Consider the following 68,460-nt stretch of genomic DNA (forward strand, 5'->3'; position numbering starts at 1 on the left):
CTGCATAGCTTCTATTGCTAGGAAAACATTGGCAGGGGTACAGCATAACTGTTATCATTATATACTGAGGCAGACATTGACGGGGGTACAGCATAACTGTTATCAATATATACTGAGGAAACATTGACGGTAGTACAGCATAACTGTATATAATTGCTAACAGCAATCACACCTCTATCATGCCCAGGAAGCCAGTACATGCAGGAACCTGGGCATCATAGGAATGGGATTACAGCAAAAAACGAAGAAAAAAAACGAACAAGAAGAATGTATACAAATATTCGCTGGAACCGAACACAAGAACCGGTGAATATTCGTGGAATACGAAGATTATTTTTTCCACAAAGACGAACAGGAAGTAGAGCACAAAGAGTTGGCCGACGCCCAAGTCTATGTTTTAATATTCACTGTCTTATTTTAGAGTACTAGCCTGAATTTAGACAGGTTATTGGATATCTAACCATATTAAATCAAATAAAGAAGATAGGCCATTCTATCAGGCCTTTTACAAAATACTTACAAAGTAATTTATGTGCATTGCTTGTTTTGTGTAATTATGCATGTTTTTCTGCATATGTACCAGTTTTGAGGACTGTTTCTTTTTTGGCCAAATGTTGTTAACTATTTACCTTTTCAAAATCATTTGTCCTGATCCCCTCCTCCTCTCTCCTCCTACAGCCATAACCTCCTAACCGTTTTACTTTAAACTTATTTTTTGTATAAATTTTTCTATTTCTTTCCTTCTTGTAGCCTTCCTGCATCATAACAAACAGCCTGCTTATTACCATCTCAAGCCAAGCTCTAACCCACCCCTCAGTTAATTTTATTTGTAAATCATCTTTTGCATGCTGAGCCTAATTACTGCTACAAGAGAGTTTTCACCTTGATTCACTGACCCATACTACTCCTTTAGATTGTAAGCTTTCTAGCAGGGCCCTAAAAACCCCACCATTCCTGCCTGGAACTTTGTAAAAAAGTTTCATAAGATGATATGGCAAGCTCACGGGCAGGGTTCTGATCTCCTTGTGTGTCTGTATGTATCAATGTATATTTGTTATGTGTGTTAACTACCCCATTTAAATTGTACAGCACTGCATAATTTGTTGGCACTTAATAAAGAAAAGGCTATAAAATAAAAGGTAATAATAAAAAAGGCACATAAAACAGGGTTATTTATTTGTTTGACATTAAATTGTCACTCAGGTGATACCATACAAAGAAACTTTTTTAGTATAACGGAATCAATTGTTTTAAAAGGTAAATTATTGCCCTCTAGTGGTAAAATCTGTAGATGCATATTCTGATAAAACAGGTGTTGCGTATCTTACCCTAGCGCTCCTACCCTATTAAACTATTACTGTGGCAATTGGGTGGGATCCTGATCTTGTATGTATATATATATATATATATATATATTTACTCACAGAGTCCATTGCACACCATTCCAAATATTCCAAGCCCGGTGCTAGTAACCAGCAGTTTCCATGTAAAACACTTTCAAAAAGATGGTCAGCACTCCAGGTCTTTAAATAGACAATTTCATTTTATTCAAAGTCAACGTTTCAGTCATTACTGACTTTCATCATGAACTTTATGGGTCACTACCAGAAGCCTTTCCTTGTAATTCCTTGGATTTTATCCAACATTTACATCGTATCTGGATTCTTTTGAAGCTCCTATTGAGGGACCCTCTTACATACCCTTTTGGTCACTTTGTGTTGTGTCTGATCTCCTGTGTTAATGTTGTTGTTATGAAAATCTTTATAACAACTAGTGAAAATTTTCTACCAAGCGTTTTATTTAACACAGTTAGTCTGATAGTTAGCTTGCTTCATGATGACCCTTAAAAGCTCTTATAATACATTTATTTTACATAAAAAGTAAAAACCAGCAAAAGCGTATTCAGAATTGCTGCCTAGTCTGTCAAAAAATATCTGTTTTAGAGAAACACATACTTTTAAATAATGCGTGACGCATTTCTCTATCCACTATCGACAGAGGAGTTAGGAGCCTCATTTTTTGACGTTCAACTAAAAGTCTACACCTGGGTTAATTCATTTATGTAAATAGAGGTCTTTGAGTTAATGGCAACATTTAACACCCCAAATCAAAAGGACTGACAGGTTAGGCTAACAATGATTATAATAAAAATATGAGAATTAACCCCAAAGTAATCAATCTTTTAATAGTTAAATATGGTATTAACATAACAAAAAGCATTAATTGAAATGTAAGCAAATTTTTCACAATACTAAATGTTCTTTTTAAGTCATTCTGCTATGACAGCTTTCATCTGTGATGTTACACTCTAGAGAACTGCAATTTATTATAAGTATGTATTATATAACACCAAGTGTCCATTCAGGGGCTTTTTTAATAAGCCTTGTGCAAGTTAGGTTACGATTCTGCTGAATGAAACAGTTTTTGTAGATTCTTTTTCAAGGATTTACACATCTGCAACATATTCGGATGATCTGTGATTCAATTTGCAGACATGTGAATAAGCAAGATTTCCTGTCCTTATGGTTATAATAATGAGGTAATGGCTGATAGAACAAAGGGAGGTATGGAATGACAAATGGTTCAGAAAATACAGATTTTTTTTTATATTGTAAAAGTGCACGTGTCACATTTTAGTAGATTTACTTTGACGAGAGTTAAGCTAACTTGCCAATCATTTTTCCTTTTGTATTTTTCATACTGGAACTTTATCGTTAATATATTTCCTTATATTCATGGTTTAATGAATTAGTAATTATTATTACTTATTGCTTTGATAAAAAAATATTGGAAATTATGTTCAGAAGACAATCATCTGTTACGTGGGGAAAGGGGTTGCCCACTTCTCCTCACATATGAGGTAGGGCAGGAATACCGAGAATATTAAAAAGAGACCTTCCCTCCCACATATCATCTATGCCAGGGGGGTCCAACATGCGGCCCGTGGGACCTCGAGGTGCGGCCCGCTTGAGATCGGCAGCCAGGATCACAAGCCCTGCCGCTTACTTGTGGGAGGGTCTATTCTCTGTTCCAGTCCTGTCTCCTCTGTGGGGAGAACGAGTGAGGCCGCGCCCTCTGCTGAAGTCTGTGAGCAGCATCGAGAGCTGTAGTAGGTAAGGGGGTGGGGGAGGTTGTTTGAATGAGTATGCCTGTGAGGGAATGAATGTGTGAATGAATGAGTATATGAATGAATGAGTGTGTGTGTGATAGCATGGATGTGTAAGTGCTGGAACCTAGGCATGATGGGACTGTGATTGCTAAGTCAGCCAGTACATGCTGAAACCTGGCTAGCTGTCCCCCTTGTGTATTAATGCTGCAAGCAGTATGGGGTCTGCACTTACAGCCACCCTGTACCAGCATGTACTGGCTGACTTGGCATGATAGGAGTGTGATTGCTAACAGCAATCACAGTCCCATCATGCCTAGGTTCCAGCATTTACTGGTTGCCTGGGTATGAAAAGAGTGTGTTTGCTGTTAGCAATCACACTCCTATCATGCCAAGTCATATTGTAGATTTTTTTTTTGTCCAATTGTGGTGTGTTACTTTTAACAAATTTTACTGGTACAATGCCCAGCCAACCAGTACATACTGGAATCTGGGTATGCCTGAGATTGCTGTTAACAATCATAATATATAATTTTTTTGTACAATTTATTAAAAGTATGTGGGGGGGGTCATTTTCAGTTTTGGCTAAGTGAACCCTGAATTTCCGGTTTTGGTCCAAAATTTTCATTTCGGTGCATCCCTAGGATAAACAGAACTATTTCATTTTAACTTATCCAGAATCCTGAATTTGTAGACAGAAAACTTTCTAGGCCCAGAAATCAGTGAGAGGAAAAGGAAAGGTTTTGTGTCATTTACTTTATTTTAATCTGCATATTTTATTAAAGGCCATATTTTCACGCAGAAGTGGCCCACTGCAGAAAAAACTTGGACACCCCTGATCTATGCCTTTTTTCCAGCTCCAGGAATAGCTGCTGCTTCCCCTCCCGCTACACCCTCCTGGGGCAGCGTCTTTATGGAGTTCCATATTCACCGCACTTTACCGTTAGACTCTTGGGTGAGCAACCGTTTCACTTTTCTGCTCCTCTGTTATACTATCGGAGAACGGGTGCAGGTTAATGGCTCATGCTGTTGAGAGGCTTGTGGTCTTTTTTAAGCCCTGATCTTCATTGGCACGTGCATTTTGGGGTTTTTTTTCTTCTTTTTGCAATCCGGTTCGGGGCCCTTGAGATGCACTGCAAACCATTTTTGAGCATGCCCAATAGGTCCCCATGTTAACAAGAAGCCTGCACTTGTGCATTACAGGATTTTTTATGGCAATCCTATTTAAATGTCCTTTTCCTAGTGTTCAGTATGTTCAATGTGGTTTTTACTATTGTTTGGTCACCAATTTTTTAGAGCCTTTGCCAAGGAAGTTTTTTTTTACTTTTTATTTTTCATGCTTTATGTTTTTATGTATTTTCATTTTATGCTTTCTTTTCTTAATATGTCCAAACATAAGACCTCAGGGGCTCCCAAACATGACTAAGGTACCGTCAATGTCAGCACCCTCCCTGTCCCAAGAAATACACATGAACAAGATAATACTTAAAATATATTTTATTAAAGACAACTTTGGATAATTTTGGCCACGGTGCAGTCAGCTTCGCTTTCCGCACCGTGACACGAACCGTAATCAATTTTGTTTATTCCGATAACATTAACACTTAATAACATGCGATAAACACATTTTTAAACAATATTTTAAGCCAACCCCTTGTTGACCAACCCGATTGTTCGTAAACATCACCAACACTTTACTTAACACCTATTTAAACGTTCTAAACAACAACACCAGCTGGCACAGGCGTAAAACCGTATGCCTTTTGCGACCACCGGCATCCCATGCACGGCAGCCGTCATCACCACCAACCCTAGGGTTTGTGCACCACAAGTTCAACCACACCTCTAGGTGGTTAACCCTTGCACCATGCCAGCCCACTAAACAACTGCAACCACCAAGAAAGAAAATGAGAGGGAGGGAATGCTGTCCCCGCCATACTATTCCTGTTTGTCCCTTAGCAAAGGGTACCTTTATATACAGGAAGCAGATCTAAGCCAACAGAGATTGCGGAAAGATCCCAATGGGCTGTCCAAATTGCAAACATTGTGGCAGAGGACCCTTGTTCAGCAGACTCACACCACTTTTTAGAGACAGGCAGGCATGGGTAAGAGTATAAGTGACATATTCAGGACTATGATATGGAGTATATGAGCCAGTCAGTGTACATCAAGCATCTTCATATACTGTATAAGGGTTCAGCAATGTGATATACATCTTATTGCATAAGGATGCAAGCAGGAAACAGGCCCATGGCATTGAGCCCATTTTGAAATAAAATCACCCAGAATATCAACAAATATGAAGTTCTCGATTTGCATCTCTTGAACCATGGGCACCATATTGAACACATGCTACTGTACCCTTTAACACATATCTAACCAGATTTTTGTATAAAATGATTTTGGTTCTGTTGAATGCAGAATGGCGCATAGGTCTGTTTGACTTTTGTTAACAGTCACTACGTCACAGTTATGATCTCTTGTATAATGTAAAGTTCACAAGTAATAATTAGTGTACTGCACCTTCTATATGTATTTAGGGGGTGCTAATTAGGGGGCTAATTTTATGTATGTTTGATTTTGGAATTTTGTGTTTTGACTGGGTATAACTAGTCAAATAAAGTAACACAAGAAATTCTGGAGAATAAATGTAACTTGTTTCATTCATACAATATATTCACACACTCTATTCATACTCATTTTTTCAGCCCTTTCATTTTGTTTAGAACATTGTAAGCTTAAGTGGCACAGTTAATGTGTGTCTGTCTAATAACAAAGAGTAGGGCGCTGTGAATGTTTACAGCTTAATTACTATGGACTTGATTAATAATTATGGAAAGCTTTACGTGCCAGCAGTCTGTCAGACCAAAATGGCTGTGCTTTGTTGAAAGCAATATAGAACATAAAGATTTGATTGTGGGCAGATAGGTCTTCTGGAACAGTTTTTATTAAATAATTATGTGGGCTGTGGGAAAATGTTTTTGACAGCAGATGGGTACATTGGGTCTGTCACAAGTTAGGGCTAGTCTATCTACATTGTTTATGTGAATGAGTTCCTGTTGAAATGGACTTTAGGTAAGGATTAAGACAGGTGTCTGAGTAAGGAGTGTTAATGTATTTCATCGGTGGAATAAGTAAAAAAAGTTAAAACTGCATGATTTAATTCGTCACCTTTGTCACTGTTATGTTATCTTGAACCTGACAGTCCGGCATCATGTTTGAATACCAGTATCGTAATCCAGTCAATCCTTGATTGATTCTTTTATGTGTGCCCTTCTTGTTGTATGTGTATATAAACCTTTTAAAACCTCAATAAAGAAGTTCACTCTTTGTAAGACATATGCCGTCTGCTATTTGCTGACTGGTGCATCTTAAGGCTATCCTAAAGCGGCTATACATGCAGTTATGCCCCACAATGGCTGACCACTCTACTCGACTGCTGCAACCCTGCAAGATTTACTTTTGGAGGCTTACCCCAGGGATTGGATCCAAAGGCATCCCTGGAGCCTTGTTTCATGACAGGTTTATTTCACTCTTTCTATGTTATGATCAGCTTTTGTAAAACTGTAGGCTTGGATGTGCAGCAACTGTATATTAGAGGAGCCTGATTTTTAGTGGGTTCTAGAGTAAACAACCTCTGGTCGTCGTGCATTATAGAGCATGTAAAACTACTGTCTAAACGAAAGTCTAAACAAGCTGTGAAACTATATTAATAGGTTCAGTAAGGAAGCTCATCCTATTACCTAATGCTCTGATCAGACCATACTGACCCATGTGAATCAAATTCTTACACTTAGGAGGATTGCTGTCCGTGTAGCAGGTATCTATATATAGACACCTGCTACACGGACTCCCTGTGAGATTAGATTATCCAACTAGCAGGAAAGAAACAAATTAATCTTTCAGTGCCAATGAAATTATCAATTTTGCATGTGGTTATTTGCACGTTTATGCTACAAACATGTTTGTATCCCTGTAAAATACTTAAAAAGGGACATGTTATACCATTTGATACCAGTTTGAATGACCCTTGCAAATGCCTGTAAAATGACAGCAGTATCCCTTAAACCATTTGTAACTTTTACCTCCCCTCAACTCATTGGCATGCGGGAAATGTGTTCAGCCGTTGGTTCGTACATGTGATATACTCATCACCAGCTCCAGAACTGGCTAATTTGAAAGCAGCCCTGTGCCCCTCCTGTCACTCAATCTCCTTTCTTGCTCTAAAGGGGTCAATTCTCTAAATGTTTTTTCCTAATTTTGGGGGAAACCGCGATGTTGAATCTGACTGTTTGCCGCTGCCTGCTCAAAGTCATACTACTGCTACTGCTGCTTTATCACCTTACTTACTCTGAGGGATCAGTTCCAATTTTTGGAAACATTCACTCCCATAGCATGTTGTTGCATGTGTCTATCCATTGGTGTAGTGCTGCCGTTGCTGGTGGTGATGGTGGGTCTGCAATGCAAAATCGAGTCTGGATCTTTTCATAAACCTTGAGATGATAATGCTGTAAGTGAAAGGTGAGTCCAGAAGTTGGCAGGGATCTCCAATACCCTTCTGACCTTATGTTTAGAAAACAAAATTTGTCACCTGAAAACTAAAGCAGCAAAAATGAAATGAAAATGTAATCTAAATCAAATTTGCCATGCATAAGTCTAATACTGTCAGGCTTCAGGACCTCCTTGGATGCCGCACAGGGGCCCCTACCTCCTACTGTTGCTCCCAACTCCTCTGTTCCCCGGCCTCCAGTACCTTAGCACAGTGTTCTACACGCGTGCCCGTGTCACAGCCAGCAGGATGTACAGAGGTGCGTCCTAATCGGGGGGTGGGGAAAGGAGGTGAAAACGTTTGAGTGTCCCCCTTAGTCAGTTGTGCGAAGGGGTGGTGCCTGGTCCTGGTAGGGACTCCTGCACAGACTTCAGTCCGTGCTTGCATATTGAGCTGTTAGGTTGCTTTCTCAGTTTCTAGTCCCTTCTGTGATTTGTGTTGTATCTCCTGGCTTTTTTGGACTGTATTTTGACCTCTCTCTCTCTCTCTCTCTCTCTCTCTCTAAGCTGGCATAGCTTCTGCTGTGCTCACACTCTCAGTGCTCCTGCCTTACTTCCACATGGTCATATAACATCCCTTGGGTACAAGCTCCTGCATGGGGCACATCCCTATGTTATTGGAGGGAAAGAGATGGTGCGTAGTGAAGCAAGGGAAGAAGACGAAGGCTGAACAGCCAACCAGACCACACTTTTTGCTCTAATGCCATCCCACTCTTCTAACCTGGGTCCAGATGCAACCTGGAAGAGAGCAGCTGTATCTGCACTTGATTAATACATAATTGCTGTAGTAGTATACATACCTGCTGTAGAGCTGGCTCATATGTGCTAGTGAAAAGAAAAAATGTCGGTGCGCTAAGCTAGTCTCAGGCTCAAATAATACAAATGTATAGTATAAGGCCTACCAAACAGTGTGAGCATGCTGCAAATACAGTGTGTTGGCTGTACAATGTATACAAAAAACAAAATACTGTCTGCGCTTCTCACCCTAATAAAGTTGGCAACAAATATATAAACATAATATAAATGAGAAGTTTTGGTTGTATGAATTGGCCAAAGCATAATTAAGCTCACCCGCCACGTCAAGGCACACTCTCAATAGGGTGAGATCCTACTCTCACCTCCTACATAGTGGGCACACAAAGCAGTTTATACTGCTTCCAAAACCTTATTAATGTGTTGGGGGAGGTGCAATTAAACCACCTCCCATTTAACCCCTGGACAGCAAGCTGCAACCAGACTGATGAGGAGCCAACAACCTCAAATATGTGCAAACAGGGAAAAGAAAAAATGTTGGTGCGCTAAGCTTGTCTCAGGCTCAAATAATACAAATGTATAATATAAGACCTACCAAACAGTGTGAGCATGCTGCAAATACAGTGTGTTGGCTGTACAATGTATACAAAAAACAAAATACTGTCTGCGCTTCTCACCCTAATAAAGTTGGCAACAAATATATAATTTTGTTTTGTTTTTTGTATACATTGTACAGCCAACACACTGTATTTGCAGCATGCTCACACTGTTTGGTAGGCCTTATATTATACATTTGTATTATTTGAGCCTGAGACTAGCTTTTTGTAATCATATGTGCTAGTGTCTGACAGTCCCTCACAATATTCCAGTGCTCCCTGGCAGCGCAGTTTATGTCAGCAGTAGAGCAGCTTAGGCTACTGTAAATCAAGTCTACTACAGCATGGAGACTCAGGACCCTCTAACACTCTGAGGCTCTTAAGGAATTGCTCTATGTGCTCCTTGGTTAATGCAGCCCTGCTTTCATGTATGAGCACATTCATATACGGTAGAGAATAACAGGCTTTGTGGTGGACAGTTAACTGCACAGACACATAGACAGAAAAGCATACTCATGCTCACACACTCATTGCTAACACACACTCCTCATAACACATACCGTATCGGCGCGATTATAGGCCGCACTTTTCCCCCCACTTTAAGTCTTTGGGGGTGTGGCCTATAATCGGGGTTTAGTGCAGGGATGAGCAATTTGTATTGCCCTATGCCTGGGACATGCTGTGCGCAAGCAGCAGTGTTACGATCCAGATCCACCGCAGCAGTTGATGGATGTCTGCGCAATGCACGCAGACAACCTCCGCTGCTGCCGGCACTTCCGACGGGCTTATACAACGGCGTGACATGACCTTCCGGTGCTCCGTCATAGAAGCCCCAGTGGAAGTACCGGCCAACAGCAGCACAGGTTGAGCGCATCGCACAGACGTCCACCGGCTGCCAGAGAGGAGGATACAGCGCTGCAGGGGATCCTCCTCTCTGGCAGCCGGTGAACGTCTTCACATCGCACAGATGTTAAGTCTTGGGGGGCAGAGTGGCATATCTGGGGAGAAAAGTGGCTTCTCTAGGGAGCAGAGTGGCATATCTGTGAGGCAGAGTGGCATATCTGTGGGGCAGAGTGGCATATATGGGAAACAGAGTGGCATATCTGGGGAACAGAGTGGCATATAGGGGGTATAAGGCACATCTGGGGAGATCAGTGATCTCCCCTTTAACTTGCACACTGAGCAGTAAGATAACTGACTTCCTGTTATGTAATGTTGGACCTGTGGCCAAAGGTCCAGTTAGCCTAGGCAAGAATACACTACTGTCAGTGACACAAGGACACGTGTGTGTGGCAAGATTTATTGTTGTTCATGGATATTTACTGAAATGTTCACCACAAAGTCTACCGCTACTTACCTCTGTATATGACACTGTATTTAATACTAAAAAAAATATTTGCTTCAAGCACTTCTCAGTTTTCCCTTACAGTTCCTTAAGACTTTCTACTTCCAAGCGTCTGCAGCTTTTACAGTCTTAAGTTGTACTGAAACACCTATTGGTGAGTGATGGATGATATCCAAATTTCTTTGTAAGGGTTAATAGTCTTAATTTCTATCATATTTTCCATAAATCCATCTAGTATTCCAAGTGGAGGAGTATGTGGGACTTTTAAATAAAGTGTTTAGTCAACAAGAACTATACATTTACCGTGTGTAAAGCATTTAGTTTCGTACCAACCCAACTGGGAAGGATGTAAGGTTAAGGCTATAACAATGAACATTTTCAACTACTATTCCACTCAAATTCCCATTATCAACTGAGAATGTTGCTGAAGGTGATCGTAGTTAGTCTCCCACACCAGGAGTAGGGTGACCCCATTGGCCATGTTTTCCAGAACACAAATAAGATGTATAGACGTGTGTAAAGTAACCAATTAGTCAGAAGATGTTGAGTTAGCAAGCACTTGGTTGTTGGCAGTTACAGTTGTGTGTCACTGTTAACTAAAAGATTTCATTAGCAATTTGAAATACGTGTAGCAAACCAAGTAGTTAGTCAATTTTACAAAAAAGTAGAAAACAAACCCAATTAATATGAGACAAAGTCTACATTTTCAGTTCATTTATGGGTCATCTGTCTGTCTGGATCTTAGTCTCTTAACGTATAATGTGCTTAAAATGCTTTTCTGCTTTGCATGGGCCAACTAATCTATTCCAATGTGCTTTGCTTAATCTCCTTTACATGAAACCAACAGAGCTGTTCAGCCCTGTCTTCCTAAATTTCCATATTTACTATATAATTAATATATATATGTTTTATATTTTTGAACTAGGCGCCAGAGGTAAATGTAATCCCTTTTTGTTAGCATTACAATTAACACAGTCCTCATGAAGTTACCTTATTATTATTTGTTGTGGTGGTTCCGAGTTGTTGGTTTTGTTCCAAGTGAAATATCAAATAGAGAAACTGGGGTTTATTCACTACATCCAGTTTTGGTAGGTTACAAATGAAGAACTCTAGTGGGATTAGGTACGTCTATATTCTAGAGTGTAGCCACACTCAGAACAATATACATATTCACCACTAGTCCAGCAGCTCAACTTTCTCCATAGTTTGTCCCCAATAATTTTCCCTGGGATCTTATTTCAGGCGCTCCACTTGGCAGAAATGAGCCGGGCTGAGTGGCAGCAACCTTTCGCGTAAGATCTTTTTTACTTACCACAGTAGGATCCCAGGTGCCAAGGCATCTCCTCCAATTTGGTTCCCACTGTGTGGCTGAATCACCCTATTCTTAGGTCTGCAGCTTTATCCATTTACAGGTCATGGATAACATCATAGTATATGTAAAGTGGTAAAAGGCTATTATGCTTACTTATCTCAGATAAGAAGAGATAATCTGCACTTTTCACTATATTATTTGATTATTTCATGAATTCTTTGATTATTTAATTAATTTTCTTTTTTTATATCTTTCACTTATTTATTAACTTTTATCATAAAGTATTAATTTATATATATATGAATAATTGTCATTGGCACTGATATTGTTCTGCGCATTTATTTATACATGAATATGAATTTACACAACAATATTTGAGGCAAGATAACTATGCACCTCAACTGAGGTTTTGAAACAAGCACTCAATACACTTTAAATGTTTATTCATTTATTTATTTATCTATTTATTTATTTGGCATAATGGTTCGTAGACTACGAGTGAAGACAAACAGAGGTAGGATTAGTTCCATGTTGAATCGCAGTGCGGCGGTGCGGCGATATCCACCCGGAGGTCCTGTCTTTGCCCGGTGTTTGGATCTATGTGCGCATGCTCGATGAATGTTTTCGAGCCTGCGCACCACGGAAAAAGCATCGGATGCGGGGCAGTGAATGACTGGGCGGAGACGTGGCGCCGGCGCCAATTTGTTTTCAACATGTAACTTCCGGTGGGAGAGGTATATATATATCTACACAATAGGGTAATAACAGCGACCCCTTGAGAAAGGAGAACCGAAACGGCATAGGGGAAGTGGAGGTCATGGATTATCCATGTATGTTTGTGATTTTGCAAAGGTACAACATGTTATAATGGATACAGGTGCACTCCATAGTGAGTAATTGATGTGATAGCACCTTATTCTTATTTATATTATTGTCAATATGCACATAGATCACTTTATATATGCAATTACAGTTTCCAAGACTTTCCTGTCCAACATTTGAATGTTGTATGTGTTTTTATATTTTTGCATAATAAAGTAATATATTTTATAATAGAAGGGCTTGTTTGGAACTCTTTTCTCCTCTCAGTATATAATGCTTACTTATCTAGCCTGAAACTGGTATGTAACATTAGTCACGTGCATGAAAAAAAGACATTTCATTTTTAAATAGACAATAATATTTTAATGTAACTAATTGCATATTATTTTACACAATAATCATGAAACTGCATGAACTATAGAAATATTCTACACACGAGGATAAAGTTACCAATAGTAAAGAGTCTATATAGTTTAAGTGTGAGATGCCATTATTGAATAATAAGGCAGATGCCTATGACAAATTGGCACAGACTTTACTACTAAGCATGTGTATTTAAACTGCATCTCAAAGTACAGAAACATTTACGGCTATGGTAGTGGGAAAGGGTTACGTAAAGGTCGATAACCAAATCAAATATCAGTGTTTAGGTGGCTTAAAACAGCAGTCTTTCTTTTCTTTTCTGATACAGCAACAAAAAGCATATACAATTACAGTATGTTGGATCTTATGGCAGCTAATGGCACTGTTGAAGTTGTCCAGGAGCTAGGCTTGACACTAGCCAGTGAGCATCTAGCAAGGCAGAGTATGCAGTAATGTATGTCTCACAGAACTTGTTTCGGCGAACCATATAGTTGTCTCATCTCAATGGGTTTGCCCTTTGGACTAATATTTCACAATTTGTCAATATATGATGTGTAGGACAGAAGCCAACTTTCCTGTCTGTATGGAAATACATTTATATACACACATGGAGTGACTTCTGGTTTCCACATCACAGGAGTTGTGTGATGCCTGGTGGGGCCCACTACCTTCTTTCCTTGTCTTCTTCATATATATAGATTTCTATAGAGTGTTTCATAATATTGCAAGTTGCATTCATTAAGACTCACCATAGTTTTTTTTTTGTTTTTAGATTTTATACATAAACAGTTCAAAAAACAATAATGTAAGCTACAAACTACTTAATAATGACATATTTGAAACACTTCCTCTCAAAACTTCCTCTCAAGAGTGGATATCTGTTTTATCAACACTAAAATGGAACACCTTTCTTAGTTTATCATAGTTGTAGAAGAAATAAAGCATTCGTTCAGCCATAGTTATATACATTTAAGTATCTTTTACAAAAATCTACAGACATCCCAATGTCACTATAAAAAAGTGAGTATATCTGAAAGTGTCCTTATAAAATATGTTTTCCACAATATCCTCCTTAATAGAACATGACATTCCATGAAGTAAATCCATAATTGTCAGTGATGTCACAGCATATGTAATGTGTCCTCCTGTTGTGTAAATCTTTCGTCTTGACTTTCAGACATTTCCTTAGAAAAAAATATCAAATTAAAAATGCATAATGTACAGGAACATGAATACCAGAAATAATCATGTTTAGAATTATAACTACTACATTTTAACGATAAGTTTAAAGCTGCATTCCCTGGACACCTCATCGAGGAGAAATATTGTCTGTGCGATAAAATAACTGCTCAAGCATTAGGACATTGTTCTATAGGCGCTGTAGCCCGTTTATGGTTTTCTTTTATTTCTTTTGTTTGGGTGAACTCTACATTTGGGGAGGGTTTAAGAGCATTTACATCGATCAGCCATAACATTATGACCACTGACAGGTGAAATGAATAACACTGATAATCTTGTTATCATGGCACCTGCCAGTGGGTGGATGTATTAGGCAGCAAGTGAACATTTCATTCTCAAGGTTGAGGTTAGAAGCAAGGAAAATAGGCAAGCATAAGAATCTGAGCATCTTTGACAAGGGCCAAATTGTGATAGGCAGACAAGCCTCTCCAAAACTACAGCTCTTGTGGGGTGTTCCCGGTCTGCAGTGAGCAAAAATGGTCCGAGGAAGGAAAAGTGGTGACAGGGTCATGGGCGGCCAAGGCTCATTGATGCACATGGGGGGCAAAGGCCTGTGTGGTCCAATCCAACAGATGATCTTCTGTAGCTCAACTTGCTGAAAAAGTTAATGCTGGTTCTGATAGACAGGTGTCAGAACACAAAGTGCCTCGCAGTTTGTTGAATATGGGACCAGTCAGGGTACCCATGTTGACCCTGTCTACTGCTGAAAGCACCTACAATGGCAACATGAGCATAAGAACTGGACCATGGAGCAGTGGAATAAGGAGGTCTGGTCTGATGAATCACATTTTCTTTTAATTCACGTGGAAGGCCGGGTACATGTGTGTCGCTTACCTGGAGAATACATGGCACCAGGATGCATCCATGGAGGCCCCACATCACAACTTGCAGGACTTACAGGATCTGCTGCTAACATCTTGGTGCCAGATACCAAAGCACACCTTCAGAGGTCTAGTGGAGTCCATGCATCGACGGGTCAGGGCTGTTTTGGTGGCAAAAGGGGAGCCTGCACAATGTTAGGCAGGTTGTCATAATGTTAAGGCTGATTGGTGTACATTAAATGTTATGTTTAAACCCATTACTGTTCCTATAATCTTTTTGCTTGAGTATATGCTTTTGAGAGGTACCCCCTCTTTTTACGGAGTAGGACTGATAGAGACTAGTTCCTGTTTTGTCAAATGTTCAACATCCAAATTAATGAGGATATATGTAAATGAGATTAAATAAAGAAGTAATTAGACAAGAATGAAGGATTTGGATTAGTTTCGTACCCTGCGTGGAAAGGAGTTGACAAATATTTTATAGGCAGAAATAGACACATTTAAGCACTGATTTCAAGTACATTTCTCGAATTTTGTAGGTAATCATCCATTTGACTGCACAGAAAAGCAATATGTTTTATTCAATATAATGTTATCATAAAAAGTATTTACCTTTGTCTGTGTAAAAAAAAAGTCCATAACTAATTTGTTGGATTTACTTTTCTTACACTATCAACAGACCTGTGTAGGAAATAAGAATGTTGTTATTAATTTAGTATGTTGTCACAATCATTTGTAGTTTAGCTCCTGGATATGCTGATCAATGGGAAGAAATAATCCTGAGAAAACAATGTTAAAATATCTTTCCTCATTGTGTTTTTAATGTATATATACATTGCTTAATTACATTTCTAAACACAGTTTCATTGGCTTATTTAGTGTATTGGGAGAAATGACAGATCCACTTTAATATTCAGTCACTTAACCATGTAATATATCACATACTTCACAGTCAAGTACAGAAATAATTAGCTAAATAAGAAAAAGCTAGGTAACTTACATTTGATGTTGTCTCACAAATTCTGCAAACTGTCGATCTTTTGCATAAAGTTCTATTATTCGAATTCTGTCTTGAATTTCCTGAAAAGAGATCACAATTGATTGCGTGTGCAACAGACAGAGCCAGATCTATTTTTTGGTGTCCTTGAGAAACTTAAATTTTGGATTCCCCTCTGCCTCAACTCAGCATCAACATACTGCCCAACTGAGGGCTCTCCTCCTAAGTGTACACAGACTGGCCACATCTACGGCACACTCCATGCCTTTCTTGCTTCTCTGGATGATAAAGGAAAAAAAAAATTACACTATAACTTCTTTAGTTGTGTCTTCAAATAAGGCTCTATAAGACTGGGGAAGTGGGTTAATAGGAAAATGCAAAGAGTAGTTAAGGGGGGTAGAAGAAATGTGTTTTATGGAACAATTAAATGGATGGAAGGATTCCTAAAGAGTTGACACTGGTCACTGGGTTACAGGGAGAGAAAGAGGGAAATGGTTAATGGACAGAGACAGGATGAGACAGAGGGAATGGGCAGAAAGCAACAGAAAGGTCATACTGAGAAAGACAGATGTTGACCCTAAGAGGGGACCTGTGTATAGACCTGCTTAGGTGCCTTCCTTCTGGAGCTCCCGACACATTTTACATGTCTGGTGTCTAGTGGGGTACACAGATCTATGCTCTGTGCGCCTGCATGGGCCACCAGAACTCTCAATAAGGCAGTTATGGTGTGTGGGAAGGATCATATGGTAGCAGAGCTTACATCGATCATCAATTGATACTGAGATATATACCCATCATTACTACCAAGAACTTAATTCTTGATACCAACACAAGACATGTGCACCTGTGAAAACATAGTCATGGTTTGGACCATTATATTGCATCTAGTAATGCCACAGTAAAGTTATCTAGGTTTGGATTATCTTACCTCCTTGGTAAGCTCACTGTTTTCATAAATGTGTCTTATTTCTTCACTACTGAAGTCAGCAGATGTTTCTGGACTTGTGGAACTGGCTGACGATTGCTGCGGGTATCTCTTATAGTAATGACTGTAGCCCGTAGTGTCACTCTCGTACATGGGATTGTACTTTACAGCATTTTCAATAGATGATAGGCTGTCACTTTGTCGGCTGTGGGGAACCAAACATTCAGAAAACAGAGTAATTTTTTACCATTTTGATATTTATAAGTGTCTTTAACACATTTATCTACTGTATTTTGAGAATGTGTAAGGTGAATTTGCATTGCTAGTTGATTAAATCATTCTCATATTAAATTAAAATGAAGGCTTTCATTTTCAAACGAACCCCACCTTTACCAATTATAACTCACCCTACAGAATCTTCAGAATCTCCCTTTGTATTTTGACCACGAAGCGTCCTTGCCAGGAAAAAGATTATAGCAGAAGCTACAAGAAGGAACCCAGCTACAGAGGCAATAGCAATACCAACTACAAGAGGTTCTGAGACATATTCCTCACAGTGTTCTCCACGATACCACCAGTTTTCTCCTACCCGGCATCTATAGAATAACAAAGTAAAAATACACGGACACATTTTGAAATGTAAAGATTTCCGTGATATCAGATTCCTATCAGACTATGCCTTGAAAAATTTAAAAAAAGGCATAAATTGGTTGGTGGTGCTTGAAATTATCTTTGAGTATTTTAATTTGGTCATGGTAATCCTTTATGCAGTGAGAAAGCCTGCATGACTTTTCCACATCTATAAACATAACAAAAGGAATCAAAAGTAGACAGGCGCCATCTAATAGTCCCCTTATGCACACAACTTATGTTCCCCAGGGAGCATCACTGTCGGGAAACCTCCATACTTCCTCAACAGCAGCAAAAAATGGAACCGGGAGTCTCCCGCTGTGGCAAGATTGCAAAATGTATTGTTTACCAGCACATAAAATTATATAGTTATATAGTCCTCAAGCAAGAGGTATTATTCGGGCTTAATAAAGCCATCCGCCTCATGCTTTTCATGCTGCGAGGCACATCTTCCACATCTATAAACATCCCAGTGCTTTAATGCATACATTGTGTATTATCTGGCTGAGGAATGATGCACATGCTACAGTATACAGAAATCAAAAACAACATCTTATGACACCAGATATATTTCTGGTCCTCACAACAACCTCAAGATCAGGCCACTTTTGGTTCTGCTATAGTTGGCTGCATTATAGTCTGGATAAATTTTATGTATGTTGATTAACATGTCCCAAACTGGAATAGTTTCCTAATCATACAGCAATCTAGAATTTTTCACATTGTACTAATTAGATTCTGGATTCTTTTTCCAAGATACATTAGTATTGTAAGTTAACAGAAACTCAACAAAAGATGCAAGTGATTCAATGACCTTCATACTTTGTGTTTTCCACTTTGAGTATATTTCAATAGCAAACAAAACAAATAATTCCGTACCATGAAAATAAAACGTGCATGCTCTGCATTAACCACTTACCTGCATATTGCACCCTGCCCTGGGATGATATCACACTTGCCATCATTCTGGCAGAACTCTAATTCCAAGTCACACAGGCTCTGGCAGGGTAACCCATCAATGCTAACATATCCCGGGTTACAAACACATTCACCTTCACCGCTCCACTTGTTTATCAGACATTCAGAAAACTCGTTACATGCCTGGAATTTGCAAGGATCAGCTCCATCTCCTAAAAATATCAAAAGAAAATCATATGGCAATTCATATTCAAGGTTTTATGCAGTTAAGACAAAAAAAATCACGAATTATCATAATTTCACCAATAAAAGGTACTTAATAATGTTGAGCCTTCTCCCCACAGACAGAGCAAAAAGTATTGTTTAAGTATAAACTGGATTGCTTTTTGGCAAAGATACACAGGGATAAATGTTGACGTAACAACAATACCGATTGTCTATGGACAACATTGGCATGTTCTTCAAAGGAATATTTGTTGCCTTGATCTAAATGAATGCAATTAAGGACATCTTGTATAGAATACCTTCTAGATTTTTTAACCTTATTTTCTATATATGTATTTTTCACGAATATTGTACCTGCTTCAACATCCAGCGAGTACTTGTCAATAGCCAGGTTCATAGTTTGATAAGCAGTGTTGCAGAAGTCCTCAAGAATGATGTACACAGCATTGGTTGCATTACGCAGAACAGGCTTTGCAAACTTCATTCTGCTGTTCACAATAATGCTCCCATTTCGGAAATTTAATATCTCTAGGTTCTGAAAGCCAGTCAGATTGGATTGCAGATAGGGAACCAGCTGAAACAAATAAACGGATATTCAAAAGTGCCATGAAGTTTCTGTTCACATATTACAAAACCATCATATGGGACAACCATAAACAAGGTCCTAGGAAGCTAGCAAAAATGTAGGCAATTTCTGGTATTATCTTAATAAACTACAGATGAAATTAATGAACCACTGATAATTTTTTTAAAGACTCTAAATTGTGCCCCTAATTTTTTGTCTTTACATATTCCAAACGTATGCTCTTGGGTAGTAAAACGTTGCATTATAACCTTTATCTACCTGTTACATAAGTATGTAATTTTTCTTCTTGCCTCAACTCATCTGCATTTCATTGTTCAGTTAGGAAAAAATGTTCATACAACCTCAAAATGATGTTGAATTACCGGTACTTTCTGTGTATGTGTTTATAGATAAATTATATTACATTTATAAACATTATGCAATAAAACTGCTGTCTTTAAGAAATCAAATAGGTTTTTTACTAATTAAACAGTGAAATGCAGGGAGAAAAATTCTCATTTCACCAACCTTTGTACTCATTTAAGCGTATAAAGCCATCAACTTAAAGCAGAAATCTCACCAGTTCTAGAAACCGTTGCTCCAATGCTTTATATTCCGGAGAATTTTTATTAAATAAGTCCTCTGAAAATATCATGTTAGTTACACGTAGGCTGAAGAACACCAAAAGTGCCCGTGCTGATGCTGAAACATTGGTGCCACTTTCATGAGTAGAAAAAATAACTCCAGCCAGATCTGTTGAGTGGATATTTTTCGCAACCATGCTTCTTTCTTCTGCACTCATATCAGGATGAAAATACACAGTACTCATGTGATCTATGCTCACAGATATGTTCTGGACATCCATGGAAATATCCTCCTCTTGCGTCGCTGCAACAACTTTAGAATGTAGCAGGCCTGTTGGCTCAATTGAATCATCCCTTTGGAGTGGCTTATCTTCACTTTGAGGTTTGGTAACTGCACCCTCTTTGTAGATTACAGGAATAAAATTGGAAATGACGCTTTCTGACGGGACGGGATGGTCAGGGACACCCAATGGAAGATCCATCTTGGCAGAAGGGATTGTTTTTAACGTATTGTCAAATAATTCTGTAGGTGATGCTGCTACAACCAACACATCTTCTTTTCTAACATCAGTTGATGATACTGATACTGGTGTTGTTTTAACTTGTTCTGAAACAATATAAATTTGCATATCTTCTTCGCTCATTGCTGGGGATGTAATTAAACTATGACCTGGAAGGTATGGTTTTAAAGGTTCTATTTTATTGGAGAAAGAGATATTCGTCAATTCTGACTCACTTTCCAAAATAATACTGTTCTGAGAAGGTGACTCTTGTGTTTCAGGAACATAAACTGTCTCCCTAGGTGCCGCTTTGCTAGATGTGTCTATAGAATATTTCACAGTGGACTCAACTAGACTGTTACTTTCTGTAAATGAATATTCATATATAACCTCTGATCCTTGCATTGCCAGTTCAGTATTCAAAGACTCCAGTGTCCACAGTACAGGAGATAGCTCAGTTGATGACTCTATAGTTGAATGCTGATTCTGCAACTGTTCTGTAGGCACAGAACTGTCAGACTGTTCAAGATTCCTCGTAATCTGGTCTACAGACATAATCTCAATGTCCTCTGTATTGGCCTGTTTAGTAATGAGCTGATCAGTGGAGTGATCTTTAAATTCTTCATTGTCTTTTGTTATCTCCATCGTATCTGTAAGTATAAACTGAGCTTCTAAACTAGTAATTGGCTCCAATGTCGCTCTTATCCAAGGTTTACTGTCCTTGCCTAGTGGACCAGATCCAGAACCTGATCCCTCAGCAGCATGGGTACTTCTCTCTGTGTCTGTATTAGGTGGCAGTAAATGTTCGTCAATTAGAATTTTGAGATTTTCATACCTGTCATCAGATGTGGAAGATGTAATTACGGTTGGTGTTCCATCACTTTCTGTATTGGTAAAAACTGCACTTTCAAAAGAAGACTTGCTTAGTGCAGGCAGTTCTGTAGCAATTGCAGCGGTCACATCTGAGCTGGAGATTTCAGATGCTAAAGTTGTCAAGGATGGTGGTAAAATGGTTGCAATTACATTGTTTTCTGTTGATGTTAATATATCTTTTGACATATGATCCTGGGGAGACAAAGTTGCAACAGTAGGGTGATCATAAGTAAGCATTTCATTATCTCCCGATTCCTCTTCAGGCTCCACATGCCCAAAGGTAACAGTAACTGCAGCTGCTCTTGTTTCCAAAGAGCTAAAGAGGGTGTTTTGTTGGAATCCAGGTGTCGTAGTTGTAAAGCTGTATTCATAACCAGGGACAACATCAACTCTGGAACTTATTTGTTCTGTAACAACTGGGCTTTCTGCTTCCAGTGCAACCTGACTTCTTGATGTCAGATCATGGCTTGTGTCCTCAAATGGCAAAATATTGCTTATTGTTGAATAGGCAGTAGGGAGCCATTCGGCTTTCAAAGCATTGTCCTAAGGTCAAATAGTTCACAAATTAGACTCTCTTATAATTATAAAATTATTTTGCATATTGTAAGAATAGTAAGTATTTTTCATGGAATACTTATTTGTATGGAAGTTCACACTGAACTTAAGGGAACTTAAATAAAAAGAAAGATACAAGATGATACAGTACTTACAACATCTCCAGTAGATGGCCTTGGGAAAGTTGACTTCTCAGTTACTGTGGTCCATTCATTGTAAAGGTATGTGGAAGCATTTCTGACTAAGTACAAAAAAGAAATAATTTCAAGCATATTTTTAAATTTAGGGGCTAATTTACAAATTGGAGGCAACAATTGGTCCCTTTGGATAAGTAAATGAACATCTAATGTTTCTGTGCATAATGATACCTCACATGATTTGTCCTGAATCAGCAAAGGTAAAATGTAATGTTATGTATACGCTTGCCTAAAAACCTCAACAGTCGGGATGGATACAGCCCATAAGCGTAGGTTTTATTCACTAAATAATGAATTTGCAGAAGAGTTTCCAAAATACAGTACTAAACCTTCACAATTATTTAGTTTATAGGCAATGTAGGCATGGATTTCACTGCTGATAATGTGTTGCTCTGTGAGTTTTCATATTCCTGCTATCTGCCAATCGTTATCAAATGAAGAAAGCCAACAATGCCCTAAGTGTTAAAACACCTGTAATTAGAATGAGAATTAGAAACATTACTGATTTAAATTCCACACCTTAAATGCATTACTTAAAAAGGAAAATGATGAACAATACTTAATCAATTAACCAAGGGTAAGTATGTACATCTGGTCAATATCTGGAAAGCTATAAAGATATAGGGGTTGCCTTGAATCTATTGACTCGAAATTCTTTTCGTCACCACATTTTAACATGGAAAAACAAAGAGGTGAAGCTTAATTTCTTGTATATATCTTTTATGCCTAAGGCATATAGATATCAGTTGATGTATGCAAATAGTTATATAGGCTGAAAAAAGACATGCGTCCATCAAGTTCAGCCTTTCCTATATCTGTTAATTTGTTGCTGTTGATCCAAAAGAAGTAAGAAATAACAAACAATAGCCTGTACATTTCTTAGATAATTATCTAGATCAATGTATAGATCATGCCCACCAAAATTCTACCTTCATGCATCACAAACTATAAAATATAAACACAAGACTGTGCAAATTCTATGGTAGAGTTCAGTGACTTTCTAGATTTCTGCCCGATGTCTGCCATACTGATATCGTCATAAGCTTTATGAATTTTATGATATGTTTCAATATGGTTGTTTGAAGAGGTTACTTACCATTAATAAGCTGGAGTGAGTCATAATCTAAGACAAATGTATTATTTTTCAGTAATGTTTGTTTGTAGATTGCTTCTACGATATAATCTCTAAAGCTGCTGACTGTATAAACAGCCGTAGGATTATCTTCAACATCGTTAAGGACAGTGTCTTCGACTTTATTGGAATGAAGGTTCATGAGGTCCAAAGTAGCACTGCTAATTGCTTCTGCATCACCATCAAAAATGACAGCGTAATGTACTTCCACACCAACTCTGAATGAAAAAAGCAATGTATGTGAAACTGTCATATACCAGGCCATTCACATACGTGCACACGGCTGCCATATACCTAAATCTACTTGCCACTGTTTTCTGAATGCAGTCTCTATAAACATTTTGAAATATATATTAGGTTAATATTTATGTTCTCTTAAGTTTCCCAGTTGCGTAGATTACAAAAAGGGTGCGGGTTAATAAAAATGTACTTGTTTGAAATCAGTTTGAGAAAAACTAATATAGTATATGTCCTCAGTTATTTAAAAATGTCAACATGGACCATTTTATAATGATTTCTTTCTAGAAATTCCAAAGCACTGATTGTCATTCATAATATACCAACTAGCCCGGTCTTGTATAGTGGTTCCCTAAAATATTATTTTCATCCATTATAGTTTACCTGTCATCCAGTAGTGATGGGCTGTGAATAAAAGAAAAGTTAATGTCAATTAAAGCCATATTCAGTTATATACATTAAGACATAGTTAATATACATCTTTGTTTTACATCAAACAAACCTTAATTTTTGCACAATTATCGTTTTGTATCCTGGCAAATGTTGAAATACATTTTGCATCTGTAGAAAAAAAATAAGCTATTACCAGTCAAAGTAATGTGAATTTAACCCAATTGTATTTAAAAATTTAAAATAGCGTGATATTTCTATTAGTGTCAATTGCTAGATAAAACTAAATTTAAACACTTGATAAAAAGATACAAAATCATGTTTGTACTATCTGAGAAAAATAGATATATTAAAAGAATTTCATAAAGTCTGCACAAATTACCAAATTAAATAAAATGCATTGGAAAAATCATTAAAAAATATTACCTTTCAAGAGTTTTTGGTGTGAGTGTGATCCAAGAAAATAAAGTGATTTTGTATTTTTTGTATGAAATATTATTTGTTTAGTTATGTTTTGCTTTACCTGTGCAATAAACTTTGCTCTCAACATCTGGTATGACTCTGAAGACGGGTCACTTAATTCCTTGTTATACTCCTCGCCAAGAAGTAGTATAGTAAATTCTACCATCTTCTCCCCTGTTAGCTTCACAGGCTTCTCTGTCAACTTCACAATCTCATTATCCAACTGCAGAAAACAAAACATGATTTATTAGTTCATTTAGTGGACATTTTGCCCAAAAATTTTGATTGACTCAATTACTGCGACAAATTATACAGTTTTTCCAATTTCCAAGTAGTGGAGAGTAGATTTGTGCATTCAGTTTCGTACAAATTTTAACGAAATTGGCTCCACCATTTATATGCAGACAGATTCGCAAAAGAAAGAGATGTGCAGAAATGCTTCTCTTTCTCTGCAGATCTGTCTACATTATTCTTGTCTCTTGGAGTACTTCTTCAAAAAACAGAGCACCTATAGTGGAGTGTGTGGTTAGGGGTAGACCAAGGGGCAAGGTTGCGCCCCCATAAGTGCATCCTGGTGCCATGTGTTCTCCAGGTAAGTGAGGCACATGTACCCGGCCATCCATGTTGTGGACGCTTTCAGCAGTAGAAAGGGGTCAGCTTCGGGACCCTGACTGTTCTGCGTACACAACAAACTGTGTGTTTTGACACCTTTCTATCAGATTACATTTTCAACAATTTGAGCTACAGTAGCTCATCTGTTGGATATGACCACATGGACCCCCCACGTGCATCAATGAGCCTTGGCTGTCCATGACCATGTCACCGGTTCACCCCTTTTTCTTCCTTGCACTTTTGATAGGTACTGACCACTGCAGACCGGGAACACCCCACAAAAGCTGCAGTTTTGGAGATGCTCTGACCCAGTCATCTAGTCATCACAATTTGGCCCTTGTCAAAGTCACTCCTTACGCTTGCCCATTTTTCGTGCTTCTAGCACATCAGCTTTGAGGACAAAATGTTTACGTGCTGCCTAATATATCCCACCGACAGGTGCCATGATAACAATATTATCACTGTTATTCACTTCACCTGTCAGTGGTCATTATGTTATGGCTGATCAGTGTATGTTCTTCTTCACACAGTATGTTGTGCTTACTTGATTAAAAAAAACCTTATAACATCATACAGGAACTGGTACTTCCCCTAACGCATTTTGCCCTTTGCTGGGCAACAGAGAACGCTGCAGAGAGAAAGGGATTCTCAACAAGAGAAATGCATGTTACTGTCAGAAACTTATGTATAACTTTTACAGCACTGCTATTTTTCTCTGTTTTATGCAATTAAATGCAATTGTATTGGAAAAGGGGTGAATTATGCTTAACCGCATCTTATATTACATGGGTGAAAGAGAAGAAATCTTTTTATCTTGTATGCTTTCTGCTATCATTAGAGACAGTCAGGGAGAAGTTAAGTGAGGCACATGTTTTATTTTATAACTCCTAATAATATGAAAATAGGGCTGGAGTGGTCCTTTAAATGAGAATTTAAAGGAACAGTTTACAGTCTCTGAAAGCCCCGCTAAAAAGAAGGCTCATTCAACTGTATTGTATGGATACAATAACATCCATTCTTCAAATATGAAGTAAATTAATAAATAAATAAAACAACTTACCTGAGTGCGTTTATTTATCCATGGCTCAACGATTATTGCCCATAGCATTCACCGAGCTAGTGCTGGTGGTAAGTATATTACGTGCAGAGTGTAAAGGGACCTCTCGCTATCATTTGCATTAAAGTGCATATGATGACTGGAGTGTCCCATTAATAAATGAGACTTACGTTATCTACAGGTTCTGCCTGCTCCAAAATCTTCATTGTTGTATGGCTTTCAACAGGTACTTCATAAGGGAATGGTACATTAGCAGCTGCATCTGCAGTACACATATGAGACACAATAATAGGAAATCATGGCAAATATGACTAAAACCTTTTTGTTTTCAGTGCTATTAACACTAAAAAAGAAATCATACAGTAGGATTTATTCAATAAACTGTAATTTTACCATGAGCGGATCGAGGAGGAAGGACGGAGCAAGCATCCTGCTTGAAGAGGAAGGATATGGAGGTAAGTCCCGAGTCCTAAACCTACCTCTTTATATCCCTAATTTCAAGAATGCTGGGTTAAACAGAGTCACGTAATACCGTATTATGTTGCATGACTCTGTGGGAGTAGCGCATGTGTGCTCAAGTTGCTGAAGACAAGGTAAGTGAGTTGTGTGTGTCTAACTGGGTATGTGTGCGTGGGTTTGTGTGTGTCTGTCTGGGTTTTGTGTGTCTGTATGCTATGTTATGTTAGTGTTTGTGTCTGGTTATGTTAGTGAGTGCATTGGTGTAGATGTGTTGCTGTGTGTTGGCCTTGAGCATCTAGTGTGGAAGAGTCTGGATGTGTTTGTTAGTGTGCGTGTGGCTAGTTAGAAGAGTTTAGTTGCCCCTGGATAGCATTTTGTGAAAATATCAAGGCAAATGGAATTTTACTTAATTCTAGATAGCAAATCTGTTTTCATCAACCAGTTTTTTTGTAAGGCAAATAAAAAAAAAGATTAAGGAGATGAAGAAAACCATTTATTATTCTATTTATAAAAAAAACCCCCACAATGCCATTCTGCTGTATGTATGGATGCAAGCAATGGGCAGATATACCTTGAAACGATGTAATATCTTGGGCTGGAGATGTTTCTGTTACTTCCGAACTGAAAAATACACAACAATAACAATGTTAATCCAACAGTATCTTCAAAGAACAGAAGAAAATAAGAAACACTGGATCATGACATCATAGCCTAGCACTCGCCCTCAGGAGGAGAAGCTACCTCAACAGTTAAAGTGTTCTAGTTACATGAAGATCTCTGATGTGAGGTATGCTGGGGATCTCTTTTGGTGACCTGCATACTTGAGAACCTCACAGGCAAGGCTACCCCAAGCGTTCCCTTTTCTGGGGAGTGGCTTCATGAAGGGGTGGGGCTAGGCACACCAGACAGCCTTTATTGGGCATGGAGTGGGAGGGAAATAGTAGAAAGTGGGCATGGCCAAAAGCCACTCCTCTGCCTGGAGAAAGAAGAAGCTGACATTTAGTTAATTTAATCCAACCACAATTTAAGCCATCTAAAAAGTAATGTTAAGGTCCATTTATTTTCCCTTCTTGATAAAAGAATCATAAAGTAGCTGTATAATGATGTAATAGTTCAATATAATTCCCAGGTCCTAAAGTGCGTTTTACAAATTACAACAGAGACATTAACATTTATACACTGTTTTGGCACATTATAAATACATATTTCTGTTCACTGTGCATTGCATTCTAAAAAAATAATAGTGTTGCATTTGGTGATGAATAGTGAGTTGTGTAAACTAGAATGTGTACTGAGCTACATTAATCTATTACTGTCTCCTCGAAGCAGCTCTGCAACATAGAATACAAATATTAAGTATTATAGATACTAATACATACAAATAGAATACAAATATTACTTAAATTACTATTGTCATGATTAACTGAATATCATGCTAATGGAGTCCTTGCCAAAAAGCTACGGCGAATTTAGTGATGAGGTCGTGAGCAAATTTTCCTATATAGATCAGATCTGATTTGGCACTCTTTAATGTCATAAGACTTCCAAACAGGAACTATGCCTTCTGTGTGCTGCAGATTGAAAACTTGGCTTATTAGATAACAATTGAGGAACGCCATTAAAATAATGGAACACAGAAACATCTTGCAGTAAGGTCTTCCAAATAGATAGCAAAAGAACCCCAGCTGTTTAGTTTGATGCCATTAAGGGTGCCATTGTGGGCACTAGAGTGCTATCTGATTTTTTTTTTGTTCCCAGTCCTACTTTCGGGCATGTCTGGGTAAAAGGAATGAAGAAGATCTCAAAAGCGCATATAACTACATATTTTTCTATGCTGGCCCAATAAAAGGTATTCGCTTCAACTAAAGACTCTGGTCTCCTTCTTAGGAAGACTAAGTAGGGGTGATGATTCAATAAATAACTAAAATTATTGCCGACTCAGGGTATTGTTACTAAAAAGACCAGAATACATACGTGGATTACATACATGCATACCTGGGAACTCCCAGGGTTTGATCCTGAGTCTTAGGGTTTTGGCCCCAATCTCAGTATGTTGTGGTTGATATTCCTGTTTAAATGCAGGTGACTGATGTAGGTGTCAACACACTTGGTGAGTCTCTTCACTTTGAGCTATTAAAGGTCTAATGTTTCAAGAGACTGAAGTTCAGCTTGTTTAGAAAGTTCTCCGGTATGCATGCATGCAATATAGCCTAGCATATGTTTGTTGACCAGCAACTACACATCTCCTTCCACCCTGTGGTTGTAAAGGCATCACTGCTTACCTGCACAGGTGAAGCCATGGAGCAGTATCTCTGCAGAATGTTATTTAAAATAAAGCAAAAGGAAATAACTTGGAGGTACAGCAACTGACATACAACCAGTGTTCATGCATTGTATACACACAACATTGGCTACATCGAGTGAAATTGGAGATAATGCGGCTTATTCCCTAAACTGTGATTTCAAGGTAAAATAAAACAACTCAGTTTCAAAATTCACTATGCATTATGAACCCCACTGACCTTCTTCAGCAACAAGGGCTGAGTTTGCTCCACATTATGCATGATTAATGTGGTGAGAGTAGCTTCACCAATTTACCTATACACTATATAGAGCCTTCATTGAAATGCTTATCGTGCACCAAGACACCAAGAGTTAAAATGTTCTGCACGAACCCTTGCAATGTAATCATTTGGTGATCAACTCGGTTACAGTTTCCTAGCTCTGGAGCATAGAATACAAATATTAAGGGGAAGATTTAAAGTACAAAAAGCCCACTACCCCTTATTAGTGCAAATGCATTTAAAAAAAATAATTCCCCATATTAGTTCAAATAAGAAGAAAACCTGACAAGCGTGACACTGTGAGACCTAAATAGCGGATTCCTCTGTTTCCCATCCTTTGTGAACTAGTGGGAAGCCCCTCTAGTAGCCACATTATCTCTCTTGCTTGCATGCCTCCATTCTAATAATGAGTGATAGTTACAGTCAATGGCATCAGACACGGCCCTGCCTAGCCTTAATTTATAGCAACGTCGATCTACTTTAAATACCGGAAAGTATTTTAAAACCACTATTAACTTAATTGTTCCTTCTCAGTGAGCTATTAAAATAAGGTATTCAATGAAAAAGAAAAGATAGCCTGGGATGCTGTGACTCCGGTCCCAAATGACAACATTTAGAAAGTAAGATACACACAAAGAATGAAAATGTTATACTATAAGGCACCTTGAACAATAAGGCACACCATTTGTATATATATATATATATATATATATATATAAAATGAACACAGTTTTATTCCATGAGCACATATGAGATTGTGTTCTTTTTGCATTAAAGTAGCACAATTGCTGTGGGACAAACATGTAGAATAGATCTGCATCGCGGCCAAATCTGGGAATCCTTCAGAGACTGGTTAACTACGATATATTGTAGCTTGGATAATTTGTCCCCAATTTGCCTCCATGTATAATCACGTGTTTACAGACAGAATTTCTTCCAGCATATTTTTTTCTGCATTTTTTTGTATAGGCATAACTGATAGTTTAAAATATTATATTTAAACAAGCAATAGCATAGGTCGGACAGGAGAATCTTTGGAGTATGCATGGGAAGTCTATGTTCTAAATTTGGTTTCGGTTTCTGGGCCGTCTTGGCCCTAGGCTTGGTGGTGTCTACTTGCCCTTGGAAAAAACAATTTGACTTAGTGCTATTTTTGTGGAAATATAAAATAATTCAAATACTAAAGGCAGAAAAAATTGAAGAAGCAATATTAACTTTCTATAAAATCACTCACCCACATGACCAGCCAGTGCAAGAACTTAAGAAGAAAAACAAAAAAAACAATAAATAGATTGCATATTTAAAAAAAAACAAAAAAAAAAACATTTAAGTCATAATAAAGCTGATATATAAAAGAAAGATTACTTTATCTTTACAGATATGACCCTTATTTCTTTGTCCATCTTTTTATAACTTAGCAGATTGGTGTGTTAGGGTTGAGTAAGGGAGAGGGCATTACATAGGAGATTGGTGTATTAGGCTTGAGTAAGAGAGGGCATTACATAGGAAAGTGGCGTGTTAGGGTTGAGTAAGGGAGAGGGCGTTACATAGGAGAGTGGCGTGTTAGGGTTGAGTAAGGGAGAGGGCGTTGCATAGGAGATTGGTGTGTTAGGGTCGAGTAAGGGAGAGGGCGTTACATAAGAGATTGGTGTGTTGGGGTTGAGTAAGGGAGAGGGCGTTAAATAGGAGATTGGTGTGTTAGGGTTGAGTAAGGGAGAGGGAGTTACATAGGAGAGTGGCGTGTTAGGGTTGAGTAAGGGAGAGGACGTTATACAAAAGATTGGTGTGTTCGGGTTGAGTAAGGGAGAGGGTGTTAAATAGGATATTAGTGTGTTAGGGTATAGTAAGTTAGAGGATCTTACATAGGAGATTGGTGTGTTAGGGTCGAGTAAGGGAAAGGGCGTTACATAGGAGAGTGGCGTGTTAGGGTTGAGTAAGGGAGAGGACAAAAAGGGCAACCACATCAGCCATGATTTTCAGGAAAAATACCCTTTTCACATGTTGCTGACCAGTGCAGGTAAAGTGCTGTCCTGTTGAGAGGTGTATAACTTGGTAATTTGTTCCTTTCCATGAGTTTTTACATCATACAAGTGCCATAACTTGAGACCGTGGCAAGATTATCACATCTGCTTCTGGAAGCAGATGGAAGTAGAAAGAGGTGCATGGGCATTACCTATGGAAGGAATGGCCTGCATCCACCAAACAGCAAGGCAGAACTTTTATGTGTTGAAAGCAACATGTAGCCAGAGGAGCAGCGCAGCTTAGCGGAGCAGGCCTTGACAGAGCTAGGAGGAGGGCTTTAAGGGTTGTAATGGATTGGGATTGGTGGTAGTTTTTTGTAGGTGGGGTTTTCTGGTTTAGGTATATATAGGCAGACATTTTAGATCCTGCCACAATTAATTTGAACCACTTACCTGTTTTTGTCCCACCCTCCCTCCCTGTTTTTTGGTTTTTCCTTTTTTGCCTCGCTTGGTCACAGCGGCGGGGCTGGATTGGTTAGGTGGGGGGTAGAATGGGGATGTTTTGGTTGGTTATGGTTGTCTGGTTGGTATGGTTGGTTCGTTTGGTAGGTTTCGAGCTGGTCTGTGGCTCAGAACCTGGGGTGGTAGGGGTATCTCGGTATGCCCCTACTGTTGGTTTGGTGTGTTAGTGTGCACCTCACTGGTATGGTGAGGTTTATGTGTTATAATTTGGGGGTCATTGTCTATGTGTTGACATGTGGGGGATGTGTGACGGTTATACTGCGTGTTATTTGTTGTGGACAATGATTTATTGTTTTGGAATGTTGTAAATATGTTTATATCATACATATATGTTAATATATTTATTTTGTTATGGTTTATAATAAAGCTGTGGACAATTATTTTCCAACATATCTGTGTGGTCTCCGTTATTGGGTTTACGGTGGGGGGAGAATATTTTGGTGTCCTTCCCAAGCCCTATCTCGACGATGCGCCTGTCATGCAAAATGATATGTTTCCTGGTTGATGTGGTCAACCTAGGGCCAAAGAGTCAGTGGTTATGGTATGGTAAGGAATGGTAGTATTTAAATAGCTATATTTTATTGTATGTAATGGAATTAAAACTAATAGGCCAAAAATGGGGTGGTATTCCAGAACAATCTAGCTTCGATACCAGCAGCATATTTATGTCATATACCTATTATTAGTACACCCCACACACTGGGACCTACCTGCTCCCTGTTTGTTTACTAAGATCCAGTTTCTGAAAGAAATTAAGAAAAAAAAGCATTTTAGCTATACCCCAGTTACATAAGAGGTAAACGACAAGTTGCCCATGGGCATCAAAATACATCTTAAATATACAATCACTGAGATCATTATTATGAGTATTAATATGTTACAAAAAGTCCTGAAGTGATGCTTATAACATGTGCCATAAATCTACAACTAGCATTTCCCCTGAGCATGACTGCATCTCGAGACCTCTCATTAAAACTATCGGTACCAGGAACAAACACTAACACATAACTCAGTAAATAAATACCTCATTAAGCAAGAGCTCTGCTCGGAGAACAACAACACTGTTCATCAGCTCCGGAGCTTAGACCAAGTGACCGGAAAAATATTTGCTATTTGAAATATGCAAACAAGTGTCCAGGTCTGCAAGAGCTCAAGATAACTTTGTAGATCATTGTAATGGTGTAAACAATTGGAGCTTTCCGTGTGAGATGTGCCTAGTAGACACAAAGACCAATGTCACCGGCCAACAAAAATAAAATAAAGGCATTGTGGTTGGGGCATAGAAAAGATGGAGAGGAGCATGACCAAACTTCAGTGAAGTGTATTGACTAATGGTGAACTAGGTGAGGCTAGCTCATGGATCATACTAACTTTCTCCTGTTAGGACCAAAAGATTGGCCTTTGGATTCCAGCTCATCTAAGGAACCTGCATTATGCCCGATGTTCCATTAGCATCCTACATCAGATTTACTACTAGTATTCTCATTAATATCTGTATGATTTTTTTTATTTAGGCTCTTTTGTTTACCGGTCACAATAAATCCATAGCCTGTTTGCTTCATGAATTCCAAGTATTTGGTTTTTTTTTTAGTTATTTATTTATTTACCTCTCTGACCAATTTGTGATGTTCTTCAGACCCGCTAAAGTTGGCCCCTATTTCAAATGCGGTCATGGTGCCACCTTCACACAATCGCATCCAGCGCTGATATTCTGTTTGGTCTGGTAGCCGGTCCCAGAATATCTTGAAAACTTCCCAGACAGTTTCCTGACATACTGAACAGAAATTAAACAGTTAATAAAGTAATATACTGACCACTAATAAATTGATCACCTTGATTCGGTTATATTGGAGTTTCCTAAGGTAAGTTGTGCTGTTACCTACTGTTGCATTTTTTGTGATTGTTGTCAATAACAAAAATGACAAAGAAAAGTTATTTATTTATAGTTGTATAAAACTTTGTAATCTTGTTACCTTTGTTTTGTTTGTCAATGTTGCTTGTCTGTAAAAAGTGTCATGTGTTCATGTCTTGTTTGCCCTGGAGGAACCTTATATATGGGACAGCCATGTATAATGAAGACTGTGAGTTCAAATAATTAAACCACCCAAAACATGTTTGTGTAAACTCGTTGTTTAGCGAATGAACCCCAGATAGTGAACATTTAATCCATAGATTAAACACCAGGACTGAAAGAGCTAAGACCCTATAGGAAGGTTTTTGAATGTTTTGTATGTAATTCTATAGGTATGTTGTATATTGTAAAATATGTGCCTCTGTTTCTTTCTAAGGTAATGAGTATCTACAGCACTGGTAATGGACATACCATACTGTAGGATAGTACTGAGTATCTAGGACATTGGGCATGAACATGTTGTTGTATATAATGGTACTACTAAGTATCTACAACACTGGGGATAAACATTAATATTCTAAACTTGGAGAATTCAAATATCACAATTTTACAAGGGTGCTGAGTATCTACACGATCCTAAGCAATGCTGAGAAAGAACATGCCGTATTATATAATAGGGATGAATATTTTAAACTCGGGGAATATACATGCCATGCTAAATAATCGTACTGCGTATCTACAACACTGGGGATGGTTGTGCAATGTTATATAATGGTATTAGTATCTACAAGAGTGGGCATGAACATGTAGTGGTGTATAACATGCCATGCTACGTAATGGTAATGAGTATCTACAACTCTAGGACTGGACATGCAATGCTATGTAATGTTAAAGAGGACCTCCAACACTAGGGATGAACATGCAATGCTTAATAATGGTAATGAGTATCTACAACACTAGGGACAGACACGTTGTGCTATATAATACTGATGAATATTTACAATAATGTGGATAAACATGCCATGCTATATAATGGTATTGAGTATTTACAACACTGGAACCACACATGCCATTCTATATTATGGTAATGAGTATCTAGAACTCTAGGAATGGACATGCAATGCTATATAATGTTAATGAGGACCTCCAACACTAGGGGTGAACATGCAATGCTTTGTGATGGTAATGAGTATCTACAACACTAGGGACAGACACGTTGTGCTATATAATACTGATGAATATTTACAATAATGTGGATAAACATGCCATGCAATAAAATGGTAATGAGTATCTATAACACTGTGGATAAACATGCCATGCTATATAATGGTATTGATCATTTACAACACTGGAAACACACATGCCATGTAATAAAATGGTAACGAGTATCTAAAACATTGGGATCGAACATGCCGTTCTATATAATGGTAATGAGTATCTACAACACTGGGAACGGACATACTGTGCTATATAAAACTGATGAATATTTACAATAATTTGGATAAACATGCCATGCAATAAAATGGTAATGAGTATCTATAACTCTGTGGATAAACATGCCATGCTATATAATGGTATTGATCATTTACAACACTGGAAACACACATGCCATGCAATAAAATGGTAACAAGTATCTACAACACTGTGGATAAACATGCCATGCTAAATAATGGTATTGAGTATTTACAACACTGGAAACACACACATGCCAGGCTATAAAATGGTAATAAGTATCTATAACACTGGTATTGAACATGCCATTCTATATTATGGTAATGAGTATCTAGAACTCTAGGAATGGACATGCAAAGCTATATAATGTTAATGAGGACCTCCAACACTAGGGATGAACATGCAATGCTTTGTGATGGTAATGAGTATCTACAACACTGGGGACAGACACGTTGTGCTATATAATACTGATGAATATTTACAATAATGTGGATAAACATGCCATGCTATATAATGGTATTGAGTATTTACAACACTGGAAACACACACATGCCAGGCTATAAAATGGTAATGAGTATCTATAACACTGGTATTGAACATGCCGTTCTATATAATGGTAATGAGTATCTACAACACTGGGGACAGACATGCTGTGCTATATAAAACTGATGAATATTTACAACATTGTGGATAGACATGCCATGCTATATAAAGGTACTGAGTATTTACAACACTGGAAACGCACATGCCATGCTATATAATGGAAATGAGTATCTACAACACTTGGAATGCACATGCCATGTTATGTAATTGTAATTGGTATCTATAACACTGACAGTGTACAAAGAGAAGGAACATTCCATACAGCAAAAGGGTACTGAGGGTTTACAACATTGGTAATGAATATGCTATGTTGTATAATGGTACTGAGCATCTGCAACACTGGATATGAATAACATGTGCTGTACATACAGTAAAATGGTACTGAGGATTTACAACATTAGGAATAAACATGCAATGCAGTTTAATGGTACTGAGTATCTACAACACTGAGGGTGAACTTACCATGCTTTGTTATGGAAAAGATTATCTACGCAATCAGTGGCATAAAAAAATATTGGGCCCCCCTGCGAGACATAAAGTTGGGGTCCTCAAGCTCCTCTTACACACACAGTAACATACTTATAGACATCCCTACCTTAACCAGAGCCCTGCTTTTCAGCCTCAATTGTCCCCTGGGCCAGCACGCCCCTGATACTAACATACTTACACACACAGAGACATACTTACACATACAAACATTCTCAGACACGCTAACATACTGACATACACACATATACCGTGTTTCCCCGATAGTAAGACACCCCCGATTGTAAGACATATCGGGAGTTTCAGAGAGGTCAGCTAATATAAGCCGTACCCCGAAAGTAAGACATATGTCTTACTTTCGGGGAAACACGGGGGGATTTGCCTCCAGTGCCCTCCCCCTCCGACTGAAGAGACAGCGCCGTTTTGATCAGTCTGCCGACAGGTGTCACTGGCTCTGTGTCCTCCCGGAAAAAGGTCAGTGCTGGTCATACAGAGAGAGACCAAGGAGGGGGAGGGGGGTGTGAAGAGATTCTCTGCAGCTCTTATTGTAACCGCAAGATGCAGCTGAGGAGGACTACAAGTCCCAACATACCGGGCTGTGTGGGCTTACAGTTCTCCTCTGCTGGAGCAGCAATAATGTTTTCCGTGGTCCATCCATGTTAATTTTATGGTTAAAACAAAAAATTCGACAATTTTTTCCCAATATAAGACATACCCCGAAAGTAAGACATAGTGGGGCTTTTAGGGATAAAAAGAAAGTAAGACACTGTCTTACTTTCGGGGAAACACGGTAGTAACATACGTACACACATACTGACATTCATACATACAATAACTTTTAAATGATCATTTAATTTATTGAAGGTAAAGAGCTAATTAGAACCTATATCACCCATGTGAAAAAGTAATTGCCCCCTACTCTTCTTGGCAGAATTGTTTTAATTTAGCCACATTGGGTTTTCAAGTGTCAAATGCTTTTCAAGGTCACGCTACAGCATCTCAGTCAGATTAAAGTCAAGACTTGACTAGGCCACTCCAAAACATTCATTTTGTCTAATCTGAGCCAACCAGAGGTGGACTTTCTTGTGCGCTTCAGATAATTTGCATGCTGCATGATCCAACTGGGCTTGAGCTTTAGGTAACAAACTAATGGCCAGATATTCTCCTTCAGTATTTCCTGACAGAGAGCAGAATTCATGATCCAACAATTAGGTAAAGACCAACAGATCCTAAAGCAGTCCCAGACTATCACATTACGACCACCATGTTTGACTGTTGATATGTTCTAATTGTGGAATGCTGCGTTAGCTTTACGCCAGATGTAATGAGAAACATGTTTTTCAGGAAGTTTTTTCACTTTTTCCACTTTTAGTACACAGAATATTATCCCAAAAGTCTTGGGGGCCATCAAAATGTTTTGGCAAATGTTAGATGAGACATTTTTGCACAGTCTCTTTCCTATTGTGGAATCATGAATACTGCAATTTTTTATTCTTTTCTGATTTTTGAGACCCTTTAGCCTACTTCACTTTGCAAGAATTTTTATTATATTTTAATTTATTTTATTAAAGTTTAGCTTTAACACATCTGGCAGTAATCATGCCTGGTTGTGGCTAGTGAAATCGAACCCAGTTATCAATTACATTTGGTTAATTGATTGAATTAGTAACTAAGGGGGCAATTACTTTTTCACATAGGGCCAGTTATGGTTGCATAGCTTTTTTCCTTCGATACATGCAAAAATACAGAAAAAAAGGGTAAATCATTTTTCACAGCACTGTATCTGCAGCACTGCAAAAGAAAATATGGTGCTCTATTATAGTAGTGAATATCTACAACACTGGAGATGAACATGCCATGTTACATAATGTCTTCTAGTAGCTATAGTGGTGGGAATTAATATGTCATGCTGTACAATGGAGTTTCTAGAGCAATGATACTGTATCTACACAATGACAATGAGCATGCTGTGTTGTACAATGGTACAGAGTATCTACATCATTGTAACTGACATACAATGCTGTATAATGATCATAAGTATGTAAAACAGTAAGAATCAACATGCGGTTCTGTACGGCTCTGAGTATTTAAATGCATGCTGTATAATGTTAGTGGTTATCTACATGCCATGATGTTTAATGGTATACAATTCCAATGTGTGTGTTTAATGGACCATCTTTGCAGTTGTGACGTGGACTGTGTCTTCTCCTGTAGTGATTCCGTGGTGATCCAGAATGCAAGCAGGATGCGGCTAAGTTTTAATGCATGTTGATGGCAAGCAGAGAAATATATTAAAGCACATAGCATTTGATAGTAGATAAAAACCATTTGGCCTAATCTTTCTGTCTGTTCATTTGCTACCTCATTTGATGTTCCACATAGACAAATAACATAGACAATACTAGACGCTGGCAGCTAAGAAATGGGTCACAAGAAATATAGCACATGGTAAATTCATACATTTTAGTCAGATTTTGTAGAGATTAAAAAGATGTCTAGTGTAAGCTCAATTAGCACACTGATAAAAGGTAAAAATAGCACATGTGCAGAGGAGTCTAAATACATGTAAATGAACCCAGATGAAATATAATAAATGACAATATTAGAAATTTTTGTCCTTATTTATTGCCATAAACAAAGAGGGAACTCTTATGACTAGCGCAAGCCTTTGAAATAGAGCTGTGAGAGGTCAAAAGCTGCACAGTCAGGCCATTCCTCACATCAACTGTACCATGAGATGCTGTAGCAGTGTCATATTCCTGCTTGTTTGCTAAATAATGTGACTGCTTTCTCTGAGCTGAACACTACAGAGTAGACCTCATTTTAATGTTTTATTTTACAAATTATTGCACAGAGGGAAAATAGAAGCATGGAATACACATCAAGCCTGGTAACAACCAAATTTAGTTTGAGTGTGACCCATTAGCCACGTGTCAGTCCTGTAGAGTAATCTACGATCTAAGCAACATCAAGGAGGCAGAAGATTGTTGTCCCCAGACTTTTTAGACCTGATTCCCAGTGGTTTGTAAAATTATCATGTATGCTGATTGTATTACATTTGATACAATGGGTTTCTTTTTAAGTATACTCTTATGTCAGTGTATTCATCCTTAATGTTGGGGCTTCCTGACTTTGTCCACCATGGCTTTTCATCTATTACAAAATAGCAGCTGCACAAAAAAACATTGTCCCAAAGTCTAGGTGCCGTTTATAGCAGGGCTAGAGCTTATGCTCAGTAAAAAAAACTCTCATCATCTGCTTAGGCAGTGAAAACGTCTTTTACATCAAAAAACATCTAGCAGTATTTGAATGGGTTTGAGGCCAGGAGTTATCCCCTTAAACTCAGATCTGGTGGAATTTTGACTTTGATGGTTGAGAGTACTACACATGTGAAAAATCATGTCTTTATTCAGACTTCATAATTAGATTAATTTATAGAGAACCCTGCCCTCAGATCACAGCCCAAAGTACTCACCAGCAGCATGTGGAAAGTGTACAGGGAGGGATATAATCCCACTTTAGTCCCACTGCTTCACAAATTCTACATTCTCCACACAAAAAAACACAAAAATCTAGTATACAGCCTTAAAGAAGTTAATGGGGGTCATGCCTTTTACTTAGACCTCTTTTGTTTACAAATGTTATTTCACCCACAGAAAGATGTTTTGCCCCTGAAGTAGATAATATTCTAAGTCAACTGAGCGTGCTTCTGCAGCAACTGATGCGGAGCTCCTTTTGGTAAGGCTCATTTTACACCCAATGGTCACCACTGGGGAGCTGCAGTGTGGGGCGCATCATCTGTTGATGCCTGTAAGTACTACCAGCTGAGGAACTGCTACAGATGGACAGAGGAACTGACAGGTACATGATAAGCGCCAACAGAAGCCCAGCCGCAGAAGAGTGACATAGACCCATTGCAGATATGAATTGCCTAACATGTTGTTTATGGACTTAAAATGTAGGTAATGATTGACAATGTCCCAAATTTTTATTAAAGCCATGCACAATTCTTCTACTCTATTCTTCCTTATTTATTTTGGATTTGTTTATTCCTTTGAGTATACAGTTAGCATCACAGTGCAATCCCTTTCTGTACATAAATAACCCACAAGCTAGTACTTAAACAGACAATCTGGCTTACTATCAAGTGGTCGGAACACTTTCACAACCAGATAAAACTGAGGTAATGACCTACTTGGCAAATAGCATTCTTGGAGATCCAAGAGTAAGTGTTTTCAACCAGTTAATTAGCATCAATAGACTCTCGCTACTTACGACGCACCTCTTAACCCTCTGTTTCTGTAAGGGAAAATTATTACGGTATGCATCTGCTATGGACAGTATACTCATTGTGCAGTGCTGCAGAATATGATGCTTTTTAAATCAATAAATAATAATAATATTCCCTTACGGAAAGTTAAAGACTAACCTGGAAATTACAATTTATAGGGGTGCTACTGGAAACAAGGGGGTATTATTTATTTCTACTAATATCCCATCCATAAAATACTTGTGTCCCAATGAAAGGTAATTATTAATTAGTGACCTCCTCAGGGGTCCGACATTATACCCGGCAAAGTAAATTCAACACACATACAGGATGTTCCTTCCTGCTACGTCCTGTGAGAACATCAGTGTTTGCCCCCTAATCTTCCTTCTGCTTTCTCACTCATTCTAAACTAAAAACTTGAGTGAGCCCATCAGATTAACATCAAAGGGCAAGTTGGGGATAAAGTGAATTTTTTTTTTGTCCATTAAAGAAAATGTTAGGATTACACAAAAAATGTTTACCTTGGTAATTAAACAAGAGGACACTGAAATACCTATCTTTAATGATCATGGATACATGATCATGTTTTATAAAATGTCCTTATTTATTGCCTACATCACAACTTCATGTGTTCTAGATGTACATGAGTATCAATATCTGAACCCTATTTACTCCCTAACATGAAGATTACCAGTCTTGCATAACTGATGTCCTTTTCAGAACAATAGCCACACTATTGTAGCTAAGCTTCGGCTAGCCACAGTGCCAGCGCAGCCTGGTGCAGTGGCATCCCCCCTTCTCTCTACAACGCTGGTTCTGTCTGACACTGAAGGGGTTAATAGCTGATGTCCCGGCAGGAGGAAGCAACATTTGGCAGGAGTACCTAGTCGGGGTACAGGACCTCCCATCACATGTTGGGAGTAGGCAATGGCCTAATTACAGTCAAGTAACAACACGTGCTCAACATGTATAGTGAACGTAACTCAAAATGACCTTATGGCGCACATCATGAATCCAAATCATCACTTGTTTAATTAGGTTAATTATTAAACAATTTAGCTTAATTTAGGTTAATTAGGATAATTTAGGTTAGGTTAGGTTAATTTAGGTTAGGTTAATTTTGAGTTCAAAATACTTGAACAATGGGGTTCAATTAAGCTAAACCAGTTGTAAAAGTGATGATAGATCCCATTTATACAAACTGAAATCTTTACATGTATATTCAAGATTCTACGCACACGACCATCTTTAACACTGTGCAAAAGTGGTACATACAACTTGGCCCAGGCTTACCTTAGGGGCCTACCCTTAACATGTCATCCATCATATTCTGTGCATACCCTGCTTTTGGAGATCACCAGATATGACATTATATGCCAGTGCCCTGCAGCAGGAAGCGCGCAAACCGTGGATGAAATGGGACACCTGACCATTATGCCAACAAGGACTTTTATGAGATTGCATTCTAAATACATAGACATTAAATGTAGTTGGCCCTTTGTAGCTATAACAGCTTTCACTCTTCTGGAAAGGCTTTCCACAAGACTTTTTGTCCATTCATCCAGTAGAGTATTTGTGAGGTCAGGCACAGATGTTGGTCAAGAAGGCCTGGCTCATAATCTCTGTTCCAGTTAATCTCAAAGCAGTTCGATGGGGTTGAGGTCAGGGCTCTGTTCAGGCCAGTTAAAATCTTCCACACCAAACTCATCCAACCATGTCTTTATGGACCTTGCTTTGTGCACTGGGCACAGTCAAGCTGGAATAGAAAAGGGCCCAAACTGTTCCCACAAACTTTGAAGCATTGTCCCAAATGTCTTGGTATGTCCCTATTCTAGCATGACTGTGCCCCAGTGCACAAAGCTAGGTCCATCAATACATGGTTGGATGAGTTTTGTGTGGAGGAACTCCAGTGGCATGCACAGTGCCCTGACCTTAACCCCCCTTGAACCTTTGGGATAAATTGGAACAACAATTGCGAGCCAGTCCTTCTTGTCCAACATCAGTGCCAGACCTTACAAATGCTCTTTTGGTTGAATGGGCACACTCCAAAATCTTCTTCAAGAAGAGTACAGGCTGTAATCAATATTAATGTTAATAATCAATTAATATGATAAATTATTACATTTTTAACAATTGCAGAAAGGACCTATGAATAAGTAAAAAAGGGGCATTAAAAGCAAAACACATTTAAAAGGTGTAAAGTACAACAGGAATTTCACCAGTTATTAAGATTCCTTGTCAGGACGTCATGCCAGAATCAATCTTCAGTCTTTGAACATTGTAGCAAGTTGCTGGCTAAAACTCTAGAAATCAATAATGGGGGTAGAGGAAAGTATTCTAACGGTAACAAGGTTTTGATGATAACGTTTCAATGACAGCACCTTTTTAAATTATGGATTATATTTAATGTAACTGTTTCATTTTTTATTGCTCTTTTTGTTACTTATTTTGATGTCCTTACTTATAGTTATTAATGCAATAATAATAATAATTATTATTATTATCAATTATTATACTAAATTGTATTCATATTGACTACATAAACTACATTATTACAGTCTTCCATTTCAGTTCTGGCAAATATTACATTTCAGCTGGCAATGAAAAGGTTCATTTGTCTCTGTCAAATTGTATTTATAATATCTTTCAGTAGACCGTATTCTAATCCTCAGTCCCTGTTTGTGCTGCTGCTCTCTATTGCAACTTGACCTACATGGCATATTTGGAGATATTTGACATATAGCTTCTGCCAAATCACTTTCATTGTGCTATTGATTTAACTGCACAGTTCTTCTGTCTCATGACTTATTAACCACACATTTTCTGTCCCAAGGAACCGATTATGTATTGAAGCCCTCCACAGCAACACAAGCTCAAATGTTGCACTGTGTTAAGGTATATTACACCGCATACAGTGTAAGACACTTTTGCCCAGCTATTTATCTCTGTGTGAGAGTTGCTATTAATATTTTTTTGTGAAATCTGGACATCAAACATAGTAAATCAGTTTACATATAAAGGGTTCAAACAGGGCCAGGTTGTGACATGTGCCAGGTATAAGGGCTAATAGCATAAGCAGCCATCACTATCCCAGTAACGGCAGGAGTGCCAGGCAGATAGTAATAATCTTCTTCTAAGATCCCTGCTGTGCTGATTACTGCTATGTCTCACTCTCTAATGCATGGGTTCACTTAGATCTGTGTTCTGGAAACAGGCCCAGAATGTTCATTAAAACCCTCTGGTGCTGTAATATCCTAGCATACAGTATATATGTATATATATATATATATATATATATATAATTATATGAATACCAGCAGGGTTAGTTTCTTCGTTGACTTACCCCTGAGTTTAAAAAACTTCAAATAATTAAGAAGAGCCTGTTCAAATGTCTCGTCCGGACATACTTTGACACCACTGGGAAACAAGATGGCCCTCTTTTTCCTCTTGAGGAACATTCTATAGTGCTGTTGGCTTGTAGTGGTCGGAGTTGGATTTGATTCTTCAGGTAATGAGGCGCTCCCAGGCTCCAGCTCATATTGCAATTCTGTAAGTTGTTTATGGGGGATCTTCTCCAGTGAAGCGCTTATTTCTGTTAGAATAAAAACACATTCTGTACGTTATTGAAAACCAAGTAACACTGTCTGCATCACTTTATTTCCACTTGTAAATACAGGTAACTGTCAAATACATGTCTTCACAATTAGGGTTATTTATAAAAAAGCAATATTGGATCAAAGTGGTAAAAAAATGAGCAACCAGAAAGAATATTTCAGCAGTTGGAGACTGTTGACTGTTTCACTTCAAGATATTCCCAATCAAGTCATCCGTTTGCAAACAATAATACTACAATCACTGGAAGAAAGACAAGTAAAGCTAACCTAAAGTATAAAAAAAATCAAAGGATCAATGAGGAGTAAGGAGGAGGGGCTCTGCGAGCCTGACTATTCATACCAAAATCGTTAGATAATACAAAGTAGACTTGTGTGTTCGAGAATGAGAGTGAGCGAGAGTCTGAGAGAATGAACGAGAGTCCGAAATGTCCCAAAATTTTCACCCGGAACGAATGGGGAGAGAACGCAATTCGTACCACGAAAACGAATAGGCCATAAACTAACCAAAAATGTTGTCCAAATCATTTTGACCCCATTTGCCTCAGACCTAGAGATGAACCCAGTTCTCAAGCATGGCTTTACATATACTTTTGACTTGCTTGCCAATAGGACACTCTTCAAATAGTGTATTGCTTTGTCCTAGTTTGTCTGTTTTAGTGTTGTTTTGTAAGAAGCGATGTGTATGTTATTGGTTCTATTTAAATAAAAAATAATAATAATGAAGCATTCTCTCTGGAATGGTAAAAAAGTGCTTGCACAAGAAGAGAGCGGAGAATAAAGTTTACATAGGGAGCTAGAAAACCACAAGGTCCTCCTGGGTATGATCAATCCTAAAGGAGGGCTAACATTAAAAACTGGTACAGCATATGTTACATATGTTACAAACATATTCGTTTCATTTGTTTATTTCATTAAAACAATCTGTTATGCAAGATGTACACAAACAGATAAAGATTTGGTGGGATTCGTCGTTCATCTTCTCGAGACCAACGTTTGACTAGCCTTCTACTCTTGGATCATAGCTCTCATAATCCTAAAAAAGCATGATATGAAACATGGATTCTATTGTCATGATTCAAGATATCATTATATTTTTACAATCTCTGATGGCCTACTTTTCAGATTTATTTTTTTTTCCCCAAAATTAATTTGTATCTTTGGAAGACATCGACATCTTGGCAAGAATTCAATCAGCCGACACTAGGTTTCAAATCATATTTTGTTTTTCAGTGAATGATGCCCCCTTCATTTCGATGAGCAAAAGCAGGAGGAAATTGTCTATTGTTTGAAGAGGAACATCTGAGTCAGGCATTTTTGAAAATGATTCAAAACTTTGTCCGCGTTCTAAAAAAAACCTCTATGACAAAAGTGCAAAAGTTCATCAGCATTGTTTTACATCAAACAATCAGCAGTTTGCCCACTTTTTAAGGGGCAGTACTCAAAAATAATGTCATTTTGTCTTTATGCACAACTACAGTGTCACTGAGTTTTGAAGTGTGTATGTATTTAATACTATTTATCATGCTCACCCTATCACCAGTATGTGAAGTTTGGCAGTATAAAACCTACATGAGAGTAATCTAATAACAGCCTATGAGTGCTATAAAATGGTGCAAATATAACCAAGCAACGTCACACAACATAACATACATTACATACAACACAACATACTTAAAGATACGTATGTATATATAATTTTAAACTTACTCTAAATAAAGTTGAAACATCCTGTTTCCTTAAGTAGTTATACATTTCCGCTAGACTCCGCTAGAAGCAAATTGATTTGTGGGATAAGGATAAAAGTAGGAATATTATATGATACCATTAAAGTTGACTGACATAAAAGCTGCAGGAGAGGCTTTAATGAAATTATGGTTTTTAAGAAATTTATAGCAGTAATGCATTTAATATTCTTATTGTTATTTTTTTATAGATAATTGAATTTTTTTAGGCATCGTCTGGAGGTACATGGTACATCACCCATATTATGAGTATTTAACTCAGTCACCCTGTCTTCATTTTTTACCAACCGATACCACAAGGTATCTGCTTTTTTCAGCATAGATCTGCTTCCACTCTCCCTTCAGGTTTCTACAGGTCTAAGAGATGTCATAAGCTTACATTGATGCCATAAGTGGCTAGAAGTGGGGCATAGATGCCACAGGGTCCTCCTAAGGGTAGCCTGTCAGAATTCCAGCTGGTGATATGTAGATAACTGTAAGCTGCACTGAATTTGCCAGGAGAACCTGGCATTCAATATCTTTAAAAGAGTTGGAGACTAGGCATACAGTGAGCAGAACATCCCATGACATTCACATAACCTGGGTGCAACATGACATTATGACACTGTATGACGTCACAGCCTAAGGTGCCAGGAACCGAAAAAACACAGATTTATTTTTTTTAATAATTCAAAATGAATTCATTTTAATAAATTCCAACATAATAGCATACTGCTAATCAACTGTCTATATCCTGTAGAAAGTGTTGATTCCTTCTAGAAAATTCCTGAAGCTATGGTTATTGTTTAGATCTGTATATAGATTATATAGAAAGCACTTCTGAGACTAAAACCAAAAAGATACCCGAGGAAAATATTTCATTCACCTGGTTTCACCACAATCTTTATTTTTTCTAATTAGAGTTGCAGTACCCTTTATAATCTACGCCGAAGCCATAGACTATTTAATAAATAACTATAAACGTACTGCACCAGAGCATTCTAGACCATTGACTCTGTAGTGGTATGCCTATATTTCTGATTAGTAATTTTTAATACTTTTTATTGAATTTATTTTTGATACCGGTTGCCCATCTCTCATGTTCAATTACAGAGTGGTTTATTCATTAAAGGGAGATTCAGGACAGTTGGGGGGGCACATGGTTATGAAGAGCCAGCACTGTTAAGTTTCTCCAGCTGAAGGGCCTAGTAGGTCATGTGTAATGCAAAATGTATAGTGAAGTCATGGAGCTGAGATCACAACTCTCCCTTAAATGAATAAACACAAGAGGAGCCATAATAGGGATTCCACATTTTATAATTGTTATTTACAGACCTCTTCAACACGAGTCACTCAAGCCCCCACTTTATTTTATGCATGTCTTTTCCACCTCTTTTACATATTGCACTTATACCACGTTGTATTTTTAATAACCATATGATTATTCTAAAACTGAATTATGTTCAATTAATAATTGGTTGGATTTTTGTCATTGTGATGCACACACGTCATCGATTTGCTGCAAAGAGCTAATTCAGGAGTGGCCGGCAAACGGGGAGAGGCAAATCATCCGTACAAGGACACCAGTGCTCGTGGCGAGATTTGTGAAGGTCCATAGAACATCATTAAATTGTCCACCACAGACCCCAGTAAATGTCCACCATGAAAATGTTTATAAGCGTAATACAGCACTCGTAAAGGGGAGGAAAATAACAAATAAAGGTTAGAGTAGGTGAGCTGTGAACAATATAAATGAATATGAATATAAATAAATATCAAACGTGTCTTTGCACCCTGTGATTCAAAGTAGCAAAACATTTATACTTATATAAAAGTATCAGAGTTCTTCTTTCCATATGATATGGCTCATTTATATGGAAAACAAAAGAAACAAATAACACATAGCGCAACCTATAAGTGCAAAAAAAAAAAGGGTAGAATGGATGGTACGATTTCCAACTCACACTTTTAAGAAGCACTAACAAAGTGCTATATGCGTATCTCAAATTGGGGTAAAGCTCAGTCAAGAGTGCTTAACGGGTTAATCTTCATAAAACGATTTAATAACGACGTATAAATACAAGGTAAATATGCTTACAAGACAGGCATCAAAGTACGCTTAATGTCCACCATGAGCAATGTTGTTGCTTAACCCTGCTGGCAAGGCGGCAGGGGCCAGTGAGAAGGACAGGTAACATTAGAGAGCTGACATGAGGTTACCTTCGCTGCCTACACTGCCTTTATTAACTTCTGGAACAGGGCTGTCAGAGATTGTGGAACGCAGGTCTTTTGATGTAGGGACTGTCCCAGGCAATCTAGGACATGTGGCCACACTAGGCCTTAGTGTTAAAATAGCAGAGCATTCTATTGCCTGCTAAAATGCATTTACCATGCACTAAGGGGACACTTTTATGTAATTTAATGTACGTATATAACTGAAGTGCCAGAGCCTACTATCCCCTGTTAGAATGGACACCACATACAATATGACTAGAGTGATCTCCATGGTCCGACACATTGCATTCAACGTGTCTATAAGGCTCATCATTCAGCAATATTACATGTGCCGGTGTCAGAAAGGCCATCTACTGTTGCATATTTTATTCATTCCTATTGTATTGTCTTTATGACATAACCTGCATCCAGTGCTGAGTAAGCACATCAATAGAACCGTATGTCCTACGTCTTCTCAGTCAAATCAGTTATACCTTACGTAAAACACAAATCATAACATACTTTAAGATATGGCAAGCAATGCCGTTTGTATATCATACAGAGCTTATATTTTTCCAATAATAAAGACATTTTTTTTGTAATTTCTGTTCTGATTGTACACTAAATGTCAGCAATGTATACTTAATAATAGTAATAATTTTTTTTAAAAAAATATAGCAAGATTGAAAAATTCTTACCTGTTGATGTCTGTTGTTGCCCTTCACATAGAGTAAGACAGAAAAACCCCAGTAAAAGTTTCCAAATAAAATAAACCATGCTTCTTAATTTGGCTAAAGAAAGAAAAAAAAAGTAATATTTTTTTTATATACTGTATATAATCAAACACTACGCACAAGTAAAATAATGGAAAAATAGGTTTGTGTTGCTCTTGATGAGCCTACCAGAAAAGCTTTAATTCTTGTCTATACACTAACAAGCAGCAGTATGTTAAATGAGCTTCTCCAGTTAGCAGATGGGAGGGACGCAGGAGATAATTCGTTTTTTTGGGTTTAATCTGTGCTCGTAAGCTCTTTAGAGGAGCTCGTCATGTTGTGAGCAGACAGCCCATTCAAAGGCTGAACATTTCACACCTAACTGAGCATATTGGCTGTCTCCAAACGGCTGCTCTGGAAAATTGTCACTGATAAAATAATACAAAGGTACCTATAGTATGGTAAAAATAAAAAATAAATATAAAAAATCTAAAACGTTTACATAAAAAGATATCGGCTTCAGTTACCAAAATTTTCAATGACCAAAAAATCTTCATAGTGAATAATATTGTCTGAAAATTGATTAATGATGATTGTATCTGTCGGTCTATAAAAATAATATATAGGGATGTATTCGTTAACCCGAGCATATGTGAGAGTTGGACATTCTAGCAAAAGCATTGTGTAGCTATTGCTTACAGTACTAATAATTAATTCTATATTAAGAACGGCATGAGAGAAATTGCGTGAGTTCCCCACCAATTACACAAAGCCCCTAATAATGCATACTAGACATGTGCATGGTAAGCAAAACTGCTTCCGACGAAATTTGGGTTTAGTTTTTGCCACGTTTGTTTCCGGGTAACAAATTTTGTTTCATGGACATTTGGTTCAGACAAAATTCAGGGCCTTTTTAGATTTGTAACGGCATTCGGGGGCATTCCCAAATGGGTAAGTCTCTGACACCTTCTGGACTCTCCTTTATTATAGAGGTTTTTTTGGGGGGTTTTTTTTTTTAAAAAAGGTTCCCCGAGTTTTAGGATGGTCAAAGAAGTGCAGCAGCAGCAGTAGTAGTAGTAGTAGTAGTAGATAATTGGGCCTGGGAAAGCAGACATAGGCAGATGCAGCCCCGTGGAGCAGGACTGAATTTCCACAATATTATAGAGATTTTAAAAAAGTTCCCCAGAGTTAGGACGGTTAAAGAGGTATAGCAGCAGTAGCAGTACTAGTAGGGCAGTGGAAGACGATAGAAACATGCAGCAGGACTGAATTTCCACAATAATATATATTATAATGCCTGGTTTTGTCACCAATGCTTATTTATCAATAAAGAATAATAGATATGATAGTTTAGGTTGAAGCATAAATGGGTAACTGTGTTAATCAACTAAACTCCACTCAGGACGTCCCCCACATCTGCTGCCGTCCCTGTCATAGGACTACATTAGTCACTACAGCTTCTCCAATCCACTCTACAACAGCACGTTTCCTGCACTAAAATATCAGTCTATAACTGCTGCTACTGACAAGTTAAAATGGCCTCACTACACTTATATATATATATATATATATATATATAATGCTTGTCCCTTCTCCTTGTAACTGCTGTTTGGCCAGAATGAAAAAAGTAAGGAAAAACTCCCATAGGTTGTTGGACCTATCAATCACAGCCAAAACCATCAATGAGACCACCCCCTATTTTTTTTAAGCTACTTCTATCAGTCATTAATATGTACTCTCGAATGGACGAATCATGACAAATTTTCAGAACTCTAGCAGTTCGTTTTCATCAGTTTTGTTGGATATCGCCCTTGATATTGTTAATTCGTACACACAAAACAGGCAATTTTCGTTAAAAATAAAGTTTGTATGAAAACGAATGCACAAGTCGAACGCATACTAAAGTCAGAGTTCGAAGGTCGAACATTCCACCAAACTCTTGTGTTAGTAAATACGTTCCATTGTCTGTCAACTAGAAAAATTTGTTTTTCAGTGATTTAGGTAGCACACTCATCTGAAACAATCATTTATAGTTATTGCTGAAGTGTACATTTTCAAATGATTTCATGTATTCTAGAACCTCGCTTAGTATTTTCGTTTTTATGTTGCTCACGGGATTAGAACATTTACATTTAATCACCACAAACTTTTACTGTTCAGGTCATAGCCAGAGTCTCATGTCTCACGAAAGATATAACCCACACGGATGCAGACGGTCGACAACAAGAAACGATTTGGATGAGCATTTTAAAACCTGGGCAAGAGGCCGATTTATGCAGTGGTACGTGGTAGCATCAGAGCGGAAAAGACAGCCCCAATAGTTTTGTACCAATAGGTAACAGTAAATGGTTTAAGTAAGACTAAGTCCCCTGCTTTTTATTTACCTCATCAAACTGTCACAGAACAGTAACATGTGCCTCCCTGAATGCCAAAAAAGAGAAGCATACCGATCAACATTAACTAGGACGAAAAAAAAATAAAATACACAATTCTCTAAATCTAGTGTTTTAAACATAATCTGTTAATCGTACTTTATGAACAGCGTTAACATCTAAACTAAAAGGCTTCTAAAAGTAGGCATGAAATTATCAGGAAAAGTGTTTATTTTAGGTTTTATTTTTTTACGTTTTCAACAGTTTTACTTTCCATAAATATTAGTAGATAACAAAACCTTGCTAAAATTTAACTCCGTGGTGCCGATTTTACAAGACATCCTGAATAATGAAAACTTTTAAAGCACAGCTTAGACTGTTCGGTAGCCCAAATATTATAAAAAGGTCTTGTTTCTAAAACTTGTTCGTTGCGTTGGTTTACTCATCTGTTGCATTTAACTCTTTTTATATCTAAAGCTTATCTGCTTATCTCTATGAAAAGGAAATTAAAACTCCTGGCTGTGCTTAATTGTGTCTATAAACATCAATAACTCTGGCATGTATTTAAGATTATTATATACATACTTGTATAATATATGTATATGTATTTTAGTTACATTTTCATATAACACAAAGATACAACACAGAAAAGCTAAAACTGTATTCTGGTACGGGACACAAAACTATAAACGGGCTACAAATCAGCACGCAAAATGCATTAGAAAATAAATGGGAGGGCGCTGACGTTTTTGATGACAGAAAAAACCATAGTGAACATATGAAAATGGTAACAAGGACAACAATATAAAAACATCCTATATTCAGTTCAATAAGAAAAACGTTCCTTTTAAATATACTTTTTTATTTAAAACCTGCAATGTTGGCCCGTATCCTTTTAGATATTTAGCAGTGAAACATATGGAACTTGATAACAAATTTTTATTACATTTTAATAAATATTTTATACCAAGTCATTTATTTAAATAAAAGGCATTTCAGTTTAGGACATGTCAAATAAATATAGAACATTTTGTAACGTCAGTCTATACAAAAATTTACAGTAAACATATTACAAATATATAAAATACAGTATTCTAGTCAATCCGAAGCTTTGCGAGTCTGGGCCTTCTTAGCTTGTACGCCTCTGTTGGAAATGTAGATGTAGAATTAAATCTCTGATCTCTTCTCTTTTACTCCTTATTACGCAAAGAGGAAACCAATCTTCCAAGTGTATCGGATGTTCAAAATCTACAATTGGTTTCTTTAAAACAAAAAAAATATGGAGTTAGGAAAACAAAAGAGATGGAGAACTCCTACAATGTCATGGCTTACGATAACAAATAGCCAGCAAACCAGTTAGCTCTCTACCTTCAACCAATCTAGACTTGCCAATGTGAGAGATGTATTTTTAACGCCCCACAAAATGGTCAAGAAAGAACTAAGAGCTGTAATATAAAAATGTACTAGTTCCAAAATAATTTCACCTGCGTATGAACACAGAACAAGACTGAATAGTTGACCAATCCCTAAAATCATTGATTGAAATTCATAGATTTGTTTATTAATAATAAGCAATGGCAGTCTTGAAGTGGGGTACCTGGTAGAAGCTCTCCACGTACTGGAGCAGATACAGGCCGCAGTCAGTGCTGTTGTTCTGCTTTGGAACTTTTGGATAAAGGTCTCTTATAGTTGACCTGGTGAACTCTCTGGGTGTTTTTCGTTTCACATTCCACTCTACTTTCAGATATCTGAAGTAAAAAATAAATAAATAAATAAAGAGATGGAGCGGACAACAAAAGAAAAGAAAACAAAAAACATGTAAAAAAAATAGCCATGGGTAAGTGTTTACAATAGAGTCGATAGTATAGCCAACCGGTATGGATCTTTACATTCAAGAGTGCTGCCGGTTTAATCGATCTTAATCTAGTAATGACTTAATGTCCCTCCTTAGAGACTTCTCTTTGAAATGTCTGGCATGAGAATAAATATAACTGCTCCAAGAAGTACTTCTAGAGCGCCTAATATAGAGCAAACAGTTACGGAGAAGTCTTGAGGAGCAGAAAGTAGAACAACATAACCAGATATAGATAAGGAAAAGCAAATTAAAATAGAAACATTTTTGAAACTGTAGAAATTTGCGACATATAATTTGAGTGGTAATGTCACTTACTCTCTTAGGACATGTACTGTAGATTGGACAGATGCAGTTATTAGGGAGTCAAAAATGAGAAGGCATGGTCTGGAAGGAACAGAGAAGAATTAAAGTCAGCTTTGTATATACCACTAGAATGACAGCAATAATTAAACAAAGTGAAGGAAATCCAGTTAAATCTAACACTGGCACTGTCAGCACTGATATTTTCCAATCCAAATTAAGACAGGTAGCTGTGCCGCTGCAGAGAACAGAATTACTAAACATACCCACTGTGACAACCTTGTTGCTTCTGCTATACCCCTACCTTATATGCATTGTCAAATAAAGTATTATGCAATACCATTAAACACATCATCTGTGAATGTATATCACATAATACTGCTCAGCAGGCTAATTACTTCTAATTTCCTATACAGTTTAGGACCTAATCAGCTGAAATGGGCATTGCCATATGGTGGAAAAGGATTAGGTGGGCCAATATTCTCCTGTCTAAGTTAATATCACTGACATCCATTAGCTGGAAGAAAAGAGGGATTGCTAAATAAAAAAGGAACTCATAACATCACTCATAACACTACATGTGAAAGCAGCGGAAAAATTTACTTCGCTCTATGGAAACTTTAATAATTAGCTGTACACAAATACAAAAATTTTTTAAATCGCATTATGCATCAGAAAGAAAGACCATTACAGTGAAAATTACCTTTTGCAGACATTACTATTATTGTCCCTCTGTGGTTCCTGCACATAAAAAAAGTTGTAGTATGAAGCATTAATGGAAATTCATGATGGTAAACAGATAAAACATCAAATAATAATAAGAGAAATTCCTCCAAATTGTGTGTGTGTAATATATATATATATATATATATATATATATATTATCCAAGAGATGTAGGTGTGTTCCCAAACCTACTTTCAGAACATGGCAAACTCAGGCACTACAACTGCAAATCTGGGATATCATGTCCATAGCAAATGGTGTATTAATTAACCAAATAATTCAAATCGATCCCTTTAAAATGACAACTTACCTTGCATTTTTGGTCAACAATGGAATTTGCGTCAGAAGAAAGGGATTTGGTACCTAGGAGTAGAGAAAACCGCTGAAATTAAACCAAAATGCGATGTCCAAAATGAATACCATTTGTATACATCTACGCTAACCTGAATTGTTTCTTAATAACAACATACGTCACCTACTGAAAAAGGGGGAGCCACTAAATGGGTTATAAGCAAGCAATTTGGGCAGAGAGCCTTTGATGAATCAGCGTCTCTAACCTGAAGACTTCTGGTGGGGATTGTCAACGTTCTCATCCTGCATTGTGTCCTTTTCCTTTGTAAAGCTGTCATTGTACACAATGACTGACCCACCGCTTGACGAGTTTCTGCTCTCTTGAGACTGCAGAGGGGCAGAGGCCTGCTTTCTCAGCTTTTCATAAACAGGTTTTTCTAGCCCAGGAAAACATATCACCACAAGATACCAGTGGGAACTGCAAGAGAGAAAGATGGTTGCACTAGACTGTTACTTGGCCATCATTGCAACTAATTCAAGGTTTGGTGCTTAGTATCATAAAACAACATTTTCTTTAAACATGTTGCCAAAAGACGAATTAAAACTTTAACGCTTGTTTTTTTTTTGTTTCGTTTCTGCAACCAAAACGCATCTAATCAGTCCAACATGTCCGCCTAGTCATGCAACACAGTCCGGATTATCTGTTCAGTGGCAGCGTGACAAAGCTTTACGCTAATGATTTTTACAAATACCACTCAAAAGATTAAACCAGCTCTTAATAAAGTGAATTATATTAAGATAATGCATTCTAAACTACTGATGGTGTCTGCAGCCCACTTGCATGTTTACCAGGCAATAGCTGGAAGTAATTAAATGTAATTTTAGAAAATAAGTGTATTTAACATGTATTGTGTAGTGTGAACCAGAACCGGAAACTGTATTTACTTCTCATTAACAGGCACAAAGATGAAGTCCTTTGAGAAGATGTCAACATGGCGAGTCCAGGTTTTCACACTCTGATGTCGACGTTCTGCAGAACTATTTGAAAGAACACAGGGTTATTGCTTAGACTCTCACGTGTTGTGTCTAACAGGTACAAAAACTGTAGAGAAGAGCTATACAGTCAAGTAGTTTACACAGCTTTTCTTACAGCATGATCTTCCCAAATTGCTGAACTATAGTGTGCATCTAGTATACACCCAGAAGTGGCATGAACTCTGAGAAACCCTTTGGCAAAGACAGCAATGTTTTTATAGTGCATTTCCACATTAACCTAATAAATTATAAATAAACCACTTACGTTAAATTAGTGCTATCCTCACTAGCACCATTATCCTTTCGTGTCAAACACTTAAAGAAGAAACTGCTAAAAATGTGACATCTCTCTGCAAACGGCTTAGGAAACTTCTCCAATAAGATGTACCTGTCGATAGGAGCAAGAAAGGAGAGATCATGTCAAAATGGAAAAAAAACAAAAACAAATAGCTAAATAAGTAGCTCCAGATGCAGAACCCATAAGGCCTAAACATAACTTTAAGCATCATTACAAATGTAATACTTCACTGGACAAAAGAAAAAGGTCAAACCAATAAAGCAATAAAGTTATGGGGTCGTGAGAAAAATAGGTAATAATATAATCTTTCACAATTACAATACATTATAGGGTTTACCGCATGGTCACGCTCAAGAAAGATGGACTTATTTTAAGACATGGCATGCGGGGACATTTGCACTATACAGACAGAATAAAAGATTGTGAGCAGGGCATGTCTGATATAATATAGTTAATGTAGCTGGTACAATGTATAGATAACATTTCTTAACCGTGCGTTGTCCCCTGGAGCGCACTTTAAAAATCACCATAACCATAACCACCCCCACCCAAGCACGGCAATAGGCAATATATTTATATAAAATCCCACCAAATAAACAGCGGGCGAATACAACCGTCGTACTAAACTGCAATGAGAGAAATAATACGCTATTGTTACACCCCCTTACCCGCTTTTTTTTTTTTCCCCTGTCTTAAACAATCTACAAGCTGCTAATACAATTTCCAGCCAACTGCTTATCCCGAGGTATAATCCGACAAGAATTAGCTTTCCCTAGCATTTCTGTTGAACAAGGACCAGCTGGCACATCAGCGAGGATTATCCTTGGACGGTCACTGTAAAAAAAAAAAAAAAAAAAAACACACACCATATCCACGCAAGAAACCCTTACATTTCAGCCGCATCGTACCCATTCTGATTTACGGCAGGCTATATGATTCAGCGTATTTATTCAAATAAGGTAACTCACTTTAGATAAAAGTCAATAATGACATCATTGAGGAATTCACCGTGTTCCAGACACTCCAAATCTTCATTTGTCACTGCCAAGCCCCCTTTTGTTGGGGGAGGGGGGTACACTAGCAAACTAAAAGATAAATTACAAGGATTACATGTCGATTATATTAGTTTGCACTTGTTTGGTGGGATTGCACAGGACTAATTAGCAAGGGAATGGCTTCAGAAGGATGTCACACGCAGGCACATTATTTGAAGTTGAACAATGCTCTGTTCTGCATAGTAGGTGAGATAGCAGCAAATTAGAATTCACATTCAAAGTGACAAAACGGTGAACGTACTTTAGGCGAGATCCACCAGTCCGTAGTAGTTTCCATGTGTTATCTGGCTTGGGAGCCAAAGAAACAGAATAATGGCCACTGGCACATCTCCCCAAAAGGCTGTAAGTAGGTGGGATCAATGTCTCCCCTTTGTCCTGAGAAGAGAGAATTAGACATTAAACTGAATTAAAAGAATGTGGGGTACAATATTCAGGGAAATTATTCCAACCTTCAGCAAGTAGTGGCCCAAATTCTTAAAATTGGATTTAATCACATAAAAAAGGAATGGAACAAAGTTTAAACACTGGTCACATCACCATAGCAACCCCTAGAATGGTCCAATCAAGAAGAACTTAACAGCACTATAGAAACTAAATTAACCCCTTAAGGACCAGGCTGTTTTTTTTTTTGTGACCAAGGCTGTTTTAACACTTTTGCAGTGCTTGTGTTTAGCAGTAATTTTTTACTCTCTCATTTAGTGTACCCACACGTTATATATTGAGGGTTTTTTTCGCATATTTTTTTTTTTTTTTTTTTTTTTAACATTTTTGGACTTTATTTTTTATATTTTACTTTTTGTTTTTTACTGGAAGGTTCCCCCGATGGTGACATCACTGCATAAATTTATTTAACTATTTTTCTAATTTACTAATCACATTGTGATTGCAAGTTAAATACAGTATTCAGGTACTCGGGGCTGCCGTATGCCTTAACACCTAGGCATTACAGCAACACATCAAAGCTTGTTTCAAAGCTTGTTTAATGTCATGATGTCATCAGTCATTAACTATGACGTGCCTTGCATGTCATTGGCCGTTAAGGGGTTAAAAATGTTGTGTTCGGAGAAATATTGTACTTTAGATACCATAAACTTATGTCAATATTCACAAAGACCGAGATGCCCACACATAGTATCTTACCCACTGTTACAGTGCCTAAAAGAGGCACGGCCTTTGAGCACAGTATTGGGCTGGAAAAGCTTGGGCCGTGTCAATCTTTGGGCTACATATTCCACGACAAATATTTATAAGACATAAAATATAATCGCCTTGCATACAAGAAATATTATGTCTCACTGCAATCCTCGGAGCGAAACTGAAGATGAAATATATAAGCAGCAAAGAATTTGACGCAGATATAAAACAACATTTGGCCAATCCAGTGGTACCATTTGTCCCTGCCGTAAACACGCAAACCTTACCAAGTTCTTGGTTTTGTGTTAGAGTCAAGATAGCCATATGCCTATTACACGTATGTTTCAATTCTCTCACTGTATTAGCCTCTACCACTTCTGCCGAGTGGCTGAATAAAGCAAACATTGCAATTAAAAACATGGGGTTTGTTAATGAACAAAGAGTCTGACCTCCGGCTTCTCTGGATGCGTCCGAGTATTGGAGTGTTGGTGCCGCTCCTTTTGAAACTCCTGTAAACAATTTGACACAAATGCATTTTCTCCAGGGGACAATTTCTTCAGAACAGGGTACGCTTCTGCCCAAGACAAAAAGTCCCCCTGAGTAGTGCCATTCTTGTTGGATTCCTTCATGGTCTCCCTCAACTGAGTCAGCTCAATTTGTGTTGGAGAGTCCGTTAACTCAAGAAAGATAAATTCACTGGTTTTAGCTAAAAAGCAAGAATTAAAACAAAAAAAACATCATATTTTCTGCTCACTATGAATTTTATATGCTTAATCTGGACACCAACAGCACTCTTATTATTCAGGAAAACTGTTAATCTTCAGTACAGTTCCAAAACCCCTCACTGATCGCAACTTGATAAGTATGCTCGGCAACTTTCCACAGCAGCCACTTTTAGCTTGTTTAAAAAAACATACCTGTTTCTACTGTAATATTAGCTCCAATTTGTTTATTCAGCTCCCGGGCATGATCAGGATCTAGCCACAAGAAAACGATGGCGCGGCTTCTTACAGCTGCTCTTTTTTTTACCCACAGTCCATAACGCAGCACTTTACTTGTATCCACTGACAAACACATACTTCTGACCGATGACACTGCCAAGAAAAAAACCGCCTGGTCAACTTCTAATTTCTACAATATATATACCGTATTGGCTCGATTATAGGCCGCACCCTAAAAGTTAGGTGCTTTTTTAATGAAAAATTTTAATTCTAAGTGTAATAGATACGCTGCCACTCTGTCTCCCCCCCCCCCCGAGATATGCTGCCACTCTGTCCTCCCCCCCCCCCCCGAGATATGCTGCCACTCTGCCCCCAAGATGTGCCCCTCCCTAGACTTACCAGTGCAGACTCCCGGGTGTCTTGCGGGGCAGCTTCCGCTGTGGGAAGTGCCGGCAAGGAAGATTGTTAAAGCGCATCGCGCAGACGTTCACCAGCTGTTGCGATGCGAGCGTAAACAACCTCCGCTGCGCTTTAACAATCTCCCCTGCCGGCACTCCCCCCGTGGAAAGTGCCGGCAGGGGAGGCTGTCTGAGCGTATCAAAGAGTAGGATGCAGGTCTCCTGCAGCACTGCGGGGGATCTGTATCCTAACCCTGCTGCCTGCATGTCCCGGGCGTCGGGTGATACAAATTGTGCAAGTTATAGACCATGTTCTCTCTCCAAAAAAATCATACAAGATATTTCACATACAATTGATTAATAAATACATTTGGGTATTAAAAGCAAATTCTATTATGTGCCTCCATTTTCAAAGGAAAATATACACATTCTGACTATAAGGAAAGAAAAAAAAAATGCTTAATGATTTTTCAAGAGTAGTTTAGAGCTTGGAGTTTTAGTTCTCACTGCTTACTCTGGACTACACTGAGGTGTAGTATTACTCATTCATTTTGTATTAGATGATTATTAGTAAGAGAAGTCCCACCTATTATATAAAGCTGATATGAAATGCAATTTAATTTAGACATATTTGATGTGCTCAGGCTACATATTATTGTTTTACATAGCACCATCATATTTCGTAGCGCTGTACAATGGAATATAACAAAGCATTTCTAATTTGTTACACACTGACCTTTCAGAGGAATATCAATAGATTTAGATGAAAACTAGAAAGAGACAGGAAGTAAACAGTTAAATAGCTTTACTTGCAAAACCACAGCACACAGCTAATATATGTATATATGCATGTGTTTTAACTTAAAGTTTAATGGTGTAACAAAACATAAAAATGGTATATTTAATAAAAACTGCTTCCATTTAAATGAGTGACTTTAAGATAACTTTAAATGTGGTTTTTCGTATTTAATAAGTCCACTGTAACATTCTCTGAATATGTATCAGCTGTAAAAAAAAAAAATTGAAAATAAAAAATGCTTACTCCACCCCGCATAAATCTTTAGAAAGGGAGAGGGGGGGGGGGGGGGGGGGGAGATGTACATACACAAGCACACAACTAAATGCAGCTGCACTGGTACAGACTACAACAAATATTTACCTTTACGGAACCAGTAGCTCTTCCCACCTTTTTGCCAAAGTAAACATTTACAAACTGCAACTCTAGCATGGAACGGTGAGCCTCTGTGGTCAACTCTGTTTCTTTTTTAGAGCTCTGATCTTCAGGACACTCGGATACATGCTGAAAGAATGAAGAAAAAAAAAAAAACAAAAAAAAAACAAAAAAAAAAAAACTTAAAGCAAAAATCTGGTTAGCTTAAAACAGTTTCAATCAATACTTATTTACATGACTTGATTGACACATGAAAATCTATTGGCACTGAAATGAGCACTGTTGTTTTTAGCTACAAATATGTGAATAGAATTTTCTCAGTCCACACAGTTTCTGAAAGTCTGGTATACCGTATGCATCGCAGCTTCAGGAGGTGAGGATCGATGTGATGGAGCAATCTTGGCTTTCGTGGTCATTTCTGCAAACGTTTGCCTTATAACTTGGGTACTCGGGGCTTCTACATTTTCTCTAGCTTCTCTCTCCTCTTCGTCACTAGAGAGCACAACTGATCATGCAAGGGGTACAAAAAAAAGGGAAAATAAAACAGCTTAGAGATAAAGATTCCCTCATACAAAAATGTTGTATACCTTAGCAATCCTATGGAAAGCAATTTTTACACCAAATTGACAAAGCGCCATTTAGTGAGTATATGGTATATGACCGTACAAAACTACAGTGTTCGCTCTGATCACTGTCTGATCCCAATCAATAAAAGAAGGCTTTTGTAAGAAAATAGGCAAAGTTAAAAGGATTTTAAATCTTCCGAAATTACTTACTTGGTTCAGATGAAGACGAACTTTCTCTGCTGGACCGTTTCATGTGCAGCTTTCTTCTGCACAGTCTCTCACCCCGAGGACTAGAATGAGAAACGTTCACAGAGCTATTTGGTAAAGTCCTACCATTTAAAATATTTTCTGGGTTTTCGCTGGAATGGGCAGATGAGCTTGCTGTATTGCCGGGTTCATGTGCAGAACGATCAATGTGTTTGTCCTCTGAAGCGCAAGAGAGTTTGTTGGTGCTCTTTTCTGGACATGTTACTTGTGAAGCAGCCGCTTTGCTGTTCAGCTGCTCTGTGTGTTTGTGACAACATGTTTTCTCAAGTGTAGTTATATCCAGAGAGGAGGGTTTTCTACTTTTATCTTGGTCATCCTGCATATTAAAACAAGAAGAAGAAAAAGATAACAGTATTTCTAAACAGACACTAACACTTTTTTACCTTTATAAACAGAACATATGTGATGTGTGAACTCGTTTATATTCGGGCACACTTTAATCACTTCCCCTTTTTAGTGGCACAGCTAGCCATTTTCTTTTACTCCAGATTGACTGCCACTGTAAGCAACCCATGACAATTAATGCCAATAGTTTGTCATGAAGACTGATGAAAGGGGAAAAATTGGTTAAAAAGTAAATAGTATTTCACTCACACATTCTGGTTTTGTTTCCTTGTTGGAGCTTTGATTTTTCTGACTCTTCTTAGTCTTCTGCGTGTTGACATCTTTGGGAAATGAAGCAGATGTATTGCTGACATCTCTGCATGCTTTACTGGGCAGTGTCTCTTGCACAATTTCCTCTAAAGTAAATGAGTCAATTTGTTAGCAAGCTTTTCGATAAAATGAAAAATCATAACTTTCCTTTTTCTTGTAAATAAACACGTTAGCATCATGTATTTAGTTTGCTTTCACCTTTAAAAAGACTGCCTGAACCAATCAACTTCACAATAGGTGAGAGATGACCCCTAATGCAGAGAAATAATATTGCAGATCCAAAGACCGGTGATTTAAGGTACGTCTCTCTATGGCAGACACATAAGGTTGTGTTGTTGTGTTCTCATTTTAATTTTATCTGTAAATTCTACAACAGAGGCTACATGACTTGTAGTGAATTTTAAAATGTGGAATTTAGAGGGGGAAAAAGTGGCAAATAGAACTGAAAAGAAATTCTACAAAATGCCATGTTAACTCATAACATAATGAATGTACAAAAAGTGTCACCGTAGGGACCATAACTCGTCATTCACATGCAAAGTTGCCACTGTATTATTTTAATGTGGGCTTGCATATACTTTTCCAGAAGATACGAAAAGTTGGCAGCCCTACTCAAAATAATACCCTCGCTTTTACAAAACCTACCCTTTTGCTCCATTACAAATCTTTTTCCAAGATACACGCTACACCACTCATTTTTCTTTGTATAACTCTCTTTTTCACTGCAAAATCCTGCATTTTGTTCATTCCTGAAAAACATATGGTAAAAAAATTTAATATTTTTTTTTTTTTTACTTGCCAACATTCTTTTAACAAAAACATACATAAATACAGATTGTTTGGAGATAGATTAGATAAAAAATGTCGTTCCATTTCAACTGCCTTTATTCCTCTCTAAAATGAATCTTTATTCTGTGCAGAAATTGTGGTTAAGAGGAAAACGGCACATTTGATTTATTTAGAATCCTCTATAGGATTTTTATCAGCCAGTGTGTGGCTTTAGTAGCTAGGATAAAGAATATCTATATAGACCGATCACAAAAAATTAGGTGCCAATATAATAATTTTGCGCCATTATCACCTTGCCCCTATTAGCACATGGAATGTTGCCAGTTACTTGTGGATATATTCAATAATCCAAACCAGAATGGCAGAATCCCAAATTATGCAAACTTCATTTCTAACCCATAATGCACAATCATTAACGTTATCCAAGGCATGTGAATATGGGAAATAATCAGAGATATCCCTTGTCATGTATATTTCTTTTACAGAGATAAGTCAACCCACCTCTGATGCATTGCAGAGTGTTTCGGTGTAACAAACTCTGCAGCAGCATTTGGCGTCATTCACTTAAGCCTGACAGAACTTCATTCCGCATTAATGCTACACATGTACTTATGTACACATGTCACAATGTATTTACATAGATTGTGACAGTGTGCAGAAGGCTGAGTGGCTACAAGTGAGTAGCGTCAGTGAAGCCATCGCTGTTTTGTGTCCCTTTAACACAACAGACGGGAAATAAATACACGATGCCCAGAAGCAACTGCAGACATTAACTATTACGTGTAAAACTCACCGATGTACAAATAATACGCAAATATTTTCAAACCACTTGGTCTTAATCACATTTCTACATACTGATCCACAGAATATAATACCCAGTATAAAATACTATACCTTGGTGATAAGCCCATACTTTCCTGAGGATCATCTAATACTTGGCATGTTTCTGTGTCATTAGAAGTAGGTGATGGAATGTGACATGTTTGAGAGTTAGCCTCATTACAAGAATTTGAACCAGTTACATGATTTTTTGCAGACCGTCTTCCCATATCTCTTATATCTGTCAGCACAATTCTGGGTTGCCTGTTATTTGAATATAATAAATAGAATATTCATATGTGCTATATAGGATTATTATGGGATGTGTATGATTAGAAAAGAAAATGAATAGCTTTGTGGTTTAAGGAACAGGATGAGGGTAAGTGAAGTTTACTTAATATGTAGAGAAGGCATCTTACAGTAGGAGAAGATTACAATAATAACTAATTAGATTCATAAATCATCTGAAGTTCCATTGACTAAAACACCACAGTACGCAGTGTTACTGTGCTTGTGTTGCCGAGTGGAAAAATACATATTTGGGATCATATAAATAAGCATAAAAGTACACCAATTGCAAAGCAAGCACGATAGAATTGGCTGCATTAAGATAAGTAGAAATGTTAAATAAGACAGAGAGAGAGATTCTCACTGTGAACTGTGAAAAACTCAACAACTTTCAAGCACAGAGAAAAACACCAACAAAGGGGGCTCGACGATTAAATATTTCAAAACAGTTTAGCTAGACAAATCGCATTCATTTTCTGTAGATACCGAACTGATAAAAAGGAATTACAGCTTTGAAATATTTAGCAAAAGCATGGGAAAAAAAAAATAAAATATGGAGACATGCTGGATGCTTCCTGCAAAATAACTGAAAAGGGAAACTATCATATTTATTTTTTTTCTTCCTTATTTGATCTGTGAGTTACGAGAAGTAGAGAAGGGCAGCTCTGACTGGTTTTAAGACGCCATGTCATAGAGCATATATGCTTTGGTGGATTAAAATTGAGAAGGTTACTTTATAGTTGGAAAATCGACCTTACTACATTTTGTAGAAAAAAAAAAACATATGGCATATACAAATCTGGTATAATTACTAATATTACACACAAATTTGAAGTCTGCAAAAGATCCTGCAGTTCTTTTTTCTAGTCGTTTTAGAGCGACTTATGCCTTTTTTATTTTCAAAAATTGCTGCTGTCTAGCATGGACTGGGCTTTTCTTTATGCACAGCAATAAACATTGAGTTTTAGAACAATGATAAAACAATGTACCCAGTTGAATTACTAAAAATAAAATTTGAGCCCAAACGGTTCTTATTCATGAAATATGACCTGGCTCCTGGAATTTGTCCAGCCCTGTGTGCGTATAATTATTAAATGTAGAAACATGATAGTGTCCCATGAATAGTAAACATGTAATTAACGGAAAAGTAAACCGGTTACATGCAAGGATTGTTGTATTACCTGCTAAACAACGAAAGTTGCATTGGAGTCAATTTAGGACTGCCAGAGACATCTATATTAGGTGTTTCTGCAGCTTTCATATAGTGTCGTCCTATATCAGTTTTCAGGACATTAGTCAATATCAGTTTGGGTTGTGTCCAATTCTGAAGACTAAAATGTTCATCAAAACAGATAACTTATATTCAGGTACTGCAGAACTAATCTTACGTGGAACACAAGCAAATCTCAAACACATTCAAACAGTACACAGCTGGACAAACCTTTATAGGCTTTAGGAGGCAGAGAGGGACACTTTTGAGGAGATGATTAGGTCTCCAAAAACTAAGGAACCAGTAATCCAATTTTAAGAGTCACCAGCCATGTTTCACCCAATTTTAAAGACATTCTACGCCAACATTCTTGGTGCTGAATTCCATTTACCTGCAAGGCTTGTTAGATCCAAATTTTGACACATAATAGGCACAGGAGTCTTTATTCCGTGTTGTGTTGAAAGAGTCATAGGAAGAACACCAGGCTCTCTACAAGTGGAAAGAAAAGAAATGACAAATAGTGTAATCAGTAAGCACGTTGGTCCAAAAAAGGTCTAAAGTATTTCCCAATTGTAAATGCACAGAAGAACAATTACCTTTAAGATCAACAACAAAATAAGGGAAACATTTTATCTTTGACATGCGTGTATGTGTATCACATTAAATCTGATTTTTCTTATCAAATAAGGGGGTTGAAGACAGCTTTTTCCATAGAGATGTTTCTGAATCACTAATTACTCAGAATTAAAGAAAAAGCTTAATGCAAAGACAACTACAATCACTACGTCAAGGAAAGTAAGGTTACGTCCTTGGCGGACTAACACCTGATTGTGGACCAGGCTTAGTAAGCTTTTGGTATGAAAGTTCTTACTCTGACCACCTACTGTGTATAATACCCTCCCAACGGATTTGACTAGCACTGCTGGTTTTCCCTTTAAGGATACATATTCTGATGCTGGGGGTTACCTCTGTTAAAACAATTACCTTTCTGGTGGTAACATTTTTGAAGTCTGGGTCGGCTAGCCGTGACAAAGGGGACATCACATGTACATCTTCAGACCAAGCATCTGTCTTCTTAGGAATCCTAAACTAAAAATACAAATCAAAGGTTACTTTTTGCCACAATCAAAAGTGACAATATTGTGGTTAATTATGTAATAATTAAGAACAAAACATATAAGTAAAAGCCCCCAGAAAGAACACAGTGAAACAATTGTGGATTAACAGAGAATACAGGAGGTGCTTTGTTGGTATGAAGAATGTGAATTTACTGCCACATCATCTCGATGACTACCTCCTGCAGCGATAAAGACTGATACAGAAAAATAAGCGATAGAAAAGTTTGTACTGAATTATAAAGAGAAATGGCGATATTTATCTAGCTATACTAGAATATACAGAAATGGAAGTAAAGCAGGTTTCAGAGACATTACACGATAGCAGTATACCATGCCTCGTGAATGTACATACCACAGAAGCTTTCCTATTAGGCTGGGCAGACGGCGGAGAATCTTTTCTTTGCTTACCCATCATGGCAAAGGGGTGCCTGGAAGTAAACAAGTAAATCAACAAAAATAAAAAGAGAATTTAAGTGTCAGCCTTAAGTTTTATACTAGAACTTGACAATGCAGCTGTTCACATCACACAATATACAGCAATGTGCTTGTGTGCCTGATGAGCCTCTTGCAGGTGTACTTAATGGTGCATTAGCACATACACTACCGTTCAAAAGTTTGGGGTCACTTAGCTGTTTTCATGGAACATGCCATCGGAACACAGGAGCGATGGTTGCTGATAAAGAGCCTCTGTACGCCTATGAAGATTTTCCATAAAAAAATCAGCCGTTTCCAGCTACTATAGTCATTTACAACTTTAACGCTTTATTTCTCATCTATTTAATGTCAGTTTAATGGGCAAAATTTGTTGTTTTTTTTCTACGTGACCCCAAACTTTTGAACGGTAGCGGCCATAGCTAAGCAGCGGGGTATACATGATAAGGCGTTCCACGCGCACAAGGAACCCAAAGCAGAGGCTATTCCGAGATACTCCTCACCGACTACCCCGCTATCCAGGGAACGCATCCATTAGCAACTTCCATACCATGAGAATCTTACACAAGAACACAAGAACACAATCAACGGAGATGCTTTCTGTTTGCATAGATTATTCAGACATCAACTAGCCTCATAATAATAAAAGTAGAAGAAAGATAAGGTAGAAGAAATAAAACGAAGAACATAGTGTTAAACTGACCATGAGGGGAAATTTGGAGTAGGGTGCAGCACGTTTGTTTTGACATGTCATGGCTATTTTATTTCATGATTACTGGATATATTCACTTTCTGTTTGCAGAGACAATGGAGGGGTTACCTTACCAATGGTTTGTAAATAATCATTCAGGTGCCGATGACACATTTATTAAGCGCCAAGCAGCGCATAAGCGTCATTCTTGAGGTAATTCTGCTCGTGAATTAGGACCACCCGGTAACCGCAGAGCTTCTGTCTTTCGTTACACCCTCAGACCATACACACGCCGCAGACACACATTGCCGAGGGGCGCTCACACTACCCAAAACACGTTATTAGCGATATATTCGTGTTTTACGGCCAAAAAAAAATACATTATTCGATCGCAGTCACTTACCGGCCCCGGGCGTTGCGAAGCAACCACACCGACTGACGTCACGTTTAACGAGACATAAACTCCTCTCAGAATGCAGCTGTGCGCTGCTCTGCTCGACGGAGCAAGCGCGCCTCCCACTACAACTGCGGCTCGTTGTACGGCTCTCTTGGGGTAAGAACGTAAACGACGTACGTCGCCAGATCCCGCCACACTCGGTGCCTGCAAGAGCGACGCGTCTATCTTTATTTATTTATTCTCGTTTGCTGCGCGGATTTAGCGTCATCACTAGGAGGCCGATCCTGTGTAGAGGTGGTGGTGAAGGCGTAGTCACGTGACCTACGCCGACCGCTCCCCCCCCCTTCTCGCTAGTTGCTGCAGGTATCATGTGACCGTGTGAAGGTTTAGTGCACAGACTGTTGGGCTGCGGACGGGTTTCTTATAGCGGGGTTTCCGTTTGGTAGATTTGGAGGGGAATGAGATTATACATTGCTAATCCGTATAACTCGCTTTAACTGCAGAAAGTTTAAATTAAACAAATATTCCCACGTTTACAAGTCGCATACCTGGAAATGAGTCTGTGGTTTGGAATAGTCGGGTCCCACCCTAGGGGCAACTCCGTGACATCACTGTACGTCATGAAGAGCCCAAACTAATGATCTTCTGCCGCATGGAGAGCATGGCTTACCCTATATGGTGTGTAGTTAATAAGGTCTCCTCCTCAATGAACGATGTGTTTGTTATACAGCGCAATCTCAGCCCTTCTTGCTGGATAAACTTTATAATGAATAGGGAAGTGAGAGGGTTAAACCACAAATCACTAGACTAAACTTTCTCTTTAGTGAATAAACCTACAGAGCCAATGTTTGCAGGGTTCATCAATATTGTTTATATATTATACACGTGAACTACATTACACACTAAATCCATTTGGTCTGCTGTTCTTACCCGAATTGGCCGGTGTTTCCCAAAATACTCCTCTTGGTGATTTTATACACGGTATAGAAACTAAATTGGTTTACACACATTTGCTGATTTTTGCATCAAATGCATGGTTTAAGACTGGTCAACGCTTATGATTTTTAGCACTTCAAAATTGTTGAATCTTTGATTCTTAGTAGATTCTGTTATTGGCAGCATACGCTGTATGTTCATAGGACATATGGCTGAAATAAAGCTCCACAGCACTAATAGACTTGTATATACGGGATTTATATAGGAACCCATCTTGCACCTCCTCCTTCAGTTACTATTCGTTTGTTCTGAGTTACCAATCATTCTAACATCTTGAACTGGTGTGGGGGGTCCTTGGCATTTCTGATGTCGATACCAGGTAGATATTCCTTTTAGTCAATACAGTGGAAGTCTGCGGGAGTTCAGTTTAAACTACCTGACCTGCATTGTAAGGGGTCATCTCAGGTAAGTTTCTCCTACAAGAAGATGTAGTTGACCCTGTAACATGCATAGATAAGTAGGTG

The 68,460-nt window shown here is 38.0% G+C and overlaps 1 protein-coding gene across 1 annotated transcript; it reads right to left on the minus strand.

The window, feature by feature from the left end:
• Nucleotides 1–15,546: 15,546 nt before the first annotated feature.
• Nucleotides 15,547–47,853, minus strand: LOC149300864 (interphotoreceptor matrix proteoglycan 2-like). Its single transcript, XM_089484450.1, has 19 exons — nt 47,752–47,853; nt 47,489–47,642; nt 43,277–43,525; nt 32,878–33,044; nt 31,981–32,012; nt 26,795–26,844; nt 25,935–26,026; nt 24,157–24,318; nt 23,746–23,804; nt 23,628–23,648; nt 22,971–23,224; nt 21,833–21,918; nt 19,746–21,665; nt 18,955–19,174; nt 18,377–18,587; nt 17,235–17,423; nt 16,831–17,032; nt 15,906–15,985; nt 15,547–15,586 (listed from the first exon to the last, which is right to left on the minus strand). Exons 1-19 carry the CDS (start codon nt 47,851–47,853, stop codon nt 15,547–15,549), a joined length of 4,290 nt encoding a protein of 1,429 aa, XP_089340576.1.
• Nucleotides 47,854–68,460: the final 20,607 nt, after the last annotated feature.

This window comes from Sceloporus occidentalis, unplaced genomic scaffold (assembly GCF_023333645.1).
Source record: "Sceloporus occidentalis isolate IW3139 unplaced genomic scaffold, rSceOcc1.0.p SCAF_22, whole genome shotgun sequence".
Taxonomy (NCBI): Eukaryota; Metazoa; Chordata; class Lepidosauria; order Squamata; family Phrynosomatidae; genus Sceloporus; species Sceloporus occidentalis.

What these genes read in the sequence shown, in the direction of transcription:
- LOC149300864 (XM_089484450.1), bottom strand. Translation starts at nt 47,853, where the DNA reads ATGGCCTTTCTGACACCGGCACATGTAATATTGCTGAATGATGAGCCT. An exon ending in GAGATCACTCTAGTCATATT is followed by an intron (nt 47,643 to 47,751) that starts GTATGTGGTGTC and finishes AATGCATTTTAG; the next exon opens with CAGGCAATAGAATGCTCTGC. An exon ending in AGTAAACAAACAGGGAGCAG is followed by an intron (nt 26,845 to 31,980) that starts GTAGGTCCCAGT and finishes TGTATTTTTCAG; the next exon opens with TTCGGAAGTAACAGAAACAT.